Consider the following 72089-nt stretch of genomic DNA (forward strand, 5'->3'; position numbering starts at 1 on the left):
CGGACCGCTAAACCTAGACAAATCTCGGGGAAAATGGAGTTCGGAGGTCGAGTTTCGAGAGGAGAAAGATTAACTAGTGTGGCTCAGACATTTCATCGAACACCTCATGTGCATAGGAGGTGAGCTAGAGCACCCAAATGCCCTCCCCTCGCCGGAAAAACAGAGCACTGTGGAGTGCTCTGCTGTGGCGATGGGGTATATATAGGCAACTCATTTGTCCCGGTTTGTGGTAGAAACCGGGACTAAAGCTCAGCCTTCTGTCCCGGTTCGAGCCACGAACCGGGACCAATGGTTGTGGGCCAAGAGCGAGGACCATTGGTCCCGGTTCGTGCCTAGAACCGGGACAAATGGGTCCATACGAACCGGGACCAATGCCCACGAGGCCCCGGCCGGCCCCCTGGGCTCACGAACCGGGACGAATGGCCCCATGGGTCCCGGTTCATGACTGAACCGGGACTAATGGGCTTGCCATGCCCGAACGAAAGCCCTGTTTTCTACTAGTGGTGCGACTTTCGCCCTCATGTCCTCGATCACCTATCAGGTGGTTTCGACTACACATGGCATAGTCTACCAGCTCGTGGAAGTTCTGGAGGAATCCTTCTTGGGATAATGACAACAACCATGGACTTGTTGCCTTTTTCGATCGTTGAATTTCATATAAAATTTCACCTGCGGAATAGAGCTGACAATTTTATATGGACTCTTGTCGCTGTCTATGGGGCTGCCCAAGATGAGCATAAATCTGCTTTCCTTCGGGAATTGGTTAACCTGGGTAAGAATAACCTGTACCCAATGCTTACTGGAGGGGACTTTAACATTCTGAGGTACCAGGAAGAGAAAAACAATGACCACTTCGACACTCATTGGCCTTTCCTATTCAGTGCTGTGATAGACAGTTTGGATCTTCGGGAGGCCGGTATGTCGGGGCGTCAGTTCACTTGGGCAAACAACCGATCTGTGCCGGCATACGAGAAGCTCGATAGGGTACTAATGGATACCGAATGGGAACTAAAATTTCCTATGGTAACCGTGCGAGCCCTAGAGCGTATTGAGGCCTTATCGGATCATGCACCCATCATTCTGGATTCTAACTCTACGAACCCAGCCACCCAGCGCCCTTTCAAATTTGAATTGGGATGGCTGAATAGGGACAGATTTGTAGACATGATCAAGAATGTTTGGGAGAGGCCCGCTGTTGGCCGTACACCTATTCAACGATGGATCTTTAAAATAAGAGCCATGAGGCGGCACCTCTCTGGATGGGCAAAACACACCAACGGAATTTATAAAAAAGAAAAACAAAGGCTCTGTACCATCATTGATGACCTCGACAAAATTGCAGAGACGCGCACATTATCTCCGCAAGAGATTGAATTGAAAAATCAATCTAATGAGATGGTTGCCCGTCTACTGCGAGAAGAGGAGATCAAATACTACCAGAGATCCAAAGCTGATTTCATTTTAATGGGTGATAGTAATACAAGATACTTCCAATTGGTCACCAATGGGCGGCATAGGAAGAAATGTATTTACAGTCTCCAACAAGATGAGGGGAGAATCGAAGGTCAGGAGGAGCTCAAAAAGTATATCACCAAATACTCAAATCTCTTTTCGGAGCGCCGAGTGAAGGGAATTTCACCCTTGATGAGACCCGAATAGATGATATTCCACATGTCACGGCAGAAGAAAACTATATCCTAACGGCACCATTCTCAGAAGAGGAGGTATGAGCTGCGGTGTTCCAAATGGAACATAACAAAGCTCCAGGCCCTGATGGTTTCCCCGCAGAATTCTATCAGAATTTCTGGGATATCATCAAGTCTGACCTTTTGGACTTGTTCAATTGTTTTCATGCCGACCGACTTGACCTATTCAGACTTAATTTTGGCGAGATTGTCTTGTTGCCGAAGATTAAGGAGGCCGAACTTATTCAATAGTTCAGACCCATATGCCTCCTTAATGTCAGCTTCAAGATTTTCACCAAAGTGGCGACGAATAGATTAAACTCGGTAGCTGACCATGTTGTTCGGCCATCTCAAACAGCTTTCATGCAAGGAAGGAACATACTCGATGGCGTAGTAATCCTGCATGAGACCGTCCATGAGATGCACCGGAAAAACATGAGTGGAGTAGTATTCAAAATAGACTTTGAAAAAGCCTATGACAAGGTCAAATGGTATTTCCTCCAACAGGCCCTAAGGATGAAAGGCTTCTCCGATAAATGGTGCAAGTGGATCCACAATTTTGTAACTGGAGGAAGTGTGGCCATCAAAGTCAATGATGATGTCGGCCATTACTTTCAGACAAAAAAAGGACTACGACAGGGTGATGCCATATCCCCAATGTTATTTAACATTGTGGCTGACATGTTGGCTATTCTGATTGAGCGCGAAAATCAGGACGGGCAGATTACATGACTAGTGCCACATCTAGTGGATGGTGGTCTCTCTATTCTGCAATATGCCGATGACACAATTCTCTTTATGGAACATGACCTAGACAAGGCTAGAAACCTGAAACTTCTGCTGTCAGCGTTTGAGCAAATGTCGGGTCTTAAGATTAACTTCCATAAAAGTGAATTGTTCTGCTTTGGAGAAGCCGTTGAGGCAACGGCCGATTATGCTGACCTTTTTGGTTGTGCACATGGACAATTCCCAATTAAATATTTGGGAATACCAATACATTATCGACGTCTCACCATTGCGGAGTGGAAGCATGTAGAGGAGCGGCTAGAGAAACGCTTGAGCAGCTGGAAAGGCAAGTTGCTCTCGGTTGGAGGACGATTGGGTTTAATAAACTCTGTCCTCACAAATATGGTTCTCTATATGCTTTCATTCTTCCAGCTCCCAAAAGGGGTCTTGCAAAGACTGGACTATTTTAGGTCCAGGTTCTTTTGGCAAGGAGATGGTGAAAAGAAAAAATATAGGCTGGCCAAATGGAGTGTGGTTTGTAGGCCGAAAGACCAGGGCGGCCTCGGTATTCATGACCTGCAGGTCAAGAATGAGGCCCTACTTAGTAAATGGTTGTTCAAACTTATTACTGAGGATGGTGTTTGGCAAACCATGCTGCGCAATAAGTATATAGGCCAAAAGGCGGTGTCTCAGGTATATTGGAAACCCGGAGACTCACACTTTTGGGCCGGCCTAATGGAGGCAAAGAAACATCTCTTTCGCTTTGGGTCTTTTGCGATAAAGGACGGGTTGGAGATTCGTTTTTGAGAAGACATCTGGCTAGGCAATGCTAGCCTCCGAGAACAATACCCAGCCCTATACAACATTGCACGCGATAAGAATAATACTATTGCGCAAGTGCTCAGCTCATCCCCGCCAAATATTTCGTTCAGGCGGGATTTGATTGGCACCCGACTTATGTCATGGAATAATCTATTGTCCCGTCTGGATTCGATTATCCTGACACAAGGTCGTGATGTGTTTCGCTGGAACCTTACTACATCGGGGTCTTTCACAGTAGACTCTATGTATCGTGCACTCACGCATTCTGAGGTACCGATGAGAAATAACAAAAAAATTGGAAAGCGAAGGTACCACTTAAAGTCAAAATATTCATGTGGTATCTCCGTAGGGGAGTTGTGCTAACAAAAGATAACCTCGCACGACGCAACTGGTCGGGAAGTAAGAAGTGTTGTTTTTGTACTCACGACGAGACAATCAAACACCTCTTTTTTCACTGTAAGTTTGCGCGTTCTACGTGGTCAGCCATCCAAATAGCGTCAAATTTGTATCCGCCCACAAGTGTTGCCAATATTTTTGGTCATTTGCTGGACGGTATTCCAAATAGATACAAAACGCTAATAAGGGTGGGAGCGTATGCCTTACTATGGTCGCTTTGGCTATGTAGAACTGATGTTGTTTTTAATAACAAAACTGTTTCTCCTTTGCAGGTTATTTTCCGTTGTACGCACTCGCTTCGTACGTGGTGTACGCTACAACGAGCGGAGTACCAACCGCTGTTCAAGGCGGTGTGTACGCTGTTGGAGCAGGTGGCTACAGAGGTTTTTACCCAACATGGATGGCAGCATAATCTCCGGCTCGGTCCACCATCTCTTTCGACATGGGCATAGTGTCGGTCTATGGACTCTATTTTTGCTGAATTATCGGTCTTTTATCTTTCTATTTATCAAACTACTGGTGTTTGTTGTGTGCATCCTAATTATGCAGAGGCCGGGTGATACTCTTAATGCTTTGTATCACTTTGATGCTACATTTTGAGATAATAAAAACGCCCTTTATCAAAAAAAAAGTTCAAATATTGTTTAGGAATGGAAAACGACAGTTGTGCTTGTAAATGGTTGGAAATAAGTTTGTCCACGGTGAATGGTCTGTGTTATGGGGACATGTACGGATCATTTTCAGAGATCAGCTTGTAAAATTGGATGTAACGTTGTTGCCAATCAGGCCGACGGTTTCCTGTTTATATATGCGAGAGAAGCCTCACGTAAATATACAGAGTCTGATACAGCTTGGAATCCAAAACAGAGAAGAGGAGATCTATTACAGGAGGTATTCGGATAGAATACATAATGAATGAATGAGAGAGAGAGAGAGAGAGCTCCTAACACATACAAAACTATCCTTTTAACACCCTCCTTTAATCATAGCGGAGCTAAGTTGAGTTTACGCTTGAGATTCAAAACTCCTTGTAGGCAATGCTTTAGTGAAGGCATCTGCAATCTGATCTCTAGAGTGAACTAATCTGATTTTTAGTTGTTTATTAGCAACTCTTTCACGAACAAAGTGAAAATATATCTCAATATGTTTTGTCCAAGCATGAAAAACAGGATTAGTAGAAAGGTATGTGGCACCAAGATTATCATACCATAAACAAGGAGTCTATCCACGACTTACTCCAAGTTCCTTTAGCATGGACCAAACCCAAATGATTTCTGCTGTAGCATTTGCTAGGGCTTTGTATTCTGCTTTTGTACCAGACCTTGAAACTATAGCATGTTTCTTTGCACACCATGAGATTAATTTTGGTCCATAAAACACTGCAAAAAACCACCTATTGCTCGCCTATCATCAAGGCACCCTGCTCAGTCAGAGTCAGAGAAAGCACTAACAAGAGTGGATAATGACTTGCTAAATGTCAGACAAATACTTGGACCATTTTTAATATATCTCAGTATACGCTTTGCAGCCGTCCAGTGTGCTGTGGTAGGTGCATGAAGAAACTGACATACTTTATTGAGAGCAAATGAAATATCAGGCCTAATAAGAGTCATGTACTGAAGTGCACCAACTATACTCCTGTATTTAGTACCATCTTCTTGATTCAAGAGCTCCCCTTCTGTAAGAGACAATTTTTCTGTGCTCGATAAATGTGTTGGACATGGTTTACAATCCTGCATGCCAACTCTAGCCAGAAGATCATATGCATATTTCTCTTGAGAGAGATGAAGACCCTCCCTAGTTCTTTTTACTTCAATGCCAAGGAAAAAAATCAAGTCCCCTAAATCCTTATGACCAAACTCAAAATTTAAGTCCTTTAGCAATCATGTCACTGCCTGATGAGAAGAACTTGTAACAATGATGTCATCAACATATATAAGCACAAATATGGATGTATTTGACATACTATAAATAAACAATGATGTGTGAGACTTGGAGGGAACAAAACCAAGTTTCTACAATTTGATGCTCAAATGAGAATACCATGCAATGGGAGCATGCTTTAGACCATAAATTGCTTTGTCAAGTCTACACACACGAAAAGGAGCATTCTTGTCTTGAAAACCAGGTGGTTGTTTCATGTATACTTCCTCTTCCAGATCACCATGAAGAAATGCATTCTGCACACATCTAGCCGTCGGAGACTCCAGCCCCTAGATACAACCATGGACAAGACAAGACGAATAGTTGCAACTTTGACAAATGGACTAAAGTTATCCTCATAATCAATACCACACCTTTGTTTAAAACCTTTCGCAACAACTCTGGCCTTATAACAATCGATAGTTCCATCGGACTTTCTCTTAATTCTATAGACCCAGTTGCAATCAATTGGATTTTTACCCTTTTGTGGAGGAACCAAATGCCAAGTTTTGTTCTTCTGAAGTGCAAGATATTCTTCCTCCATTGCCTTTTTCCACCGTGCACCACCAAGTGCTTATTCAAGATTATTCGGTTCTCCTGTGGAACAAGCTAAGCCATATTTTGTAATATGCTTATTATTAACAGGTTGAATAACTCCCTTTTGTAACCTTGTACGGGTAGGCATAGGCAATCCTACACAACCTGCAGGTTGCACACAAGATCCGAATGCATGTACCCATATCCTGAAACATGCGATGAAGAAGCGGCAGCACTTGGTGCACACAATCCTGAAGTAGTCGCATCAGGCTGATCCTGTCACGGCGTACTTTCTGTGATTTTTCCTAGGTTGTGGTTGTGCAGAGTGGCACAGACGATCCCAGGCCTCCATCATGCGCCAATGATTGCACGGCAGCCGAGGGTTGGGCCATACTGGACCCAAAAGCATTATTGCCAGTGGGGGCACGCATGGCACGCGGTTCGCCCGGAAAACGCGAGGCGGCTCGTGGAGTAGCAGGCTGACACGTGAATGGAGAAGACATGGCCGGGTCCAAGTATGTGACTGCCGCGTCCTGGCGTGGAGCGAATCCCGAAGGCGATTCAGCAGACTGCAAGCGTGACGATCCCGGGGTGGATTCTGCTTCGTATTTGTTCCCCGTCGGGATACACATGTGATAATGCTCATTTGGGGTTGGATTTTCACCAATTTCGCGAGGATTTTCTTCTAGTCCACCTGTATCATCAGTAACATCCTGTAGCTCACGTCCAGAATTAGTAGTAGGATTAGTCATTGATCATCATAATTATCACCCTCGTGATCAATGCCAGTTTAAATGAGACAAAAGGAGGATCTCTTTGCAAAGGAGAGCGCCTGCATTAGGATGAAGATGTGCAAAGGGAAAAATGTCTCATCAAAAACCACATCACGAGAGATATAGACACGACCAGTTGGAACATCAAGACACTTGACCCCTTTATGGTGTGGACTATACCCGAGAAGAACACATTGTTTGGAGCGAAACATGAGCTTACGATTGTTGTAGGGACGAAGATTGGGCCAACATGCATACCCAAAAACTCGAAAAGATTTATAATCTGGTATAGTATGAAGCAATCGTTCTACCAAAATTTCATTGTTGATGACACGACTAGGAAGCATGTTGATAAGGTAAACATCAGTCAAGAACGCTTCGTCCCAAAACATAAGAGGCATGGAGGAACGTGCAAGAAGAGCTAATCCTACCTCAACAATGTGTCTATGTTTGTGTCCAGCGAAACCATTCTGTTGATGAGAATGGGGACAAAGAGACATGATGAGAAATACCTAATTGTTGAAAGCAAGAATTTTTGAGTTTCTCATATTCACCACCCCCAATCAGATTGGAGGGCAATAATTTTATGATCAAATTTTCGTTCAACAAGTGCTTGAAAGTTTTGAAAATCTTGAAAGACATCGGATCGTTTCTTGAGAAGGTAAATCCATGTATGTTTGCTATAGTCATCAATAAAACTAACATAATAAGTGTGACGACCAACAGAAGTTGGAGAAGGACCCCGCACATCAGAAAAGACAAGTTGCAATGGTTGAATAGAAACACTAGTAGAAATAGAATATGGCAACTGATGGGACTTAGCCCTCTGACATGAATCACAAATTGTTTCACTACTATGCTCACCAACAAACATGAGCTGATTATTTCTAAGCACTTGTTGAGCTATAATAAAAGAAGGATGTCGCGAGTATGTCATCTCTCCGATGAAAGTTTAGTGACACCATATGCTTGTTTATTTGAGCTTCTAAAGGAAGGAATCAATGGGTAGAGCCCTTGCACACATCTACCTCAATAGAGAATTCTCCTCGTGACCTGATCTTTGATCAAAAAGAAGAAAGGATGAAACTCTAGAAAAACTTTACTGTCAATGGCAATGTGATGAACAGAAAGAAAATTTTGCGAAGCACTTGGGATGTGCAATTTTTTTAGATGTAGATTTTTATACGGGGTTTTGATAATAGAACGACCAATATGACTAATCTGCATACCTGTTCCACTGGCGGTGTGAACTTGGTCATGGCCATGATGCTTCTCGTGCATGGTTACTTTATCTTGTTCGCTAGTAATATGATCTGTAGTATGCGATAGCTGGAAACGTCTTAGCCTGTTGAGGCTGACGGGTTCGTGTTATATAGAGTGGGGCGCACCTCCCAACCATAGCGCATACATTGTTGAGATTACATATGATAAGGAGATATTCAAGGAAGGGATAGAACTTGGAGAGAAAGGAAAGAAACAACCTATCTCTATCTAGCTATCCTAACAACCTGGTGCGCCGGGGTGCACAACATATCATGTGTTTAACACCCTCCCTTAATCACAACTTCATTAAGTTGAGATTATGCTTGAATTCTTCAAAACTCCTTGTGGGCAAAGGCTTGGTAAATCCATCTGCAATCTGATCCTTGGAATGCACAAACCTGATGTCAAGTTGCTTTTGAGCAACTCTCTCTCTCTGACAAAATGAAAATCTATCTCGATGTGCTTTGTTCTGGCATGGAACACAGGATTAGCAGAAAGGTAAGTAGCACCAAGGTTGTCACACCACAAGCATGGAGCTTGTTTGCTTTTCACCCCAAGCTCTTTCAACATAGACTGCACCCATATGATTTAAGCTGTAGCATTTGCTAATGCTTTGTACTCTGCCTCAGTACTTGACCTGGATACAGTAGCCTGTTTGCGTGCACACCATGATATTAAATTAGGTCCAAAAATACTGCAAAACCACCTGTTGAGCGCCTGTCATCCAGGCATCCTGCCCAGTCAGAATCAGAAAAGGCACTGACAAGTGTAGAAGATGACTTGCTGAAATTTAGACCTATGTTTAGAGTATTTTTGACATATCTGACTATGCGCTTGGCAGCTGTCAAGTGAACATCAGTAGGTGCATGCAAAAACTGGCAGACTTTGTTAACAGCAAAAGATAGATCAGGAGATACTGAAGAGCTCCTACAAGGCTTCTATATTTTGTGCTATCTTCCTGGCCCAAAAGTTTACCTTCTGTGAGGGACAATTTTTCTGAGCTGGATAGTGGAGTGAGTGATGGTTTACAACCTTGCAATCCTGCCTTTTTAACCAGATCGGCTGCATACTTTGATTGAGAGAGATGAAGTCCGTTCTGATGCTTCTTTACCTCAATCCCAAGAAAGAAATGCAAGTCTCCAAGATCCTTTAACGCAAAATCTGCACTCAAGTCCTTTAAGAGACCTCTGATTGCTTCATCAGATGAGCTGGTCACAATAATATCATCAACATAGATGAGAACAAATATGCATGTATTGGATCTGTTATAAATAAATAATGATGTGTCTGATTTAGAGGGAACAAATCCAAGTTTTTGCATCTTGTGACAGAGACGAGAGTACCACGCCCTTGGAGCTTGCTTTAATCCATATAGAGCTTTATCAAGCTTGCACACATAGGAGGGAGCATGCTTACTTTCAAACCCAGGAGGTTGTTTCATGTACACATCCTCTTCCAGAACACCATGAAGAAACGCGTTCTGAACATCAAGCTGCCTGAGACTCCAACCTCTGGAAACAGCAATGGACAAAACAAGGCGAATAGTTGCAGCTTTTACCACAGGACTAAAGGTATCCTCATAGTCTATACCATATCGCTGTTTGAAGCCTTTTGCAACTAGCCTAGCCTTATAGCGATCAATGGTTCCATCAGATCTCCTCTTAATTCTGAAAACCCACTTGCAATCAATTAAATTTTTACCTTGCTGTGGAGGAACCAGGTGCCATGTTTTGTTTTTCTTTAGTGCCATGTACTCTTCATTCATTGCCTTCTTCCACTTATCATCACAAAGTGCTGCATCAAGGGTTTTTCGCTCATCTGGTTCTCCTGTGGAACAGACCAAACCATATTTAGTTATATGTTTGTAATTTACCGGTTGAGTAATCCCTTGTTGCAGCCGTGTGCGTCGCGACGGTGGAGCAGCAGAGTCCATAGCCGCAGAGGATCCAGGGAAGGCAGGATCATCAGCTGCAGTTGCAACTGATCCCGAGGAGGATCCTGTCGCGGCAGCAGCTCCAGCGGCCGCAGAGCTGGCCGGATCTTCTGTGGCCAACCGCTGAAGCACCGCGTCCACGCGAGGCACAGAGGATCCCAAGCCCCGCACCTCTGCTTCAGTGCCGGTCGGCCCACCGCTCGTGGGGGGACCCGCTGGGTCCACGCCCTCCCTGGTGTCGGTCGGCCCACCGCTCGTGGGTGGACCCACTGGGTCCGCGCCCTCCCTGGCGCGTGCCGCGTCCCGCTGCTTGTACATGACCGGTTGGGCGCCATATCGCGCGCCACTTGGAGGAGGCCGCGTGTCTGGCGCGGGGTCGTCGCGGCGTGATTCCAGCGCAGAGGCGCGTGCGCCTGCGCCTGTCCCCTCTGCGGCGGCTAATCCCGAGGAGGATCCGATCTCCTGCACCGCTGCCGATCCCGAGGCAGATCCTGTCGCCTGAGCCGCTGCCGATCCTGAGGCGGATCTGTCTCCTGCCACGGGACACATGGGATATAACCCAAATTTTGCACCATTTGCTTCATTTTCTTCACAGTTTTCTCCTGTTTCATCAACACAGCGCTCATGCATGCCATTAGGTGAGTTAGTCAGCAAATGATCATCAACATTTTGTCCCCCTTGATCAAAACTAGTGAGATGCGGTGGTAAGAGAAGGATTTCTTCTCCAAGACGAGCACCGGCATTAGGGTAAAGATCAGCGAAGGGAAATTTTGTTTCATCAAAGACTACATCACCGGATATGTAAACACGTCCCGTGAAGACATCGAGGCACTTGACCCCCTTGTGTTGAGCACTGTAGCCAATGAAGACGCACTGTTTTGATCGAACATGATTTTGCGATTATTGTAGGGACGTAGGTTGGGCCAACATGCACACCCAAAAACACGAAGAGACTTATAGTCTGGTTTGGTGTGGAGTAGCCGTTCTACCGGAGTTTCATGATTGATGACACGACTTGGAAGCATGTTTATGATATGCACGGCAGTGAGAAAAGTCTCGTCCCAAAATTTAAGAGGCATGGAGGCACCTGCTAAAAGGGCAAGGCCAACTTCAACTATGTGCCGATGCTTTCGTTCGGCTGACCCATTTTGCTGGTGAGCATGAGGGCATGAGACGTGGTGTGAAATTCCGAGTGTCTGGAAGAAGGAGTTCATTTTTTCGTACTCCCCTCCCCAGTCGGATTGGACAACAATGATCTTGCTGTCAAATTTTCGTTAAACGAGAGCTTGAATTTTTTTGAAAACTTGGAACACGTCAGATCGTTTCTTTAAGAGATAGATCCAAGAAAATTTGCTAAAGTCATCGATGAAGCTAACATAATAATCGTGTCGACCAACAAAAGTGGGGGCAGGACCCCAAACATCAGAAAAAAATTAACTGTAATGGTTTGGTAGAAACACTTGTAGAAATTTGGTAAGGCAACTGATGACTTTTAGCTCTCTGACATGAATCACAAATTGTTTCATTATGACGCTCACCAACAAACGGGAGCTTATTTTTCCTGAGCAACCTTTCAACTAAAGAAAAAGAAGCATGTCCTAAACGATCATGGCATCGTGTGGAGGAAAGCTTGATAGCACCACAAGCTTGTTTATTTTGTCTTCTAAACTCCGGAATCAACGGATAGAGGCCACCAACACATCTACCGCGATAGAGAATTGTCCTCGTTGCCTGATCCTTGATCAAAAAGAAGTAAGGGTGAAATTCAAGAAAGACATGATTGTCAATGGCAATTCTATGGACAGAAAGAAGACTTTTGTTGGCACTAGGAACATGCAAAAAATTTCGAAGATGAATGTTGCGATTAGGGGTACGAAATATTGAGTGACCAAAGTGACTTATACTCATACCTTCTCCGCTGGCAGTGTGGATTTGATCCTTGCCACGGTACTTCTCCTTCATGGTAACTTTCTCGAGCTTGTTGGTGATGTTGTTCGTGGCTCCGCTGTCGACGTAACAGTTCGTGTCAACACCATAGGAGCCATCGGCAGCGGCAGCGACCTTCTCCTCATCTTGTGAGTTGTAGTCGTCCTCCTCATACCGGTACCAGCAATCCTTTGTTGTGTGCCCGGGCTTGCCGCAGATTTGGCACCGGGGAGTGTCTGGGCGGTTCCTGCCGCCACCGCCAGCACCGCGTCGACGGCGACCGCGGCCACCAGATTGGGGTGGCGTGGCGCCACGGTTGCCGCCACCAGACCTACCCTTGTTGCGCGATGGACCACGCGATCGGGAGCCGCCGCCCCGCCCGCGAGTGACCACGTTGGCAGAAGATTTTAAGCCGCCGCCGCCGGATCCTTGGAAGTGAGCCATGCGCTGATCGAAGTTGGATAGCATAGCAAAGAGCTCATCAAGTGTTACCTCGGTGACGCGAGCGTCTAGGGCAGAGACCAGGGGCTGATAGTCGGCGTCGAGCCCGTGGATGATGTAGGAGGCGAGCTCGTCATCGGAGATCGCCTTGCCCGCGGCGGCCAGCTCGTCGGCGTAGCCGCGCATGGCGGCGAAGTAGGAGGCGACGGAGAGGTTCCCCTTCTGCGTGTTGATGAGGGAAGTTCGGATGTTGTTGATGCGGCTAGCAGATTGCGAGGAGAACATGCCGACGAGCGTCGTCCAGAGCGCGCCCGCGGTGGTGACCGTGGTCACCGTGAGCAGCACCTCGCGCGTCAGATTGTTCAGCAGGTATCCGAGGACCTGCTGATCCTCCCTGACCCAGATTGGGTGGAGAGGGTTGGGCGATGAAGTCTCCTTGCCGTCCTTGTCGGTGGTGACGAGGAGTTTCGCCGGCTCCGGCTGAGTGCCATCGACATAGCCGAAGACACCGGCGCCACGCAGCTGGGGAATGACTTGCGTGCGCCATAGCACATAGTTCGTGCGCGTCAGCTTCTCGGTAACCTGGCCATTGAGGCTGGTTTGGGAGGCGTCGGAGGAGGAAGACATGGCTAGGGCTAGATGGAGTTCGTATGGAGCTTAGATGGGAAAAGGATGGCTCTGACTACCATGTGCGACAGCTGGAAACGTCTTAGCCTGTTGAGGCCGATGGGTTCGTGTTATATAGAGTGGGGCGCACCTCCCAACCATAGCGCATACATTGTTGAGATTACATATGATAAGGAGATATTCAAGGAAGGGATAGAACTTGGAGAGAAAGGAAAGAAACAACCTATCTCTATCTAGCTATCCTAACAACCTGGTGCGCCGGGTGCACAACATATCATGTGTTTAACATGTAGCACCGCTGTCAACATACCAATTTGTGTCAACTCCATATGAATTCTCTGCAGCTGTGGCCACTCGTTTTTTTTATAGTTGTTGTCCTCGGCATAGCGCCAATTGCAATTTTTGGCAATATGATTGGGTTTCTTGCAGATTTGGCAGGGACCAAAATCATCGATGTCGTATCCTCGAGATGAGTTGTACTGAACAGGCGAAACTACTCTGTGGACGACAGTTGACCGCACGAACTTTGAACGATGGACGAATTAACGGTGCTATCCAGTATTTGATCAATGCATGGACAGCTTGATGTACTGTGTCGTCTGAAAATCGTTCAGATGTTGTCCTCCTCCTTGGCGGCCCCTGTTGTTGGTGTAGAAGGGGCGCCCATTTCCCGAGCGGTTATTGCTACCATCGCCACCGCCACCTTGCTGGTGGTAGCCACCACCACCATGGTTGTAGCCGTGAAACTGCACAGCGGACGATACTGACGCCCGATGCTTGGACGACCAGTTAATCGAGCGGCTGCTGTCCTTTGACTCCCATGCATGTGCCGCTAGATTAACAAGGTCGTGCACGAATGGTGCAATATTTGTCGTCCGTGTAGCACGGTTCTAGCCGCCTCCTTGCTGGTTGTGGCCACAGCCGTTGTTTTGCTGGTTGTAGCCGCCGCCACCACCACCAGGTGATCCACCAGAATTGTTTCGATATGGGCCACGATAACCTTTGGACGAGCGACAGCCACCGCGTGCAGCAACATTCGCAGAAGATTTGAAGTTGCCGGCGGCGCCCTGAAACAGCTCGACCCGTTGGTCTCGAAGTTGGACATAAGCGCAAAGAGGTGGTCGAGGGTGAGTGGCTCGGTGCAGACGTCGAGGGCGGAGATGAGTGGCTGGTAGTCCATGTCCAAACAAGAGAGGATATGGGAAATCAGCTCATCGTCTTGCAGGGGACGGGCAGCAACCGCTAATTCATCTGCCAGAGATCTCATGTGGGCGAAGTAAGCCGCCACACTTTGCTTACCCTTCTGCGCGTTTGTGAGAGAGACACGAAGGTTGTTGATGCGTGAGCGTGATCTGGAGGAGAACATGTTGGCGAGGTTAGTCGAGAGGGCGCGCGATGTAGGGATCGAAACAATCTGGACGAGTACCTCCTTCGTCAGGTTTGTGATGGTGGTGTCCTTGCCTTCTTTGTCCTTGACGACGACGGTTTTGGCTGGTTCCGCATCTGATCCGTCAAGGAGGCCGTAGAGCAAGTTTGACCACTGGCAAATGGTCTGTGTTCTGGGGACATGTACCATGGTTGTCCCATATCATTTCCAGGGATCAGCTCTGGTTTGTAGGAGGGCAGAATGATGGCTGCTACTAGCACCTGCGTGCTCTTTCTGTCTTTAGTTTGTTTTATACTCTGAAATCAAGCCATGGCCGCTGATCATGCACTCCTGTATATCCATCCCAAAAGTCACTGCTAAGTTTGAATTTTTCTAAGTTTGGTGGCAGCTTTGTGTACATGGCCAATAGCTAAGTTGATACTTTGTACGTTTCGCAGGAATAATTATGCAAGATATTTTTTCTTTCTATAGTATTTTTTGCATCAGTATGTGTGCCGAGGCTTCTTGTAGAGCTAGCTGTGCTGTGCTGGTACGTGGTACCTTATGGGATCTTGTATTTTTTTTTCATCTGGAGGCTTTTTCCTGGGACAAGAGCCTAAAATCAGATTTTGCGCAACTAGATGTCATTGCCACAGCGTCTCTAAGATCAGTAAATTCTCCCAACAAGAACTTCTGATACATCTTCAGTAGTACATAGAGCAGCTGGAATCTTGCATTAAATTAACATTGAAGAAGGTTTCTCTTTACATGTTACAACATGCAGCACTTACCCAAAGGCTCATGAGGTCATGATATAAGAGGGAGTAGCATTACTTATTCCCGTCATTCTTATATCCGTCCATATACTAGCAAGCAGAAAATACAAGAGAGAGAGAGAGAGAGAGAGAGAGAGAGCAAGCTGAAGATGATTCAAGTTTATTGCCTTGTCCATTGGAATGAGAGGGATCAGAAACACATATGCTGCTGCTGACGACGATGAAGTAGTAACAGATGACATTGTTTGACAGCGGTATGCACCATCAGTCAGAGTTTAAAGGATCAGAGTACAGCTGGTCTGCCGCCTACAAAGTCATCATCCTCCTCTGCTGCCAAAGTCCCTGGCCGCCAATACCACAACCTTCAGAGCCCCTTGCCTCTTCTGTCTATGATGCTAGCTGACGTGCCAGCTCCCCGCCGGCTCCCCCCAATCCCAAGTTGCTACGTCATGAACTCATGATATGGCAGGCTCTGTGTTTTGCTTTGGAAGAAACTAGGTGCTAATGTAGATTATTATTACTAAGCAAGCCTTTGGTCCTGGCAATGCATGAAACTGCTAACTGCAAATTGTTCAGTTCAGTTTGTTCTGAAGGTTGCAGAGTGAGCTGTTGTGTGATCATTTCTCCTTTGCCAGTTTGTCTACAAAGTGTTTCTGTGAGTAACTTGTTATTAACTAACCATCTTATTTTGTTATTAACTTATAATCCGTTGAATTGAAGAAGCTGATTGCGAGGACGGTAAGATGTAGAAGGTCTAGACTCTAGAGACCTCTCTCTTGATTACGCACGTCCTAGTAACTTGCAACTGAACATGTACGTGTATATTGTATAAACAGACAAATACAGTAAATCACATGTTGTGTTGGAACGTCCGCGGCCTAAGCGATCCCTTCAAGCGCACTCTCTAGTTCGTGCACCAATCTTTTAGATCGTGTCTTTTTTTACATATGTATTTATCGGACGAAGAATGTAAGCTCAATTTTTCCTAGTATTTGTTGCATCAGCAGGTACGCCAAGGCTTGTGGTACAGCTAGCTGTGTGTGCTGGTACTTTATGGGATCTTTGGTTCTTTTGTCATCTGGAAGTTGTCGCCTGAGAGGCCTAAAATCAGATTCTGTGTAGCTAGATGTCATTGCCACAGTATCTGTATGATTAGTAAATTCTCCCAACAACATCTCAATAAATAAATAAAACTTCCAACAAGAAGTTATGATATATCTTCAGTAGTAGATAGAGCAGCAGGAATCTTGCATTGAATCAACATTGCAGAACATTTTTCTTTACATGCATGTTACAGCATGCAGCACTTACCCAAAGGCTCATGAAGTATGATATAAGAAGCTACTAGCAAGCATTACTTTCTTCCTTCACTTCTCATACCCATCCATATAATACAATAGCTAGCAAGCAGAAATACAAGAGATAAAACATGTTGAAGATGATTCAAGTTTAGAGTCATGTTCACTGGAATGGAAGGAACCAGAAACACATGCTGCCTCTGTTGGATGTGTAGGCTGAGAGACAGACTTCGATGTAGCTCAGCTTTCATAAGCTGGACTATTGTGTCAGATCATCTATGATGTTTCTCATGACGTCGTTTACGCTTGGTGATTGTTACTTGAAAACTTTGGCATTTCTGGAATACCAGATTTTCCAGAGTCACTACTGAACAGTTTAACGGCTGACACAGCAGTAATAACAAACCAGGGAGGCATGCAGGCCACTACCTACGAGCAAAACAAGGAAAAGGACGCTGACCGGGAAAGCACCAACGCATCCCTAGGACAACGCGGCCTGATCCGTGTGGCAGATGAAGATCGCCGTGGGCCTTACACGGAGAGATCAGCAGCTCGGTGGCCTCCATGTTGCAATCCTTAGTCAATCATTTCCATTGTTGTAACAAAGACATAAGTTTGAAGATAGAATCAGCAGATTTGTTAGGTAAATATGCGCAATCGTAAATTTGTTCCTAGTAGTTCACAACACCCAGCAAACGGCCGAGAACCCAACCAGAATAAGCGTCTAACTTGCCAAGAAGGGCCGTCCCGTAACTCCGCAAAGGAATTAGAGGCCCATTAACATCAAAGCACGACTGGATGCAGCACCAGAACATGGCAGCTAAGTCACATTTGAAGATGATATGGTCCGTGTCCTTGGTGCAGCCGCACAAAGCGCATAACTCAGATCCCGGGCCATTCCTCTTACAAATTTGGACAGCAGCATGAAGTTTGCCCCTCATGGCTTGCCACATAAAAATCTTAACTTTCAAAGGGGTCCTAGCACATCCTTGTACCGAAAAGTCGATGAACCTTGGACCAGCTTGGAATAAAGAGACTTAACAGAAAAGCTGCCCGAAGCAGTATGGGGTTAGGTCACCGAGTCCTTAGTCTCCGAGAGCAAGGGGAAAACGACAGCAAGTGATGCCAGTCATCCAACTCTTCAAGAGACAAGGCTCGAAGAAAAACCAAATCCCAATTATTACGAGAGAGATCCAAGATGGAAATCCCAGGAGTGGCACGATAAAACAAAAGCACCGGGAGTGACAAACCGAGAGGACTATCACCACACCAATCAAGCAAAAATGAGTTGAGGCCCCATCGCCCACCACAAATCTATTAAGGGAGCCAAAATCATTGCGGACTTTGATCAGTTGACGCCAAAAATGGGAGCCGCCAGACCTCAAGCAAGGGGTGGCCATTTTGGAAAGTATTTTGCCTTAAGGATGTCAAACCGCAGGACCGAGGCTTCATATGCAAGATTCCCCACCACTGGATGATAAGGCATTTATTCATAATAGAAGTGTTTTCTTTAGAAAAGGAGGAATCACCCCCCGCCTCTACATCTGGAAGATGCATGCGGACATATTATTTATTATTCACAAAGACCTTACAAAGAATACAACAGTAAGCCTGAGGCCACCATCTAGACGACATCTGTCGCTACTCCTATCCTCTTGATGAAGAGGTGCCGAATGTCCGGGCCAAATACCAAACAGACATCGCATAAAAGCCTAACATCTAACGCTGGATGTCCCATCCAAGCCATAGGCGGGACTGGGTAACACTCCGGTCCGGCGCACTCTCAGTGAGTACCACACGCACACGCTGCAAAGGGCCGTCACCTCCGTCTTCCCTCGATCCATCCTCAAAGCATGTACTGATGCATCGACATTGTCAGGCCTCTCTGCCATCGACGCCACCACGACGCCAGACAACGTCGACCTCCTGCGCGTGTCCATGCCACACATCTGATGCCAAGCCTCCACTGCTCCATGCCGCCGAGAACCGCCGCCATGAATACGTAGAAATAAACACCGCTCCACCGAAGAAGCCATCCGCTGGTCCCTCGGGCCCAAGTGCCACTCCAAGAATGCCGCCCCCAAGGGGGTAACGACACATGAATGCCGCCGTCATCCGATCAGCCTTCATGAAGGAAACGATGATAAGGGCATCGTCATCACCGGCTCCGGCCAATGACCGAAGACCAAGTTTTCACCTGGATCCCTCCCAAGAAATCCACCCGACAACCTATGCACTGTCTCGACCGCCTTCAAAGCCCTAGATCTAGCCGCCTAGATCCGGCGACCAACCGCAACAGCAGTGCCACCGTAGGAGTCCTGGCGCACCGGCCACTGCCTGAGTGCGCCACCACTGGAGCCCGGGAGGAGGGCTCTCACCCCACCTCGCCAAACCGCGAGAGCCGCCGAGATGATCCCGCGCACTCATCACCGTGTCTGATCTGAACCAATCCGCAGCAAAACCACGAGATCGGCGGTGCAGATCCGCCTTGGATAGGGATAGCACCACGCCATGCCGCCGCGGGAAGCCTGAGCTTCACCTGCCGCCACCTTCCAGGGCCGCCGCCCCGGGATCCAGCCGCCGCTGACAGGCCGAGCCGCCGGCCACCGCGACCAAGGCCGCCATGACCCCGCGAGCCCATCGAACGATCGGCGCCACCAGATCTTCCTCGGAGCCTAGCAGCTCCGCCGCCCCCGCCCAGCACCACGCCGCTGCCTTGCGCCGTCGCCTAGACGCGCCGCCGCGACGCAGATCGGAGGAGAGCGCCCCGGCGCCATGGGTGACCCGCCTCACCTGATCTGGCCCGGGAGGGAAGAGAGCCTCCGCCGCCGCCATCAGCCACCTGGGGCTTCGCCCGGCGACCTCCTCTAGCGGCGGCAGAGGGGAGGGGAGGATGGACGTGCCCGGCGGCGGGGGCTAGGGTTTCCACCCGAGCCGCCCTAGCGGGAGGGCGACGCGGGGGCGAGAGAAATGGTCGATTTGCTGGATACCAAAATTCATAATAGAAGTGTTAGTGACATCCAACCCCCCAAGGTTTTTTAGACGACACATGATAGACCATTCAACTAGCCAATATTTTTTCTTATTACCAGAGGAATTAATAGCACCCACGCCATGGCATAACCAAATTAGCCGGTTAGCAACTAAGCCGGTTAAATGGATGGGGAAAAGTCTTTGGAGCACAACTGAAAAGGGGAAATGGGTAAGCCAAGATAGACAAAAAGGGTACGATCCCACGTTACAACTAAGCTGGTTAGCAACTCTGCATTCCTCTGCAACAGAACAGCCAATAAGGATAACTTCGCTCTTAAAAGAACTTAGTTGAATGTTGGGAATACCCAGAGGGCAGCATGTTGGATACAATTGGAGAGATGTTCCCAGCAACCGCAACCCGATTGAGAATGTACACCAAGGCATCAGCAAAAACATTGAACAAGATGGGAGAAATATGGTGTCCTTGCCTGAGGCCCCGGCCATTTTAAAGAAAGGGCCCACAACCCCACTAACAGACACAATCCTGTGGCCCCCACCAACCAGCTACATAAGACTATGGACATATGCCCCCTCAAAACTTTTGGCTAATAAGACATCACAGAAGAAGGGCCAACTAACCGGGTCATCGACTTTTTCAAAATCCAGTTTTAGAATGATGTCCTTGCTTCCCCTAAATCGCAAATCGTGTACAACCTCGTGCAGACAAAGGATACCATCCAAGATGAAATGACCTTTACTAAAGGCAGATTGATATTGCACAATCGCCCTATGAGCCACTGGGACAGCCGTGAGGCAAAGCCTTTGGAGGGAAATTTGGCAATATTGTTCATAAGGGCAATGGGTCTAAATTGACGAATGAAATCAGCCCCTTTAACCTTTGGGATGAGAGAGATAACCACATAGTTCAGACGAGAAATATCAACGGTACCAAGGCAAAACCCCGAGATAATGGCATAGCTAGGTGTTTTAACATGGGCCAGAATTTCTTAAAGAAAGGATAAACATTTACATCAAACTTGTGCATAAAAAAACCTACCTAGAAGACCTCCAAGAAATTATCTTACCACAAATGAAGCAAAACAACAATTTTCAAGGAGGGCCTTGATATTTTCATAAAGGGGCAAAGTATAGATGATGCAAAATCATGTATTTAGAGGTCAAAATCATATATAGTGCCGTTTTTTTTGCGAAAATAGAACTTCTCACTCATCAATCAGGGTTGTAACATTCAAGGTTACACAAAGGGGTAATTTCCACAGGTGCATGGCGGAGCCAAACGGCTGTGTGTGGCGCCCTACCCATCTGAGCAAGCTCATGGCTAAAGTGATTCCCATCTCTCCTAACATGTGTTATCCCATCCTCACATCCTAGACCCAGCAAACGCTTTGTTTCTTCCACTAGCGATGCAACTGGCGACCTATTAGCTGCCGCCTCAGCGATCATAGCTACGGCAGTTGTACTGTCAGTCTTCAGGATGAAAGGATCAGAGCTCCATTCAAGTGTGAGAGATACACCCTCCATACATGCTGCGATCTCAGCTTCAAGCGCACTTGAGCACCTCGGCAGGAATCGACAGGAGGCCAAGATCACAGCGCCGTGATGATTTCGCAGGATCATACCTGCAGCTCCGGTCCCATCCGCTTCAGCAAAGGCACCGTCAACGTTCAGTTTGCACCAACCTACAGGGGGCTTGGATATAACATTTGGACTTGAGAACACACACACACACACACACACACATTCTCCTTGAGATACAACTGTGATTTCACAGTGCTCCACAACTAATACTATTGGTTGCGGCCACATGTCACATTAGACTAATATAATGAGCAAATTACACGGGATGACCCAGTTAAGAAAAGTGTAGAGCTAACAACAACAACAAGGAACATGAACAATGTTTCAGTACCGTTCACACGGTTTGGTACATGACTCGTAAATTCTCCCAATAAATGAACTTATGATATATCTTCAATTATAGTAGATAGAGCAGGAATCTTGCATTGAATTAACATTATAGAACTTTTTTGCTTCATGTTATTTCAACACTTACTCAAAATCTCATGATATAAGAGGATGTAACATTGCTTGTTTTCCCCATCTCTTCTCATACACATACATAGAATAACTTAGCTAGCTAGAAGAAATACAAGAGAGAAAACAAGCCAGGAGAAGATAATTCATATCTAGAGTCTTATTCATTGGAATGAGAGGAATCAGAAACACACGATGACTTTGTTGGATGCATAGGCTGAGATAAAGAAGTCCACACAGCACATCTTTCTTGCGCCGGACTTGTATTAAGGCATGACAGTACCACATATATTGTTGGCAATGGCACGGTTATAAACTAAGTGGTACTAGACCATAATGTTTGGCATCCAATCGGCATCCTAGGTCATATTTTAAATGACGTGGGTACATGATTTATGTTTTTATCTGAGGACTAGCAAATAAGTACTTGCGTTTCAAGCCATGTCATGCTTTGTCTGTGTAGAGGCAGAGGCAGTCTTTTAGGATAGCAAGCAACACAATAATAAAAGTCATTTTCATCTATATCCCCCCCTCTCTCCAATAAACATGCCATCATGTTTAATTACCTTATGAGAGAATTAAACAAAACAACAATTTTTGTCGTTGTGTAACAGTAACAACAATATATTTGTGTAATCTCTCAAAACGACTATTGCCATTTGGCACCTTCATTTTTAGGGTTTGAAGAAAAGACCATTTGACTTTATTGTAACCTTTTTAGAAGTCAATCCTAAATATCATTCCCGCATGTTTTTTTTTGGGTGCATTTTATGGATGATCTCATGTAGGATAACAATTTCATCCAGCATGTTTCGTCCTTGCATAAATGTCGCTTGAGACGGCTGAACCACGTGATTTGCGGCCACATTAATCCTCTTGTTGGCTGCATTGGTGAAAAATTTGAAGCTACGTTTATTTTATTTTATTTTTTTGAGAACTGCGTTTAGGAGACATATAGGACTGTATTGTTGTCCATTTTGCGTCCTTTAGTGTCTTCGGCAACAAAATGACTCACCAAAGTTTGGCCTTGAAAGATCTAGCTGGGCGCCATGCAGAAAATTGAACATCCCAGTAAGATTTGTCTTAATGACATCTCATAAGTTCTAGTAGAACTCACTGGAAAAGCCATCAGGACCTGACACTTTATCGTGATCCATCTAAAACACTCTCCGCTCGCACCTCTTCTTCTGAGAAGGGTGTGAGGAGTTCATTTTCCACATTTGAGATCTGGGGTATATCCTTGGTTTGGGACTCATCTAGGGAAACATGATCCTCCTCGTGAGCCCCAAATAGAGTTTTGTAACATTCGGTTATATACTATTCGACCTCCTCCGCTTGACCTTCAATCAAACCTTCATCCTGTTAGAAACTATAATTGCACATTTTTCAATGGTGGCCACTAGCTACCATATTGAAATATCTCCCGTTGTTGTCTCCTTCACGATGAATTGAGCTTTGGACCGTTGTACTCCTACCATTTAACTTCCTCTTCATGTAAGAGACATACCATCTACGCATTGTCAACATGCACTAGTACAAAACTGGGCTTTGGTCACAGGGAAATATTCACATTAGTCCCGGTTCGTGCGGCCAGGGGCCTGCCGGGCCTCGTGGGGGCATTGGTCCCGGTTCGTCCGGCACCTTTGGTCCCGGTTGGTGGGACAAACCAGGACCAATGGGCCACGCTCCTGGCCCACCACCCTTTAGTCCCGGTTCATACCACAAACCGGGACTAAATGGCTAGTCCTAGTTGCGGCCAGTGTTTAGTCCCACCTCGCCAACCGAAGGGCGCTCACACCAGTTTATAAGCCCGTCCCTCTCTGCCTTGTTGAGCTCTTCTCAAAGTGAAAATAGATGCCCTTATACAGAGAATTTGACCTAAATTCACAGTAAATTTCTTTGAATTTCATAGAAATTTATTATGAATTTAGGTTGAATTTTCTCTATAGGCGCATCTATGTTCATTTTTTATAGTAAATAAAATAAATAAACCTTAATAAAATAAATAAAAATAAATAAATAAACCTTAATAAAATAAAATAAACTATAGTAACTAAAATAAATAAACCTTAATAAATTATATAAAAATAGCAGCAGTAAAATAAATAAAAATAGTAGCAGTAAAATAAATAAAAATAAAATAATTAAAGTAAAATACATAAGTAATTAGATATAAAATAAATAAGTTTTTTGTTGTAAGTATAAACAAAACAAAACAAATAAAGCAAAAGAGAAAACAAAAATAGAGAAAAAAAACTATGCCACCTACTGGGCCACCACGGCCTGAATACGACTTGAAACCCATCCATGGGCCAGGATTCAGGCCCGCAGAAGGCCCAATAGGCCCCACAGGCAAAGAGAACGGTTAGGCCCGAAAGCCTGCAGTTGAGAGGAGCTCGAGAGGGTGGGCGCAGCAGCGCTTATAAACCACTCTCGAGCCCTCTCAACTAGCGAGGTGGGACTAAACTTTTGACGCGGGGCAGCACAAGGCCTTTGGTCCCGGTTGATGCCACCAACCGGGACTAAAGGTGGTCATTGGTCCCGGTTCGTGGCACCAACCGGGACCAAAGGCCTTTAGTCCCGGTTGGTGCCACGAACCGGGACCAATGAGTTCCCTATATATACCCCATCGCCACAGCAGAGCACTCCACAGTGCTCTGTTTTTTCTGGCCGGCGAGGGGAGGGCATTTGGGTGCTCTAGCTCACTTCCTATGCACATGAGGTGTTCGATGAAATGTCTGAGCCACACTAGTTAATCTTTCTCCTCTCGAAACTCGACCTCCGAGCTCCATTTTCCCCGAGATTTGTCTAGGTTTAGTGGTCCGTCACGTCCCGTCCCGTCTTCACCGTCGTCGATCGCCCGTGCCGATCTCATCGCCAGCACCACCGTGGTGAGCCTCTTGTTCTTATCTTCTTTCTGGGCTGGTAGCAGCGGCCACGTGGAGGACCTTCTGTCCCGGTTCGTGTAAGAACCGGGACTAAAGGGTTAGGGCTTTAGTAACGACCCTTTAATCCCGATTCGAAAACCGGGACAAAAGGCCCTTACAAACCGGGGTAAAAGTCCCTTTTCCTACTAGTGATGGTGCCCAGCCTCGTCAGCTGTGGGTATAATGCTCCTAACCCCACACTCGACTAAAAAAAATCGCCCACTGCCTATTCTTGTACCACCATTTGGGTGCCAATTTGTTTCCATACCCATACCCGACCTGGTAAGAAAATACCCACTTGTAAAAATATCAGCCCTGCCCATTCAACATTCCAGCACATATTGTTAACTCAACGTACAACTGTACAAGGCAGGAGAAGTTTAGCGATTACGGAGAGATCATGCGTCCGCACGTACTAGATCATGTGTTGCCTACTTGCCTGCTTGCACAAAAAAAGGTCCAAAACAAATTTTACACTCACATCTGCTAGCCAATTCATGAGGCACCTATCTTGCTTAATCTAGAATCAAAAGCATCCGTGTACTCGCACCTGCCCTACCTGACGGGTATATATATATTTTTCCCATTTATTATCTATGGGTATTTATTTTTCTCATGCTTTTACCCTAATGAAATGGGATAAAAACCCATCAGGTAATCGAGTAGTGGGTATCCATTGCCATGTTGACCTTGTGTAGATAACATTCACGTCTACGTGATTTTATCGAGGTCATCAATAATGGCCCATAGACAGTTGTCTTTCTTTTTTATATATCCTGCTAGTGTGCTTGGCCCATCTCCCATCGCAAGAAAGAAAAATACGGTCCTATCTCAAATAGTCTTAACCTAGTGCGCAAAGCCATTCCGCTGTAACCATCCAAATTCGGCGTGCAGCTAAACTATTTGTAAACCTCGAGTGGAGAATGATTGAGGCATGGTCCGGCAACGACTCAATGCGCTCAAGCGCATGTACAGTTACTAGAGGAACCATAAGCAGCTCGTAGCTTCTCCTGGGCGGGGACAAAGAAAGACATGCAGACAACGGCCCATCGATCCTTGGTGCGTAAATGGTGGATTTGCTAAATAAACATCTAAGCTTATCAAGTACTCCCTCCGTCCCATAATGTAAGATGTTTTTTTGACACGTTACATTATGGGACGGAGGGAGTAGATGGTAGAAATGAGGTTTTGATCATCTGTGTTGGCTCAAAGTACACTTGTATCTGTATGAAGCGGCTAAATCGGGTAGACGTGGAGGAACCACAACAAATGTCAACCCTCGCATGCAGCTTCGTGAGACCTATGAAAACAGGGAGAATATCTGATGCATAGGAGTTTGCGGTGCTACCGGCGCGTCGAACGCACATTGTGCTTTTAAGATATTCAAAAGATTCTAAAAAAATTTAGCACACTCACACAACATCAATGTAGGTTGTCACAAAATTTCAAGTCCAAATTTAAAACATAACTCGAAAATAAAAATGACAAATTTAACATTGAATAGTACATAACATAACTTGTGCTTTAGATTTAGCCCACTATCACACTGATATGAAATTTGTCATTTTTGTATCTCAAAAAATATTTTAAATTTTTATACAAATTTTTGTGACATCATACATTGACATTGTGTTAACATGCTAGAATTTTAACAGATTTTTTAAAATATTCTATGGCATCCAGTGCACCGGATACATTTCCTAAAAACATCGACGAGCCTCATTAGGGACATAAGGGCATCTCTAACGCCAACCCACAAACCGCCCCTAACCATCCGGACCGCGTTGTCAGACTACGGAAGCCATTCAACGTGGTCATGTATCGGTCCGCGGCGCGGTTCGGACGTATTTTCTGCCGCAAAGCGAAGAAACGAGAGGGCGGTTTGCGGGCATCGGGATAGCACCCAAGCCCGCTTCTGACCACACTGTCCCATCCAAACCCCCTCCTTCTTCACCCACGCGTGTTCCCGCTCAGCACCAGCTACCTGCATTCATGCCGCTGTAGAGCGCACCGCTCCACATTGAAGCCGGCATAGAGCGGACACGACCTCTCACTATGTTCGTCATTGAAGCGGCGCGTCGGCCGAGGGCGCCGCCAACGATGCATCTCCAGTGTCCGCGCATGTTCAATGCCGGAGACGCGTTACTGGACGGGACGAGACAGATATCTACCATGCTCGTTGTATGCCCAGTCCGTCCGTATGCCGCTAGTAAGCAGGCTTGCTGGCCGAGAAACTTACTCCGGCACCACACATTGACGCACACGAACGCCTTGCCTCACCGGAATCCGCTATTTAAAGGCGGCCACACCCGGCTAACTCCATGTCACAACACAAGCCGTTCCCCATCCTCCTCCCTTGCACTGCATTCGCCATGGCTGCATGTGGCGAAGCTCTGCGGAAGAGCCATTCCATGTAGGCACGAGGTGGCCGCCCTTAACGCCGTTGTGCCAGGTGGATCGAGGACGGCTTGCCAGCCAGCTCGCCCGAGGTCTCAAACAACGAGGACGGCCCCATGATGGAGACGGGCTCCGACAACACCGCCTCCGTGTTGAGTAAATAGGCAATTTCTCGATTAAATTAATCCACGAGTAAATCACTAGCATGGCATTGACACATATAATCGTATACTGATATTCAGTCAAACTAGCACATACTACGCTAATTGCAGAAAGATCTACGTATAACGCTAGCATGGCTAAAACAGAAAACAGTAGGAGCGGGATAAACGAGTTATACCCTCCAGTAGGCCATGCAGAGGCCGCGCTTTGGTGGCAGCAGCGGCGTCCTCGGCGGCCTTCTTGTCAGCTTCAGCTTTCTCGGCGGCGGCACGTTCGGCGTCGGTGGACATGGTGATGATGAAGGCGACGCGGACGTGGAGGAAGTAGACGATCGGAAGTGAGCAGTCGCGTAATCGCTGCCCAAAAACCTATTCGCCCCTCACCCCGTACAGGAACCAGAAGGGCGTGGTTTCGGAGACCTGCTCTCCCGTCGACCGTGTACGCGGCGGACGGGATGGAGTCACCGGCGGCAGCAGCAGCAAGGGAACGACGGTGGGCGTGCGCGTGGAGCAGATGTGATCTGTTCGTGGCGGCTAGGGTTAGGAGACACCGCACACTTATATAGGCGCAGCCGCGTGGAGAGACGTGGGCTCGACCCACGATCCGACGTCTCAGATCGTGGCCCAGCTGTCAGAGAACTCTCCGTTAGTGACTGGCAAAAATAAGCGCGTAGGTGTGAGCTCGGCTTGGCTCAATCCCGCAACCCGCGGCGCGGCGCGTCGTGACGAGGCGTGGCGAGGCGGGCGGCGGAGGAGGAGTGCGCGAGGGCCTCTTCTCTTCTCAAGCTCCAATAGCATGTAGAAGAGAAACCCTTATAAGGAGGTCCAACTCCTCTTCCACTTCCGGGGTGGGACTAAACTTCCCACTACACCTAGTGCCATATAACCCACATGGGCCCTTAGAGATTTTTCAGAAATTGCTACATGGGCCTAGAGCCCATCTCAAATTTCAGCAATCCCCCACCAGATCTCGAGGGCCCATTGTGTCCTCTGTTCCAATTACTGTTTCGATATACCAGTGTTTCAGTGAAGACCTGTTAAGGTTGAGCTTCACCTAGAGCAAGTAGCTACACTCCTTCACAACTGAACAATGGACTATGCCTTGAATTGTCAGTTTGGCGTAAAGAAGTTTCACCACATGTCTCACTAGTACTGGGCTGCTGAAGGCTGACCCCTCGGGTGGAGCATATAAGTCACACTCCTGGCCTATTCATGAGCTTACTAGAGATCACCCCAATCTCATAGACTGTGACCAGCAGTCGGACTCATATAGGTGTGTTCCTCCAAAGATCACTCTGTAGGATAGCATCTTGCTTATATAAGCTTCGGAACACATTAAGACAGTAGTCATCCTACCATACAGTATCGAGAGTATTGCATCTCCAACGGAGTGGGTTAGTATAGTTACTCTCCTCAGTTCACCACTGGCTTGTTTTCCCAGGTCCTAATTCACGGGATCTCCGATCACATAGGTTGGGTTACTACCATGGCAACTCATGTGGGTCTCATACCCATCTCCCTCGATGCATTATCTATCACAACACGTGATAGCCCTTTCGTAAAGGGATCTGCCAGATTCTTAGCCGTATGGACATAGTCCAACGCTATCACTCCGGAGTTTCTTAATTTTCTGACAGCTTTTAATCTCATTCTTATGTGTTTGGTGGACTTCATGTTGTCCTTTGAACTCTTCACCTTGGTGATGACAGTCTGATTGTCACAGTTCATAAGGATAGCCGAAACCGGTTTATCAACCAATGGCAAGTCCATCAAAAGATCTCGAAGCCATCTCGCTTCAACACCAGATGTGTCTAATGCCGTTAATTCTGCTTCGAGGAAGCGATCTCGTTAAGATCGTTTGCTTGCAAGACTTCCAGGAAATAGCGCCACCTCCAAGAGTAAACATATACCCAGTTGTGGCCTTCATCTCATCAGCATCAGAGATCCAATTTGCATCACTATACCCTTAAAGTACCGACGGGTCTCCGGTATAGTGAAGTCCATAGTTCATAGTACCTTTCAGATAGCGCATAACTCGTTCAACAGCATGCCAATGTACATCACCTGGTTTGGAAACAAACCGGCTCAGTTTGCTCACAGCAAACGCGATGTCGGGCCTCGTTGCGCTCGCTAGGTACATCAGTGAACCAATGATTTGAGAGTATCTCAACTGATCTATAGCCGTGCCTTTGGACTTTCGAATCAACACGCTAGGATCATATGGTGTTTGAGATGGTGTGCAATCCGAATATCCAAAACGACTCAACACCTTCTCAACACAGTGGGATTGCAGAAGTGTAATCCCACCCTCATTATCTCTCAGTAGCTTGATGTTCAAGATAACATCAGCCACACCGAGGTCTTTCATCTCAAAGTTCTGAGACAAAAACGACTTGACCTCCTCAATGACTTTGAGGTTGGTTCCGAATATCAGTATGTCATCAACATACAAGCACAGTAGAACTCCTTCGCCCCCACCATGGCGATAGTATACACATTTGTCAGCCTCATTAACAACGAAACCAACAGATGTCAGAGTTGTATTAAACTTATCATGCCATTGCTTAGGTGCTTGCTTCAGGCCATATAAAGATTTCAGCAACCTACACACCTTTCTTTCCTGACCATCTATCACAAAGCCATCTGGCTGTTGCATGTAGATTTCCTCGTTTAGCTCTCCATTTAGAAAAGCCGTCTTAACATCCATCTGGTGGACGAGAAGACCATGCGAGGCTGCCAACGAGAGTAATACTCGAATGGTGGTCAGTCTAGCTACAGGTGAATAAGTGTCGAAGAAATCTTCCTCTTCTTTCTGGTCATAGCCCTTGGCCACAAGCCTAGCCTTGTACTTTTCAATCGTACCATCGGGCCTAAGCTTCTTCTTGAACACCCACTTACATCCTAATGGTTTGCAACCATAGGGACGTTCAGTGATCTCCCATGTCCCGTTAGCCATGATGGAATCCATCTCATTACGGACCGCATCCTTCCAGTAGTCAGCTTCTGAAGAGGCATACGCTTCTGAAATAGAAGTGGGAGTATCATCCACGAGGTACACGAAGAAATCATCACCAAAGGTCTTTGCAGTCCTTTGTCTCTTGCCCCTACCAAGGGTTTCCTCGTCATCCTCCTCAGGATTTTCATCATGTGTTTGTTCATAATATTCCATAGGGATGGCAGGTTCAGGAGTCTCCTCAGATTCCTGTCTAGAAGTGCTTTGCATATCTCTCATAGGAAAAGTATCCTCGAAGAATGTAGCATCCTTAGACTCCATAATTGTACCGACCTTCTGGTCGGGTACCTCAGATTTCACTACTAGAAATCTATAGCCAACGCTGTTCTTAGCGTAGCCCAAATTAACGCAGTCCACAGTCTTGGGTCCAAGCTTACGCTTTTTGGGGATCGGCACATTGACTTTCGCCAGACAGCCCAAGTGCGCAAGTACGAGAGTGTTGTCCTCCTCTTTGCCCATTTCTCATAGGGAGTGATCTCATTATCCTTTGTCGGAACTTTATTCAGGACATGACATGCCGTCAATATAGCCTCCCCCCACCATGCCTTGGATAAACCCGATGTATCTAACATGGCGTTAACCAAATCAGTTAGAGTACGGTTTTTCCGCTCGGCAACCCCGTTTGACTGGGGTGAATAGGGAGGCGTCCTCTCATGAATAATGCCGTGTTCCGCACAGAAGGAATCAAACTCACTCGAGAAGTACTCTCCACCACGATCTGACCGGACTCGTTTAATTTTCTTTTCAAGTTGATTCTCAACTTCTGCCTTATAGATTTTGAAGTAGTGTAGAGCCTCATCTTTAGTATTTAACAGGTACACATAGCAATATCTAGTGGAATCATCTATCAATGTCATGAAGTATTTCTTTCCACCTTTAGTCAACACACCATTCATCTCACAAAGATCAGAATGTATGAGTTCTAATGGTGCCAAGTGTCTCTCCTCCGCGGCCTTGTGAGGCTTGCAAGGTTGCTTAGCTTGCACACATGAAAGGCACTTAGAGCCTTTGGCTAAAGTAAAACTCGGGATTAAATCCAACTTGGCTAGCTGCGTCATAACACCGAAACTAATGTGACAAAGATGTGAATGCCAAACCTCAGATTCATTAACATTCGAATGAACATGGTTCACGACTTTATTACAAAAATCTGCGAGGGAAAGGCGGAACATCCCTCCGCTCTCATAACCTTTTCCAACAAAGAGTCCATATTTCGTAACAACAAATTTATTAGACTCGAAAACCAACTTAAACCCTTCTCTACATAGAAGGGAGCCACTAACGAGGTTCTTCTTGATGGCGGGGACATGCTGCACGTTCTTCAGCTGCACGATCCTTCCCGAAGTAAACTTCAGATCGACCGTGCCAACACCATGAACAGAAGCACTCGCGTCATTCCCCATCAATACGGACCCGTGGCCTGTGACCTGGTAAGAAGTGAACAATGACATGTCAGCACACACATGTACACCTGCACCTGTGTCCACCCACCAATCGGTGGGCGGAAAAACTGAAAAAACAGTAAATAAATTATCGTACCCAGGTGCACCATTCTCATTGTTGTCCACAATCATGTTGACGGACTTGTAGTCATGTCCTGACTTCTTGTACTTATTTGGGCACTTGTTGGCCCAATGTTCAACCAAACCACAAGTAAAGCAGCCCTCGTCCTTCTTGTTCTTCTTGAAGGTCTTCTTACCCTTCTTCTTAAATTCGGTATTGTGTTGGACACCGTTCTTTCCCTTGGGCTTGTGGGAGTTGAAGTTCTTCTGGTTCACCATGTTGGCGACAGAAGTCCCTTCGGCCCCTTTTCCGTGCGAGTCCTTTGCCCTTGAATTCTGCTAAACACTCAGATGGCCAATGACATCCTCCACAGAGAATTCACGCCTCTGATGTTTCAGAGTGGTGGCAAAGTTCCTCCAGGAATTAGGGAGCTTAGCGATTATGCAGCCCGCAACAAACTTGCCCGGTAACTCGCACTTAAGAAGTTCAAGCTCCTTAACAATGCATATTATCTCATGAGCCTGCTCCAATACAGGACGGTTTTCAACCATCTTGTAATCATGGAACTGCTCTATAATATACATCTCGCTTCCGGCATCGGCTGCCCCGAACTTAGATTCGAGCGCCTCCCACAAGTCCTTGGCGACATGCACATGTAAATATGCGTCGACCAATTTGTTGGGGAACGTAGTAATTTCAAAAAAATTCCTACGCACACGCAAGATCATGGTGATGCATAGCAACGAGAGGGGAGAGTGTTGTCCACGTACCCTCGTAGACCGACAGCGGAAGCGTTATCACAACGCGGTTGATGTAGTCGTATGTCTTCACGTTCCGACCGATCAAGTACCGAACGTACGGCACCTCCGAGTTCTACACACGTTCAGCTCGATGACGTCCCTCGAACTCCGATCCAGCCGAGTGTTGAGGGAGAGTTTCGTCAGCACGACGGCGTGGTGACGATGATGATGTTCCACCGACGCAGGGCTTCGCCTAAGCTCCGCAACGGTATTATCGAGGTGTAATATGGTGGAGGGGGGCACCGCACACGGCTAAGAGATCTCAAGGATCAATTGTTGTGTCTCTGGGGTGCCCCCTGCCCCCGTATATAAAGGAGCAAGGGAGGAGGAGGCCGGCCCTAGGAGGGGGTGCACCAAGTGTGGAGTCCTACTAGGACTCCCTAGTCCTAGTAGGATTCCACCTCCCATATGGAATAGGAAAAGAGGAAGGGAAAAAGAGAAGGAAGGAAGGGGGCGCCCCCCTTCCCTAGTCCAATTCGGACCAGACCAAGGGGAGGGGTGCGGCCACCCTTGAGGCCCTTTTTCTTCTTTCCCGTATGGCCCAATAAGGCCCAATACGTATTCCCGTAACTCTCCGGTACTCCGAAAAATACCCGAATCACTCGGAACCTTTCCGAAGTCCGAATATAGTCGTCCAATATATCGATCTTTATGTCTCGACCATTTAGAGACTCCTCGTCATATCCCCGATCTCATCCGAGACTCCGAACTCCTTCGGTACATCAAAACTCAATAAAACTGTCATCATAACGTTAAGCGTGCGGACCCTACGGGTTCGAGAACTATGTAGACATGACCGAGACACGTCTCCGGTCAATAACCAATAGCGGGACCTGGATGCCCATATTGGCTCCCACATATTCTACGAAGATCTTTATCGGTCAGACCGCATAACAACATACGTTGTTCCCTTTGTCACCGGTATGTTACTTGCCCGAGATTTGATCGTCGGTATCTCGATACCTAGTTCAATCTCGTTACCGGCAAGTCTCTTTGCTCGTTCGGTAACAAATCATCCCGCAACTAACTCATTAGTCACAATGCTTGCAAGGCTTATAGTGATGTGCATTACCGAGTGGGCCCAGAGATACCTCTCCGATAATTGGAGTGACAAATCCTAATCTCGAAATACGCCAACCCAACAAGTACCTTTGGAGACACCTGTAGAGCACCTTTATAATCACCCATTTACGTTGTGACGTTTGGTAGCACACAAAGTGTTCCTCCGGTAAACGGGAGTTGCATAATCTCATAGTCATAGGAACATGTATAAGTCATGAAGAAAGCAATAGCAACATACTAAACGATCGAGTGCTAAGCTAACGGAATGGGTCAAGTCAACCACGTTATTCTCCTAATGAGGTGATCTCGTTAATCAAATGACAACTTATGTCTATGGCTAGGAAACATAACCATCTTTGATTAACGAGCTAGTCAAGTAGAGGCATACTAGTGACACTCTGTTTGTCTATATATTCACACATGTATTATGTTTCCGGATAATACAATTCTAGCATGAATAATAAACATTTATCATGATAAAAGGAAATAAATAATACTTTATTATTGCCTCTAGGGCATATTTCCTTCAGTCTCCCACTTGCACTAGAGTCAATAATCTAGTTCACATCGCCATGTGATTTAACATCAATAGTTCACATCACCATGTGATTAACACCCATAGTTCACATCGTCATGTGACCATCACCCAAAGGGTTAGTTCACATCGCTATGTGATTAACACCCAAAGAGTACTAAGGTGTGATCATGTTTTGCTTGTGAGATAATTTTAGTCAACGGGTCTGTCACATTCAGATCCGTAAGTATTTTGCAAATTTCTATGTCTACAATGCTCTGCATGGAGCTACTCTAGCTAATTGCTCCCACATTCAATATGTATCTAGACCGAGATTTAGAGTCATCTAGATTAGTGTAAAAACTTGCATCGACGTAACCCTTTACAACAAGCCATTTGTCACTTCCATAATCGAGAAACATATCCTTATTCCAGTAAGGATAATTTTGACCGCTGTCCAGTGATCTACTCCTAGATCACTATTGTACTCCCTTGCCAAAATTAGTGTAGGGTATACAATAGATCTGGTACACAGCATGGCATACTTTATAGAACCTATGGCCGAGGCATAGGGAATGACTTTCATTCTTTTTCTATCTTCTGCCGTGGTCGGGTTTTGAGTCTTACTCAATTTCACACCTTGTAACACAGGCAAGAAACTCTTTCTTTGACTGTTTCATTTTGAACCACTTCAAAATCTTGTTAAGGTATGTACTCATTGAAAAAACTTATCAAGCGTCTTGATCTATCTCTATAGATCTTGATGCTCAATATGTAAGTAGCTTCACCGAGGTCTTTCTTTGAAAACTCCTTTCAAACACTCCTTTATGCTTTGCAGAATAATTCTACATTATTTCCGATCAACAATATGTCATTCACATATACTTATCAGAAATGTTGTAGTGCTCCCACTCACTTTCTTGTAAATACAGGCTTCACCGCAAGTCTGTATAAAACTATATCCTTTGATCAACTTATCAAAGCGTATATTCCAACTCCGAGATACTTGCACCAGTCCATAGATGGATCGCTGGAGCTTGCATATTTTGTTAGCACCTTTAAGATTGACAAAACCTTCTGGTTGCATCATATACAACTCTTCTTTAATAAATCCATTAAGGAATGCAGTTTTGTTTATCCATTTGCCAGATTTCATAAAATGCGGCAATTGCTAACATGATTCGGACAGACTTAAGCATCGCTGCGAGTGAGAAAATCTCATCGTAGTCAACACCTTGAACTTTGTCAAAAACCTTTTTCCGACAAGTCTAGCTTTGTAGATAGTAACACTACTATCAGCGTCTGTCTTCCTCTTGAAGATCCATTTTAATCTCAATGGCTCGCCAATCGTTGGGCAAGTCAATCAAAGTCCATACTTCTCATACATGGATCTCATCTCAGATTTCATGGCCTCAAGCCATTTTGCGGAATCTGGGCTCACCATCGCTTCTTCATAGTTCGTAGGTTCGTCATGGTCTAGTAACATAACCTCCAGAACAGGATTACCGTACCACTCTGGTGCGGATCTTACTCTGGTTTACCTACGAGGTTTGGTAGTAACTCGATCTGAAGTTTACATGATCATCATCATTAACTTCCTCACTAATTGGTGTAGGAGTCACAGGAACAGATTTCTGTGATGAACTACTTTCCAATAAGGGAGCAGGTACAGTTACCTCATCAAGTTCTACTTTCCTCCCACTCACTTCTTTCGAGAGAAACTCCTTCTCTAGAAAAGATCCATACTTAGCAACGAATGTCTTGCCTTCGGATCTGTGATAGAAGGTGTACCCAACTGTCTCCTTTGGGTATCCTATGAAGACACATTTCTCCGATTTGGGTTTGAGCTTATCAGGATGAAACTTTTTCACATAAGCATCGCAACCCCAAACTTTAAGAAACGACAACTTTGGTTTCTTGCCAAACCACAGTTCATAAGGCGTCGTCTCAACGGATTTTGATGGTGCCCTATTTAACGTGAATGCAGCTGTCTCTAATGCATAACCCCAAAATGATAGTGGTAGATCGGTAAGAGACATCATATATCGCACTATATCTAATAAAGTACGGTTACGATGTTCGGACACACCATTACACTGTGGTGTTCCAGGTGGCGTGAGTAGTGAAACTATTTCACATTGTTTTAACTGAAGGCCAAACTCGTAACTCAAATACTCTTCTCTACGATCAGATCATAGAGACTTTATTTTCTTGTCACGATGATTTTCCACTTCACTCTGAAATTCTTTGAACTTTTCAAATGTTTCAGACTTATGTTTCATCAAGTAGATATACCCATATCTGCTCAAAACATCTGTGAAGGTGAGAAAATAACGATATCCGCCACGAGCCTCAATATTCATCGGGCCACATACATCTGTATGTATGATTTCCAACAAATCTGTTGCTCTCTCCATAGTACCGGAGAACGGCGTTTTAGTCATCTTGCCCATGAGGCACGGTTCGCAAGCATCAAGTGATTCATAATCAAGTGATTCCAAAATCCCATCAGTATGGAGTTTCTTCATGCGCTTTATACCAATATGACCTAAACGGCAGTGCCACAAATAAGTTGCACTATCATTATTAACTTTGCATCTTTTGGCTTCAATATTATGAATATGTGTATCACTACGATCGAGATCCAACAAACCATTTTCGTTGGTGTGTATGACCATAGAAGGTTTTTATTCATGTAAACAGAACAACAATTGTTCTCTAACTTAAATGAATAACCGTATTGCAATAAACATGATCAAATCATATTCATGCTCAACGCAAACACCAAATAACACTTATTTAGTTTCAACACTAATCCCGAAAGTATAGGGAGTGTGCGATGATGATCATATCAATCTTGGAACTACTTCCAACACACATCGTCACCTCGCCTTTTACTAGTCTCTGTTTATTCTGCAACTCCCGTTTTCGAGTTACTACTCTTTAGCAACTGAACCAGTATCAATTACCGAGGGTTGCTATAAACACTAGTAAAGTACACATCAATAATCTGTATATCAAATATACCTTTGTTCACTTTGCCATCCTTCTTATCCACCAAATAGTTGGGGCAGTTCCGCTTCCAGTGACCAGTCCCTTTGCAGTAGAAGCACTTAGTCTCAGGCTTAGGACCAGACTTAGGCTTCTTCACTTGAGCAGCAACTTGCTTGCCGTTCTTCTTGAAGTTCCCCTTCTTCCCTTTGCCCTTTTCTTGAAACTAGTGGTCTCGTCAACCATCAACACTTGATGTTTTTCTTGATTTCTACCTTCGTCGATTTCAGCATCACGAAGAGCTCGGGAATTACTTTCGTCATCCCTTGCATACTATAGTTCATCACGAAGTTCTACTAACTTGGTGATGGTGACTAGAGAATTCTGTCAATCACTATTTTATCTGGAAGATTAACTCCCACTTGATTCAAGCGATTGTAGTACCCAGACAATCTGAGCACATGCTCACTAGTTGAGCGATTCTCCTCCATCTTTTAGCTATAGAACTTGTTGGAGACTTCATATCTCTCAACTCGGGTATTTGCTTGAAATATTAACTTCAACTCCTGGAACATCTCATATGGTCCATGACGTTCAAAACGTCTTTGAAGTCCCGATTCTAAGCCGTTAAGCATGGTGCACTAAACTATCAAGTAGTCATCATATTGAGCTAGCCAAACGTTCATAACGTCTGCATCTGCTCCTGCAATAGGTCTGTCACCTAGCGGTGCATCAAGGACATAATTTTTCTGTGCAGCAATGAGGATAATCCTCAGATCACGGATCCAATCCGCATCTTTGCTACTAACATCTTTCAACATAATTTTTCTCTAGGAACATATCAAAAATAAACACAGGGAAGCAACAACGCGAGCTATTGATCTACAACATAATTTGCAAAATACTATCAGGACTAAGTTCATGATAAATTTAAGTTCAATTAATCATATTACTTAAGAACTCCCACTTAGATAGACATCCCTCTAATCCTCTAAGTGATCACGTGATCCATATCAACTAAACCATGTCCGATCATCACGTGAGATGGAGTAGTTTCAACGGTGAACATCACTATGTTGATCATATCTACTATATGATTCACACTCGACCTTTCGGTCTCCGTGTTCCGAGGCCATATCTGTTATATGCTAGGCTCGTCAAGTTTAACCTGAGTATTCCGCGTGTGCAACTGTTTTGCACCCGTTGTATTTGAACGTAGAGCCTATCACACCCGATCATCACGTGGTGTCTCAGCACGAAGGAACTTTCGCAACGGTGCATACTCAGGGAGAACACTTATACTTTGATAATTTAGTGAAGGATCATCTTATAATGCTACCGTCAAACAAAGCAAGATAAGATGCATAAAGGATTAACATCACATGCAATCAATATAAGTGATATGATATGGCCATCATCATCTTGTGCTTGTGATCTCCATCTCCGAAGCATCGTGCTTGTGATCTCCATCTCCGAAGCACCGTCATGATCACCATCGTCACCGGCGCGACACCTTGATCTCCATCGTAGCATCGTTGTCGTCTCGTCAATCTTATGCTTCTACGACTATCGCTAGCCGCTTAGTGATAAAGTAAAGCATTACATGGCGATTGCATTGCATACAATAAAACGACAACCATATGGCTCCTGCCAGTTGCCGATAACTCGGTTACAAAACATGATCATCTCATACAACAAATTATATCACATCATGTCTTGACCATATCACATCACAACATGCCCTCCAAAAACAAGTTAGACGTCCTCTACTTTGTTGTTGCAAGTTTTACGTGGCTGCTACGGGCTTAGCAAGAACCGTTCTTACCTACGCATCAAAACCACAACGATAGTTTGTCAAGTTGGTGTTGTTTTAACCTTCGCAAGGACCGGACGTAGCCACACTCGGTTCAACTAAAGTGAGAGAGACAGACACCCGCCAGTCACCTTTAAGCAACGAGTGCTCGCAACGGTGAAACCAGTCTCGCGTAAGCGTACGCGTAATGTCGGTCCGGGCCGCTTCATCTCACAATACCGCTGAACCAAAGTATGACATGCTGGTAAGCAGTATGACTTATATCGCCCACAACTCACTTGTGTTCTACTCGTGCATAGCATCAACGCATAAAACCAGGCTCGAATGCCACTGTTGGGGAACGTAGTAATTTCAAAAAAATTCCTACGCACACGCAAGATCATGGTGATGCATAGCAACGAGAGGGGAGAGTGTTGTCCACGTACCCTCGTAGACCGACAGCGGAAGCGTTATCACAACGCGGTTGATGTAGTCGTATGTCTTCACGATCCGACCGATCAAGTACCGAACGTACGGCACCTCCGAGTTCTACACACGTTCAGCTCGATGACGTCCCTCGAACTCCGATCCAGCCGAGTGTTGAGGGAGAGTTTCGTCAGCACGACGGCGTGGTGACGATGATGATGTTCCACCGATGCAGGGCTTCGCCTAAGCTCCGCAACGGTATTATCGAGGTGTAATATGGTGGAGGGGGGCACCGCACACGGCTAAGAGATCTCAAGGATCAATTGTTGTGTCTCTGGGGTGCCCCCCTGCCCCCGTATATAAAGGAGCAAGGGAGGAGGAGGCCGGCCCTAGGAGGGGGCGCACCAAGTGTGGAGTCCTACTAGGACTCCCTAGTCCTAGTAGGATTCCACCTCCCATATGGAATAGGAAAAGAGGAAGGGAAAAAGAGAAGGAAGGAAGGGGGCGCCCCCCTTCCCTAGTCCAATTCGGACCAGACCAAGGGGAGGGGTGCGGCCACCCTTGAGGCCCTTTTTCTTCTTTCCCGTATGGCCCAATAAGGCCCAATACGTATTCCCGTAACTCTCCGGTACTCCGAAAAATACCCGAATCACTCGGAACCTTTCCGAAGTCCGAATATAGTCGTCCAATATATCGATCTTTATGTCTCGACCATTTAGAGACTCCTCGTCATATCCCCGATCTCATCCGAGACTCCGAACTCCTTCGGTACATCAAAACTCAATAAAACTGTCATCATAACGTTAAGCGTGCGGACCCTACGGGTTCGAGAACTATGTAGACATGACCGAGACACGTCTCCGGTCAATAACCAATAGCGGGACCTGGATGCCCATATTGGCTCCCACATATTCTACGAAGATCTTTATCGGTCAGACCGCATAACAACATACGTTGTTCCCTTTGTCACCGGTATGTTACTTGCCCGAGATTTAATCGTCGGTATCTCGATACCTAGTTCAATCTCGTTACCGGCAAGTCTCTTTACTCGTTCCGTAACACATCATCCCGCAACTAACTCATTAGTCACAATGCTTGCAAGGCTTATAGTGATGTGCATTACCGAGTGGGCCCAGAGATACCTCTCCGACAATTGGAGTGACAAATCCTAATCTCGAAATACGCCAACCCAACAAGTACCTTTGGAGACACCTGTAGAGTACCTTTATAATCACCCATTTATGTTGTGACGTTTGGTAGCACACAAAGTGTTCCTCCGGTAAACGGGAGTTGCATAATCTCATAGTCATAGGAACATGTATAAGTCATGAAGAAAGCAATAGCAACATACTAAACGATCGAGTGCTAAGCTAACGGAATGGGTCAAGTCAACCACGTCATTCTCCTAATGAGGTGATCTCGTTAATCAAATGACAACTTATGTCTATGGCTAGGAAACATAACCATCTTTGATTAACGAGCTAGTCAAGTAGAGGCATACTAGTGACACTCTGTTTATCTATATATTCACACATGTATTATGTTTCCGGATAATACAATTCTAGCATGAATAATAAACATTTATCATGATAAAAGGAAATAAATAATACTTTATTATTTCCTCTAGGGCATATTTCCTTCACAGTTTATCTCCGATCACGCTAAGAACTGCTCCGAGAAACACAACGGTAGCCTCCTTGAACGCCTTCTCCTGTTCAGGAGCAATCGTTCCCGTGGAGACACCGGTGACCCAGAACACGTTCATAGCCGTGAGCCATTACGTGGTCTTAGTCTGCCAACAGTTAAAGCATGTACCGGTAAACTTATCCGGTTTCAGTGCAGCGGCAAAGCCACTTGCCGAAAAATTCCTACACAGAATAGGTTTTTGGATTGTTGAGTAAATAGGCAATTTCTCGATTAAATTAATCCACGAGTAAATCACTAGCATGGCATTGACACATATAATCGCATACTGATATTCAGTCAAACTAGCACATACTACGCTAATTGCAGAAAGATCTACGTATAACGCTAGCATGGCTAAAACAGAAAACGGTAGGAGCGGGATAAATGAGTTATACCCTCCAGTAGGCCATGCAGAGGCCGCGGCTTTGGTGGCAGCAGCGGCGTCCTCGGCGGCCTTCTTGTCAGCTTCAGCTTTCTCGGCGGCGGCACGTTCGGCGTCGGTGGACATGGTGATGATGAAGGCGACGCGGACGTGGAGGAAGTAGACGATCGGAAGTGAGCAGTCGCGTAATCGCTGCCCAAAAACCTATTCGCCCCTCACCCGTACAGGAACCAGAAGGGCGTGGTTTCGGAGACCTGCTCTCCCGTCGACCGTGTACGCGGCGGACGGGATGGAGTCACCGGCGGCAGCAGCAGCAAGGGAACGACGGTGGGCGTGCGCGTGGAGCAGATGTGATCTGTTCGTGGCGGCTAGGGTTAGGAGACACTGCACACTTATATAGGCGCAGCCGCGTGGAGAGACGTGGGCTCGACCCACGTCCGAGTCCGTGACAGCCCACGATCCCGCAACCCGGGGCGCGTCGTGACGAGGCGTGGCGTGGCGAGGCGGGCGGCGGAGGAGGAGTGCGCGAGGGCCTCTTCTCTTCTCAAGCTCCAATAGCATGTAGAAGAGAAACCCTTATAAGGAGGTCCAACTCCTCTTCCACTTCCGGGGTGGGACTAAACTTCCCACTACACCTAGTGCCATATAACCCACATGGGCCCTTAGAGATTTTTCAGAAATTGCTACATGGGCCTAGAGCCCATCTCAAATTTCAGCACTCGGCTCCCGCGCCTGTGCACGCGGACTTCACCATGAAGTAGGCGCATACGCACTACAACGCCACCATGGTGGAGGTGCAGCCTGCATCGGCACCTTTGTCGGCGTTCCAGCAGGCGCATGAGGAACAACAGTACAACATGTTCCTCCTAGAGCAGCACCGTCAGGTGGAGGGCCAGATCTACGGCGAGCGCACGAGCGAGGAGGCCGCGGTGAATCCCAACTTCTTCGCGGAGCAGCGTGCCATCTATGATGTCGTCCGCGCTCAAGTCATCGCCACCAGGAAGCGGCCGCCGCCGAGGCGTAGCTCGAGGCGATCGCGGAGGAGAACAACGCCGGCTGCGCCTCCTACGCGCCGCCGACGAACTATCTGGCGGCCCGGCGGAAGAAGGACAGCCTGAGCGCCACCATTTCCATCATGGACATCGCGTCCACCAACAACGGACAAGGCGCGGACTCCTCCGAGGATAAGCAGGGCACGGGAGGCGGCAGGGCCTTGTGTCCCATGTGGGTCAGTCTGTCTCCCATGTTCTACTCTTCCTCGCCGGAGACCGCAGCTTCACTTCATCGGTCTTATCGCTGGTGCTCATGGAGACGGCCGATGGAGGACGACAAGGGCTTGGATGCCGGGCGCCACCACCGTAGGATAGGTTTACAGTCGAGTAGGGTTTTTTTGTTTTGTTTCTAAATGTTCAAAATCCAATGAATATCCACCATGCTTGCATGAATGTAGTCCGGTTTTGTATGAAATCCGTTGTGTTTGCATGAATTTCATCTGGTCTGTTGAAAAGTGTTTAAAATGTATGTGCGCAACGTTGGATCGCAGCCTCTCGCATCCATGTCTGCGGACGGACGCGGAAGGAAATTTGCGGGTCACCTTTGGAGATGCCCTAAATGAGTATAATGGGTATTCTCCGTCCATGTTTGGTTCAACTAAATGAACTAAAATATCAAAATCGTATCGCCTTTGAACAGTGGAGCATGGCAAATCCAAGAATAAGAATGTACATCAAACTTGTACAGAAACAAAGAAACCCCTACCTAGAAAACCTCCACAGAGTAATTATCTTACGAGAAATGAAGCGGATCAGCGTAAGAGTCATGTATGTGTGCAATGATGTTACCAAAAATGAAGCAAAACAACAGAAATTTCGTGAGGCATCATAATTTCGCAAGAAAATTAAAGTATAGATGATGCAAAATCAAGTATTCAAAGGCTAAAACTAATCATATATAATGCTGGATGTAACACTTGGACTTGAGAGGAGGCACACAGGCACATTCTAGTTGAGGTGATACAGCTATATATGATTTGACAGGTGCTCCACAACTAATACTTTTTGATGCAACCACATATCACATCAGACTAACTATGATGAGCATATTACACGTGATGACCAGTTAAGAATAGTATATGGCTAACAGCAACAAGGAATATTAACAGTGTCCACGCAAAAGAAAAAAAGGAACATAAACAGTGCCAATGATTTTCCCTAAGTAAAATATCAACAATTTGCGAATTCATGCTAGCAGCTTATCTCAATTATCAGTGCAAAGAACCACTCTTCGACAAAAACGTGCAGGAATTGGCAATGCAAAGTAGCATGATCTTCTGCCAACATTTCGCTCCAGCAATAACCAATTCAATTCACCACCACTGCTGCCACGCTTCCATACAGAACAGGATGTGAGTTTCATAAAACTCAAAATAAGTAGCCACTAGTCAGAAACATGTTTTCCTGTAAGCTGCTGCTGCTGCTATTGTCCATGGATTACATCAAAACAGAGGGCGCCATAATTCGAAGTTCAGTGCTTTTGTCTGAGAATGCAAAAGAAAAAAAAGAGCTTGAGATTTAGCGTGAGCTTCTCTCTGCAGCGGGCATGCAGGGCATGATCACTTCAGTTCCATCGCCTTCCTGCATGAATCAGTTCATCACAACATTTTAAAAGAAATTCTACTAATACATTTTAAAAGAGGGCTCAAATTCTATGCAACATCTAGAATTACTCAAGAAAGAAGAAGATGAAAGGTGAATCCCTTACCTGAATAATTTCTCAATGTCTTTGTTTTCTGGGTCCAACTCTAAAGCACGCGAGAGTGCTTCATAAGCTCCACCATATACCTAAGGCACACACACAGCAGAATCAGATAACAGATACGAAAGATGCAATGAAATTGTCAGTTTGAACTCCATCTCTGAGTGCACCTTCATGAACATTAGAGCTGCTCCTTGCCGATAGTGCGCCTTTGCCCACTTCGGGCAAATTATCTTGCGTTCAGTTGCATCATCATAAGCCCTTTGTCCATCACCCATGCGAAGCCAGCAGAGGCTCCTGTTTGATAACAACTTAGGATCGAAGTTATCCATCTTCAGTGCCTGCAACAGACAAAACAGTGCAAAATAGCTATTGGAAATGCTGCTCAGTTTAGAGACCCAGCGGTGTGTCATTTGTTTCATAAGTACATGAAACAAAAAATGAAGCTGTGACAAAAAGAGCAACTCCGACCTGAAATTCCTCCCAGTGAAATGGAAGACCAAGATGAATGTGTATTCATTCTCTTTTTTTCACACAATTATCACAATTTTTGTTACCCCTAGCTTTGGCGTGAAACTTAAGTCTACACTGTGTAGCTAAAACCCCATCCCCATATTGCTATGAGATGCGCACATTAGTAGTGAGTAGTGACTTATCTTTCAACAGGTGAGTCTGTTGATAAATGGTCAATATTTATCCATTGCCAAGGTGTGAACTAATGCTAATGATAAACCAACCAAATCAATGCTAATGATAAAAACTAAATCGTAATGGAGGTTCCACTGGTATATGCACCTGTGTGTAGAGCACTGATGCATTTAGATAACTTTGCTTCTTAAATGCTTCATCTGCTTGGAGTTTCAGCTCGGACATCCTCTTTTTCACAAAATTGTCATCCTAGGAAATTCATAAGAGCTCAAGTCTGGTGCGTGAGGGAGAAACAGCACTATAGCAAGATATCAAGGTGAAGTGAACAAATACAAGAAACAGTTTTAGTTAATTCAAGATTTCACAATCCCACTTGCAACGCTGATAGGAAATGAAGTAAGAGAGCTATTTAAATAAATAAAATGAATTGGTCCACCTGTTATTTTGAAACAAAATAAGAATTAATGTATTACCATTTGAGCAAGGCAGGTTATCAAATAAAGCATCATTAAAATAAAATGATTTTTCAGGAACAATGCAAATGCAAGAAAACACATGCGGATTCGATGAGTTTCCTATATGAAGTTTTGGTTAAACATCAAGTTGGCACCACACCAATACTGTTCAGAGTTAGCATGAACAAAATAGTCATAGGTGTGCAAGAAAATATGCTAGTGACATACCTCAAGTTGCTTGATTTCCATCTCCACGTGACTAATGATTCCATCAACGCTCCAATTTGCCGCAGTTGAAACAGGAGAGGTGAAAGGAAAGAGAAGCTCAACGTCTTCCCGTGTACCATACTCAACAGCCAACTCTATTGGCAACCTACCAAACTGTAGAGAAACAAGGAAAGCTTTACAAAAGCAATATTCAACATTAAGAAATAAGCTTTGTTCTAGACATGATCAATGCAAACCGTATTGAATTATTGATGGACTACCCTCACATTAGGTCAATGTAATGGTAGTGTGTCGCATCTATACATACCTGACAAAATTAAGGACACGGCACAAAGGAGGAAAGGCAAAACGATAACAAGCTTATACAAATATGGCAACTTAGCACAGCATTTTATTTTTCTTTTGCAGATAGCATCATGTAGGCCTATTTACCGCATAACTCTTACGTTTGTTGCATATCAATACAGGACAGGTCTACCTAAACTACAAAGCCAAGCCAGAGACAAGAATATGTGACAAAAAGAGCATTCTCACCCTGTCAAAAACATTTGGGTTTGCACCAGCTTCCAACAAGCACTTAATAGCTTCAGTTAAGCCCTTTTCTGCAGCCGTCAGCAAAGGATCATAATAAGGAAAAACACCGCTCACATTAGCTCCACCCTATCAGAAAAAGGCGTAGAAGAAAGTCAATCATACAATTGTGTGGTCGTTGATACAAAGATAACTAAATCAAACCTCAGTTATATAGAAATTGTTAAATTGTGATCCAAATTCTATTGTATTGGACTAGACGTAGTACATACGGTGTGGGCCTTTGCGTTGGTACAGATGCGTACGAGTACAACTCGTTTACTTGTCCTCCAAGGACTCTCATATATTGCCCTCATATATACCCCATGTAGTCGCACCTCAGACGGCATGTCGTCTCGTGCTTGTAATACTCCTCCTCATAGTGATTGCGCCTTCGTGCGTCCGTGGTTTTCTCCCGTAAGGGTTTCCACGTAAAAATCCATGTCTCTTTGTCTCGTTTATTTCTCGTTATTATCTAACAAGTGGTATACAGAGCCAAGTTACAGATACGAGATTTGACATCGGGAAATTAGGGTTGCGGCCTCCAGTGCGCCGCCGCCGACGCGACCTGGCGATCCGAAGCCAGATCGATTAAAAGTCGAGACCGACAGTTTTTCTACTGCTGATCCGATTCCTACCCGAGCAATCCACGCTGCTGTCAAATCACAAGATTCACTGAGTTCCGCTGCTGTTTCCCGTCCACGACAGCCGCGCAACGGAGTTGCTGCTGCTCCAAGTCTACGTACAGGATCAAGTCCCGAGGCCTATCCGCCGAGTCGCTGCAACTCCAGGTGAAGACCGAATCAAGCAAATCAAATTGCTACTACTATTAGTACTTTTACTAGTAGTGCTACTCATGTTCATCACGTGAAGCCAAGATCAGATTTTGTTCCCGATTGCTACATGCACACACTACCAGGTGCTATTTACTCTGTTTGTTTGACCGCAAATTAATTCTGTCCAGAATTTTTTCTACCGGCTTGTACTACTTTGTGAACACAGATTTAATCTACTCATGGCATCCATGAAGTACGATCTTCCGCTGCTGGACCGTGACACAAGGTTTACCCTATGGCAAGTCAAGATGCGGGCGTTGTTGGCACAGTCTGACTATGATGTAGCACTGGATAGTTTTGGAAAGAATAGAATTCAGGACTGGACTGATAAGGAGAAAAAAAATTGATTCTAAGGCTTTGTCACTAATTCAACTCCATTTGCATAATAATATTTTGCAGGAAGTTTTAAGCAAGAAAACTGCCGCCGCTCTATGGTTAAAGCTGGAAGGGATTTGCATGACTAAAGATCTCACCAGCAAGATGCATCTGAAGCAAAAATTATTCCTGCACAGGTTACCCGAGGGAGGTAATGTTTTGAATCATATTTCAGAATTTAAAGAGATCATATCTGATCTAGCGGTAATGGAGGTTAAGTATGAAGAGGAAGATACTGCTTTAATGTTGCTTTGTTCACTGCCAAGTTCTTATACCAATTTTAGAGACACCATATTATACAGTCGTGATACTCTCACACTTAATAAAGTTTATGAAGCTTTGAACTCTAAGGAGAAGATGAAATTAATGGTGCCTCATGATGGTTCAAGTTCATCCCAAGCCGAGGGATTATCTGTTCGTGGCAGGACAAAGGAGAAGGACTCACATAATGGAAACAGAGGCAAAAGTAAGAACGGCTATAGGGGCCGGTCGCAATCCAGAGACAAGAAGTATTGCAGGTATTGCAAGAGAGACAGGCATGACATCTCAGAGTGTTTCAAGTTGCAGAACAAGGAAAAGAGAAAAGGTAACAAACAAGGTGACAATTCTGCTAACGTTGCTCGTGATGATAGTTCCGATGATGCTCTTGTCGTTATTGCTGGATGTGCTGAGACCAATGATGAGTGGGTACTTGACACCGCATGCACTTTTCATATGTTCCACATAAAGATTGGTTTAACACTTTTGATTCCAACACTTCTGCTGGTTCTGTTTTGGGTTTTGATAATTCACCATGCAAGATTGAAGGCATTGGTTCCGTTCGAATCAAGATGTTTGATGGCACAGTCAGAACTTTGACAGATGTTCGTGTTGGAAATATGCCCTAGAGGCAATAATAAATAAGTTATTATTATATTTCCTTGTTCATGATAATCGTTTATTATCCATGCTAGAATTGTATTGGTAGGAAACTCAGATACATGTGTGGATACATAGACAACACCATGTCCCTAGTAAGCCTCTAGTTGACTAGCTCGTTGATCAATAGATGGTTACGGTTTCCTGACCATGGACATTGGATGTCGTTGATAACGGGATCACATCATTAGAAGAATGATGTGATGGACAAGACCCAATCCTAAGCCTAGCACAAGATCGTGTAGTTCGTTTGCTCAGAGCTTTTCTAATGTCAAGTATCATTTCCTTAGACCATGAGATTGTGCAACTCCCGGATACCGTAGGAATGCTTTGGGTGTACCAAACGTCACAACGTAACTGGGTGGCTATAAAGGTGCACTACAGGTATCTCCGAAAGTGTCTGTTGGGTTGGCACGAATCGAGACTGGGATTTGTCACTCCGTGTAAACGGAGAGGTATCTTTGGGCCCACTCGGTAGGACATCATCATAATGTGCACAATGTGACCAAGGAGTTGATCACGGGATGATGTGAGTTACGAAACGAGTAAAGAGACTTGCCGGTAACGAGATTGAACAAGGTATCGGGATACCGACGATCGAATCTCGGGCAAGTAACATATCGATAGACAAAGGGAATTGTATAAGGGATTGATTGAATCCCCGACATCGTGGTTCATCCGATGAGATCATCGTGGAACATGTGGGAGCCAACATGGGTATCCAGATCCCGCTGTTGGTTATTGACCGGAGAACGTCTCGGTCATGTCTGCATGGTTCCCGAACCCGTAGGGTCTACACACTTAAGGTTCGATGACGCTAGGGTTATAGGGAAAGTATGTACGTGGTTACCGAATGTTGTTCGGAGTCCCGGATGAGATCCCGGACGTCATGAGGAGTTCCGGAATGGTCCGGAGGTAAAGATTTATATATGGGAAGTCCTGTTTTGGTCACCGGAAAAGTTTCGGGTGATATCGGTAATGTACCGGGACCACCGGAAGGGTCCCGGGGGTCCACCAAGTGGGGCCACCAGCCCCAGAAGGCTGCGTGGGCCAAGTGTGGGAGGGGACCAGCCCCAGGTGGGCTGGTGCGCCCCCCCCCCCCACCAAGGCCCAAGGCGCATGGGTGAGTGGGCGGGGGCAAACCCTAGGTCCAGATGGGCCTTAAGGCCCACCCTAGTGGCGCCCCCCCCTCTCCTCCCCTTGGCCGCCCCCCCTAGATGGGATCTAGGGCTGGCCGCCAGCCCTTGGGGTGGGAACCCTAGAGGGGGCACAGCCCCCCCCCCTATATATAGTTGAGGTTTGGGGCTGCCCATACACATGAGAACGTCTCTCTTTCGGTGCAGCCCTACCCCTCTCCCTCCTCCTCCTCTCCCGCGGTGCTTGGCGAAGCCCTGTGGGATTGCCACGCTCCTCCATCACCACCACGCCGTCGTGCTGCTGCTGGATGGAGTCTTCCCCAACCTCTCCCTCTCTCCTTGCTGGATCAAGGCGTGGGAGACGTCACCGGGCTGCACGTGTGTTGAACGCGGAGGCACCGTTCTTCGGTGCTTAGATCGGAATCAACCGCGATCTGAATCGCTACGAGTACGACTCCCTCATCCGCGTTCTTGCAACGCTTCCGCATCGCGATCTACAAGGGTATGTAGATCCACTCCCCTTCCCCTCGTTGCTAGAGTACTCCATAGATTGATCTTGGTGATGCGTAGAAAATTTTGAATTTCTGCTACGTTCCCCGACAGTGGCATCATGAGCTAGGTCTATGCGTAGTTTCTATGCACGAGTAGAACACAAAGTAGTTGTGGGCGTAGATGTTGCCAATTCTTCTTGCCGCTACTAGTCTTATCTTGTTTCGGCGGCATTGTGGGATGAAGCGGCCCGGACCGACCTTACACGTACACTTACGTGAGACAGGTTCCACCGACTGACATGCACTAATTGCATAAGGTGGCTAGCGGGTGTCTGTCTCTCCCACTTTAGTCGGAACGGATTCGATGAAAAGGGTCCTTATGAAGGGTAAATAGAAATTGGCATATCACGTTGTGGTTTTACGTAGGTAAGAAACGTTCTTGCTAGAAACCTATACAAGCCACGTAAAAACTTGCAACAACAATTAGAGGACGTCTAACTTGTTTTTGCAGCATGTGCTATGTGATGTGATATGGCCAGAAGATGTGATAAATGATATATGTGATGTATGAGATTGATCATATTCTTGTAATAGGAATCATGACTTGCATGTCGATGAGTATGACAACCGGCAGGAGCCACAGGAGTTGTCTTTATTTTTTTTGTATGACCTGCATGTCATTGATTAACGCCATGTAAATTACTTTACTTTATTGCTAAGCGCGTTAGCCATAGAAGTAGAAGTAAACGTTGGCGTGACAACTTCATGAAGACACAATGAAGGAGATCATGATGATGGAGATCATGGTTTCATGCCGGTGACAAAGATGATCATGGTGCCCCGAAGATGGAGATCAAAGGAGCAAAATGATATTGGCCATATCATGTCACTATTTGATTGCATGTGATGTTTATCATGTTATGCATCTTATTTGCTTAGAACGACGGTAGTAAGTAAGATGATCCCTCACTAAAATTTCAAGAGACGTGTTCCCCCTAACTGTGCACCGTTGCGAAGGTTCGTTGTTTCGAAGCACCACGTGATGATCGGGTGTGATAGATTCTAACGTTCGAATACAACGGGTGTTGACGAGCCTAGCATGTACAGACATGGCCTCGGAACACATGCGAAACACTTAGGTTGAATTGACGAGCCTAGCATGTACAGACATGGCCTCGGAACACAAGAGACCGAAAGGTCGAACATGAGTCGTATAGTAGCTACGATCAACATGGAGATGTTCACCGATGATGACTAGTCCGTCTCACGTGATGATCGGACACGGCCTAGTTTGACTCGGATCATGTATCACTTAGATGACTAGAGGGATGTCTATCTGAGTGGGAGTTCATTAATCAGATGAACTCAATTATCATGAACATAGTCAAAAAGGTCTTTGCAAATTATGTCATACGCTTTAGTTCTACTGTTTAAGATATGTTCCTAGAGAAAATTTGGTTGAAAGTTGGTAGTAGCAATTATGCGGACTGGGTCCGTGAACTAAGGATTGTCCTCATTGCTGCACAGAAGGCTTATGTCCTTAATGCACCGCTCGGTGTGCTGAACCTCAGCGTCGTCTGTAGATGTTGCGAAACATCTGGCATACACGTTTTGATGACTACGTGATAGTTCAGTGAGTAATGCTAACGGTTTAGAATTGTGGCACCAAAGACGGTTTTTGAAACGTCGCAGAACATATGAGATGTTCCGAAGATTGAAATTGGGATTTCAGACTAGTGCCCACGTCAAGAGGTATGAGACCTCTGACAAGTTTCTTAAGCCTGCAGACTAAGGGAGAAAAGCTCAATCGTTGGAGCATGTGCTCAGATTGTCTGAGTGCCACAATCGCTTGAATCGAGTGGGAGTTAATCTTCCAGATGAGATAGTGATGGTTCTCCATAGTCACTGCCACCAAGCTATTAGAGCTTCGTGATGAACTATAACATATCAGGGATAGATATGATGATCCTTGAGCTATTCGCGATGTTTGACACCGCGAAAGTAGAAATCAAGAAGGAGCATCAATTGTTGATGGTTAGTAAAACCACTAGTTTCTAGAAGGGCAAGGGCAAAAGGGATACTTCATGAAACAGCAAGTCATTTGCTGCTCTAGTGAAGAATCCCAAGGTTGAACCCAAACCCGAGACTAAGTGCTTCTGTAATGAGGGGAACGGTCACTGAAGCAGTACTACCCTAGATACTTGGTAGATGAGAAGGCAGGCAAGGTCGACAGAAGTATATTGGATATACATTATATGAATGTGTACTTTACTAGTACTCCTAGCAGCACCAGGGTATTAGATACCGGTTCGGTTGCTAAGTGTTAGTAACTCGAAATAAAAGCTGCGGAATAAACGAAGACTAGCTAAAGGTGAGATGACGATATGTGTTGGAAGTGTTTCCAAGGTTGATGTGATCAAGCATCGCATGCTCCCTCTACCATCGAGATTTGGTGTTTGCGTTGAGCATGATTGGATTATGTTTATCGCAATACGGTTATTCATTTAAGGAGAATAATGGTTACTCTGTTTATTTGAATAATACCTTCAATGGTCTTGCACCTAAAATGAATCTCGATCGTAGTGATACACATGTTCGTGCCAAAAGATATAAAATAGTAATGATAGTTCCACATACTTGTGGCACTGCCATTTGAGTCATATTGGTATAGAACGCATGAAGAAGCTCCATGTAGATGGATCTTTGGACTCACTCGTTTTTGAAAAGATTGAGACATGCGAACCATGTCTATTGGTATATATGCATGAAGAAACTCCATGCAGATGGATCGTTTGGACTCACTTGATTTTGAATCACTTGAGACATGCAAATCATACCACATGGGCAAGATGACTGAAAGTCCTCGTTTTCAGTAAGATGGAACAAGAGAGCAACTTATTGGAAGTAATACATTTTGATGTATGCAGTCCAATGAGTGCTGAGGCACAGAGTGGATATCGTTAAGTTCTAACTTCACAGATGATTTGAGTAGATGCTGAGTGTATTTACTTGATGAAACACAAGTCTGAATTATTGAAAGGTTCAAGTAATTTCAGAGTGAAGTTGAAGATCGTCGTGACAAGAGGATAAAATGTTTGTGATATGATCATAGAGATGAGTATCTGAGTTACGAGTTTGGCACACAATTAAGACACTGTGGAAAGTGTTTCACAATTAATACCGCCTGGAACACCATAGTGTGATGGTGTGTCCGAACATCATAACTGCACCCCATTGGATATGGTGCATACCATGATGTTTCTTATCAAATTACCACTATCGTTTATGGGTTAGGCATTAGAGACAACCGCATTCACTTTAAAAGGGGCACCACGCAATTCCGTTGAGACGACACCGTTTAGAGAAACCTAAGTTGTCATTTCTTAAAAGTTTGGGGCTGCGATGCTTATGTGAAAAAGTTTCAGGCTGATAAGCTCGAACCCAAAGCGGATATATGCATCTTCATAGAATACCCAAAACAGTTGGGTGTACCTCCTATTTCAGATCTGGAAGCAAAAGTAATTGCTTCTAGAAACGGGTCCTTTCTCGAGGAAAAGTTTCTCTCGAAAGAATTGAGTGGGAGGATGGTGGAGACTTGATAAGGTTATTGAACCGTCACTTCAACTAGTGTGTAGCAGGGCACAGGAAGTTGTTCCTGTGGCACCTACACCAATTGAAGTGTAAGCTTATGATAGTGATCATGAAACTTCGGATCAAGTCACTACCAAACCTCGTAGGACGACGAGGATGCGTAATACTTCAGAGTAGTACGTGATCCTGTCTTGGAAGTCATGTTGTTGGACAACGATGAACCTATGAGCTATGGAGAAGCGATGGTGGGCCCATATTCCGAAAAATGGTTAGAAGCCATGAAATCCGAGATGGATCTTTAAGAAGAAGACGGACGTGGACGGTAATGTTACCGTCTATGAAGCTCGACTTGTGGCTAAGAGTATTTCCACAAATTCAAGGAGTTGACTACGATGAGATTTTCTCATCCGTAGCGATGCTTAAGTCCGTCGGAATCATGTTAGCATTAGCTGCATTTATGAAATCTGGCAGATGGATGTCAAAACAAGTTTCCTTACCAGTTTTCGTAACGAAAGGTTGTATGTGATACAATCAGAAAGGTTTTGTCGATCCTAAGGATGCTAAAAGGTATGCTGGCTCCAGCGATCCTTCCATGGACTAGAGCAAGCATCTCGGAGTCAGAATATACGCTTTGATGGAGTGATCAAAGTTTTTGGGTTTATACAAGGTTTGTTGGAAACTTGTATTTACAATAAAGTGAGTGGGAGCGCTACAACATTTCTGATAAGTATATGTGAATGACATATTGTTGATCCGAAATGATGTAAAATTTCTGGAAAGCATAAAGGGTTGTTTGAAAGGAGTTTTTCAAAGGAAGACCTGGATAAAAGCTACTTACATATTGGGCATCAAGATCTATAGAGATAGATCAAGACGCCCGATGATACTTTCAAAGAACGCACACCTTGACATGATTTTGAAAGAGTTCAAAATAGATCAGCAAAGAAGGAGTTCTTGGCTGTGTTACAAGGTGTGAGTATTGAGTAAGACTCAAGACCTGACCACAACAGAAGAGAGAGAAAGGACGAAGGTCGTCCCCTATGCTTTAGACGTAGGGCTCTACAGTATGCTATGTTGTGTACCGCACATGAAGTGTGCCTTGCCATGAGTTGGTCAAGGGGTACAATAGCGATCCGGGAATGGATCACATGACAGCGGTCGAACTTATCCTTAGTACCTAGTGGACTAAGGAATTTTCTCGATTATGGAGGTGAAAAGGAGTTCGTCGTAAAGGGTTACGTCGATGCGAACTTTGACACTAATCCGGATGACTCTGAGTAGTAAACCGGATTCGTATAGTAGAGCAGTTATTTGAAATGGCTCCAAATAGCGCGTGGTAGCACCCACAAGATGACATAGATATTCGTAAAGCACACGGTTCTGAAAGGTTCAGACCCGTTGACAAATAACCTCTTTCACAAGCATAACATGATCAAACCAGAACTCATTGAGTGTTAATCACATAGTGATGTGAACTAGATTGTTGACTCTAGTAAACTCTTTGGATGTTGGTCACATGGTGATGTGACCTATGAGTGCTAATCACATGGTGATGTGGACTAGATTATTGACTCTAGTGCAAGTGGGAGACTGTTGGAAATATGCCCTAGAGGCAATAATAAATAAGTTATTATTATATTTCCTTGTTCATGATAATCGTTTATTATCCATGCTAGAATTGTATTGGTAGGAAACTCAGATACATGTGTGGATACATAGACAACACCATGTCCCTAGTAAGCCTCTAGTTGACTAGCTCGTTGATCAATAGATGGTTACGGTTTCCTGACAATGGACATTGGATGTCGTTGATAACGGGATCACATCATTAGGAGAATGATGTGATGGACAAGACCCAATCCTAAGCCTAGCACAAGATCGTGTAGTTCGTTTGCTCAGAGCTTTTCTAATGTCAAGTATCATTTCCTTAGACCATGAGATTGTGCAACTCCCGGATACCGTAGGAATGCTTTGGGTGTACCAAACGTCACAACGTAACTGGGTGGCTATAAAGGTGCACTACAGGTATCTCCGAAAGTGTCTGTTGGGTTGGCACGAATCGAGACTGGGATTTGTCACTCCGTGTAAACGGAGAGGTATCTCTGGGCCCACTTGGTAGGACATCATCATAATGTGCACAATGTGACCAAGGAGTTGATCACGGGATGATGTGAGTTACGGAACGAGTAAAGAGACTTGCCGGTAATGAGATTGAACAAGGTATCGGGATACCGATGATCGAATCTCGGGCAAGTAACATATCGATAGACAAAGGGAATTGTATACGGGATTGATTGAATCCCCGACATCGTGGTTCATCCGATGAGATCATCGTGGAACATGTGGGAGCCAACATGGGTATCCAGATCCCGCTGTTGGTTATTGACCGGAGAACGTCTCGGTCATGTCTGCATGGTTCCCGAACCCGTAGGGTCTACACACTTAAGGTTCGATGACGCTAGGGTTATAGGGAAAGTATGTACGTGGTTACCGAATGTTGTTCGGAGTCCCGGATGAGATCCCGGACGTCATGAGGAGTTCCGGAATGGTCCGGAGGTAAAGATTTATATATGGGAAGTCCTGTTTTGGTCACCGGAAAAGTTTCGGGTGATATCGGTAATGTACCGGGACCACCGGGAGGGTCCCGGGGGTCCACCAAGTGGGGCCACCAGCCCCAGAAGGCTGCGTGGGCCAAGTGTGGGAGGGGACCAGCCCCAGGTGGGCTGGTGCGCCCCCCCCCCCCACCAAGGCCCAAGGCGCATGGGAGAGTGGGAGGGGGCAAACCCTAGGTCCAGATGGGCCTTAGGGCCCATCTAGTGGGGCGCCCCCCCTCTCCTCCCCTTGGCCGCCCCCCTTGATGGGACCTAGGGCTGGCCGCCTCCTCTTGGGGGTGGAAACCCTAAGGGGGGCGCAGCCCCCTCCCCCCCTATATATAGTTGAGGTTTGGGCTGCCCAAGACACACGAGAACGTCTCTCCTCTCCCGCGGTGCTTGGCGAAGCCCTGTGGGATTGCCACGCTCCTCCATCACCACCACGCCGTCGTGCTGCTGCTGGATGGAGTCTTCCCCAACCTCTCCCTCTCTCCTTGCTGGATCAAGGCGTGGGAGACGTCACCGGGCTGCACGTGTGTTGAACGCGGAGGCACCGTTCTTCGGTGCTTAGATCGGAATCAACCGCAATCTGAATCGCTACGAGTACGACTCCCTCATCCGCGTTCTTGCAACGCTTCTGCATCGCGATCTACAAGGGTATGTAGATCCACTCCCCTTCCCCTCGTTGCTAGAGTACTCCATAGATTGATCTTGGTGATGCGTAGAAAATTTTGAATTTCTTCTACGTTCCCCAACAGTTCGGTATATTCCGAAGATGAAGAGAAATCTTATCTCTGTGAGTGCCCTTGATGCAAAGGGGTACAAGTATTCAGGTGGAGATAGTGTTTTGAAGGTCACCAAAGGTTCCCTTATTGTGATGAAAGGTGACTTAAGTTCGACCAATGGTCTTTATTACCTTCGAGGTTCTACCATTTCAGGTAACGCTACTCCAGTTATTTCAAAGAATTCTGATTGTGATGCTGCTAACCTTTGGCATATGCGTCTTGGACATATGAGTGAACTTGGTTTGGCAGAGTTAAATAAGAGAGGTCTTCTTGATGGATATGAACCTGGTAAACTGAAATTTTGTGAGCATTGTATCTTCGGCAAGCACAAGAGGGTGAAGTTCAACACTTCGACTCATACAACCGAAGGTATTCTTGATTATGTGCATTCTGATTTATGGGGACCATCTCGCAGAAAGTCACTAGGTGGTGCTAGTTACATGCTGACTATTATTGATGATTATTCGAGAAAAGTTTGGCCTTATTTCTTGAAGCATAAATATGAAGCATTCTCAGCTTTTAAGGAGTGGAAGATTATGATTGAGAGACAAACTGAAAAGAAGGTAAAAATACTTCGCACTGATAATGGTATGAAATTCTGTTCTAAGCAATTTAAGAATTATTGCAAGTCTGAAGGCATTGTCAGACATTACACCGTTCCTTATACTCCTTAACAAAACGGTGTTGCTGAGTGTATGAACAGGACCATTATTTCCAGAGCCCGTTGCATGTTGTCCAATGCAGGTTTGCATAGGCGTTTTTGGGCTGAGGCCGCTTCCACTGCTTGTTATCTCATTAACCGTTCACCATCTATTGCTCTTAATAAGAAAACTTCAATTGAGGTATGGTCTGGTTCACCTGCTGATTATTGACAGTTGAGAGTTTTTTGTTGCACTGCTAATGCTCATGTTGATAATGGAAAGTTGGAGCCTAGAGCTGTTAAGTGCATCTTTCTTGGTTATAAATCTGGTGTTAAAGGTTTTAAATTGTGGAATCCTGAAACCCAGAAGGTTGTTATTAGCAGAAATGTTATCTTTAATGAATCTGCTATGTTACATGATGTTTCATCTACTAATGTTCCCGTTGAGAGTGAACATCAGCCTATTGTTCAGGAGCCTACTGTTCAGGTGGAGCATGTTATTGATTCAGGTGATACATCTGGTAATGAAATTATTGATGCACATGATGAACCCGTCGTTAATGATGATAATGTCACTCCCACTCCAAATCAGCCTATTGTTCCGCCCAGTTGGAATCTCGCACGTGACAGAGTTAGACGGGGTATTAATAAACCGGACAGGTTAATTGAAGAGTGCAATATTGTTTCTTTTGCTTTATCTGTTGCAGAAGAAATTGAAGGTAATTCTGAGCCTTCTTCATATTCCGAGGCTATTATTTCGGGTGATAGTAATAAGTGGATGACTGCTATACATGATGAGATTGAATCACTTGAAAAGAATGGCACTTGGGATTTAGTAAGATTACCTAGAGAGAAGAAACCTATTCGTTGCAAGTGGGTTTTCAAGAGGAAAGAAGGTGTTTCTCCTAATGATGATACAAGATATAAAGCAAGGTTAGTTGCTAAAGGTTACAGTCAAATTCCAGGTATTGACTATAACGAAGTCTTTTCTCCTGTTGTGAAGCATAGCTCTATTCGCACTTTACTCAGTATTGTTGCCATGCATGATTTTGAGCTGAACAATTGGATGTTAAGCATTTTTACATGGAGAATTAGAAGAGGATATTTATATGGAACAACCTGAAGGTTTTGTTATTCCTGGAAAAGAAAAGCTTGTATGTAAGTTAAAGAAATCTCTTTATGGATTGAAGCAATCCCCTAGACAGTGGTACAAGAGATTTGACACCTTTATGCTCTCTCAAGGTTTCAAAAGGTCTAATTATGATAGTTGTGTTTATTTGAAAATTGTCAAAGTTTCAACTATTTATTTGCTCCTTTATGTTGATGATATGCTTATTGCTGCAAAGTGTATGTCAGAGATTAATGAACTAAAGAAGCAATTGGGTAATGAATTTGAGATGAAGGATTTGGGTGCAGCAAAGAAAATTCTTGGCATGGAAATATCCAGAGATAGACCATCTGGAAAAGTGTATCTTAGTCAGAAGGGATATATTGATAAAGTTCTTCGTCGTTTTAATATGCATAATGCCAAGCCAGTAAGTACTCCGTTAGCTGCACACTTTAAGTTATCATCAGCCTTATGTCCTAAGTCAGATGCAGATATTGAGTACATGTCTAGAGTTCCCTATTCGAGTGCAGTTGGTTCACTTATGTATGCCATGGTTTGTTCTCGTCCGGATTTATCTTATGCATTGAGTGTTGTCAGTAGATACATGGCTAATCCTGGAAAAGAGCATTGGAGAGCAGTTCAGTGGATTTTCAGATACCTGCGAGGTACTTCTAATGCTTATTTACAGTTTGGGAAAACTAGAGATGGACTTGTTGGTTTTGTTGATTCTGATTTTGCTGGTGATTTGGATAAGAGAAGATCACTCACAGGTTATGTTTTCACCATTGGTGGTTGTGCTGTGAGTTGGTTAGCAACTTTGCAGTCTATTGTGGCTTGTTCCACTACTGATGCCGAGTATATGGATATTTCTGAGGCATGCAAAGAAGCTATCTGGTTGAGAGGTTTGTACGCTGAGCTTTGTGGAGATTCATCTTGCCCTACCATATTTTCTGACAGTCAAAGTGTCATATATCTTACAAAGAATCCAATGTATCATGAGAGGACAAAGCACATTGATGTCAGATTTCATTATATTCGAGATGTTGTTGCTGAAGGCGATTTGAAGGTATGCAAGATAAGTACTCATGATAATCCTGCTGATATGATGACAAAGCCAGTTCCGACCAATAAGTTTGAGCTTTGCTCAGGCTTAGTTGGTATTTCTCACTAGTCCTATGGACTTTGACGCACAAGGTGTTTATGCTGATTTGGATGGAGTTATTTACTTTTTCGACTACGGGAGGGAATTTGGCTCAAGGTGGAGATTGTTAAATTGTGATCCAAATTCTACTGTATTGGACTGGACGTAGTACATACGGTGTGGGCCTTTGCGTTGGTACCGACGCGTACGAGTACAACTCGTTTGCTTGTCCTCCAAGGACTCTCATATATTGCCCTCATATATACCCCATGTAGTCGCACCTCAGACGGCCTGTCGTCTCGTGCTTGTAATACTCCTCCTCATAGTGATTGCGCCTTCGTGCGTCCGTGGTTTTCTCCCGCAAGGGTTTCCACGTAAAAATCCATGTCTCTTTGTCTCGTTTATTTCTCGTTATTATCTAACAGAAATCCTACATTCCTACTGCAATATAAATAGGGGTACTGTACCTGAATCAATAGCTTCACACAGGACACGAAAGATTTGTCTAATGCCATGTTTAAAGGTCCAAGTATACGAGTAACAATGTTGGGCTGGCAAAAAAACAAGAACTTCATTTTCATGCCGGAATAAGCAATTCTAAGAGAAAAATGGAGTTTGTATGGAAAGGAGATGAGCTTCTTTGTGGGATTACAACTTATATAGTGATATGTCCCTTTGCTTCAACTGATTTTTCAGAGTTGTTGTGTGGGTTATTGAAACCACCATGTCTGGTTCGGCTCACACATTAAAGCTACGAGAAAGGCTTCTTTGGTTGTTTTTTGAAGGTTGCCAATATTTGCCACACTTTTTCCTAACATATCTAAGGTTACATGATGAAAATGAATGTTATACTTTGCAAACCTAAGAATCCTACCACACTATTTCTGAGTCGGTGACACAAGCGACCCAAGTTGCAGGAGGTGACTAACTCAAACTTTTGGAATGGCATGGTTAGTCACCAACCAAAAAGACCTACAGGTGAGAACAATTGGGGAAGTAGCAAAACCCAGAAAAGGGAAGAATTTGGAGTTAAAGACAACATATCAACAAAGAGTTTCAACAGTACATCTGACTTGTGCTCCAAAAGGATCTTGACAATACTAGGAAATCTTCTAAGAGTAGCATCCATGAGTGGTGTCCCAAGTTCTGACATAGCATGGACATTAGCTCCCCTCGCAAGAAGAAACTTCACTATTTCATAGTACCCTGAAGAGAAGAAAGAAAAAAAGTCATAACAGTATTACAAGTACATGAACAAAATCGTTTTTGCGCAAAAAAGTTTCAATAACTAGTGGGGGAATGATTTTTGTTGGTTCACATTTCTCTGAATATGAATACCATAATCAGTTAACATAAGAAGGCAGTAACATACTCAATACGTATCTGAGAACAGAAAATTAGGAATCACTTTGCAGAGAAATGTGAACCAACAAAAATCATTCCCCCACTATCAGTTCCTAATTTTCTGCTCTCAGATAATTCACTCATACTCTTGATCCTCTAAAGGTTCTTCTCTGTCAGTAACAAAAAGTACATCTAAGCCTTGCGGAAGCACTTTAGAGTGCCTAGAAGCTAAACAATCTGCTTCTTCTTTTCTCTAACCTAGAGCACTCTTATTTCAATACATACGAAGAAACTCCATGAAAGCCAGCTATCACTCCTATGAGACGGCTAACTCATAAAAGATTGATCACTTTGCAGACGCCGATGAACAGGAGAAACAAATAAGATCAGGCTACTTTTAATTTATGGCAACAAGAAAATTGTTTATATTAGGCTAGCTAATTAGCACTTGGTATAGTAAACCCACTTTTATCACCCTTGTAGGTCCAGCATAAAAACAATTTTGAGAAAGGAAAAGCTCAAGCACAAAACAAGGGAGCAAGGCAATAGTAAAAGACTGTGAGAATGAAACCAAGGAATATTCGGGCCAACAAGTGAAGTTCCATTTCATACCATGAACTACAGCCATATGAAGAAGGGTGATTTTTCCACGTCGCTGATGCAGATCAGCGCCATGATCCAGAAGGTACCTGACAGCAGGAAGGTGGCCATACATGATGGCATGCGACACGGGCGTAAACTCTAGCATTAAGACACACACAATCCATTGAATCAGTTCATGATCAGGTCATAAAAACTACATATGCTTTAGGATCGGGAAAGGCGTGCACGAATTACCCTGAGCGGTGTCAGGCATGTCGACATCCATCTTGACCTCCTCGACAAGATGCCGGTAGATCGGCAGCTTGCCGCCGCCGCCCGCGGCGTGTAGCGCGTTCATGCCCATGTAGGTGGTGTTGGTCACCATCGTCCGGATCCCATGCCCCTGCACGTCCAGCTCCTTTGCAATCTCTGAATTTCACACAGAAAAGGGGGACACTTTCAGTCAGGAATCGTGACAAGAACCCAGTACTGCAGCGCATATACAGTGCAATCAGAATCAGTAGGAAACAAAGGGGGCAATTTTAGTTACCAACCATGGCAAGAACGTAGTATATATATATATACACTACGCTGCAATCAGAATCAGGAAGACAGCGCCCAATCAAAACGTGGTACGGTATATACTATGCTGCTGCGTGGTTCTTCAGTAGTTGGTCAGAAACCCCCGATTTAATTGCAAGGAGAAGACCCAAACCCCGGGCATCCCAACCTAAATCACAAGCTAAATCCACATCCTGGAGACGTAATCTGCGGCAAGAACAGAATCGGAGCACAGACGGCGGCGAAACCCTAAGGCCGCGGCCAGATCTAGCGAGCAAATGGGCACAGGACGCCGGAGAGGGAGGGAGAGGGGTTGGGGAACTTGGTTAAGATGCGGCCCTTACTCTTGATCTCGCGGACGTCGCCGTTGTGGGCGGCTTCGAGGAACCTGGCCTCCGGCGGCCACCGGTCGCGCTCTGCACGGCAAGCGGAACGAACGATGAGACGGCGTGGGGGACGGAGCCGTACGTACAACTGAACTGAGGGTGTTTGTCGGTTACCTTCGCCGTGGAGGACCTCATACAGGCGAGGCAGCGGCCACTCCCGCATCCCCATCCTCCTCCCTCTCTCTTTTCCTTCGCCGGCGGTCGGGGTGGCGGTGGGGGTGGCGGTGGAGGAAGGGAGCTTCCGGAGTGGGTGGAGGGGGGTGGGGAATAAAAAGGGCGGGAGAGAGAGAGAGAGAGCAGGTGGACGACGCAATGGGATGCCGACACGTGCCCAAGCACGGGTCGTACGATCTGACACTCGTGCCAGGAGAAGCACGGCGCATGGCGGCCTCTTCCTTATGTTTCGAGTTTTGAAATTTGAATTCAAACTTCACAATCTTCTCCTTTCCACGGTGATTAGAGCAAATCTAGCAAGTCGCCATATTGACGCCCCATATGGATATGGTAAACGGCCCTTGCCAGGCGACTGGCTAAGACTTTGGCCGACCGCTTGCGCTATCGGATCAAAAGAACATCCTATATATGACCATAGCCGAAGCTCCACACACGCCATGCTTCAGTAGGACCCACGTGCCACTCAACCCTCCCTCAATGTTATCTCTTCCCTAGCCAGTCACTCCTTACCTTTTTTTCGTCGGCGACCATGGCTGATCTCCATCCCTCTTTCCAAGACGCCAGCGCGGGGTGGCCGCAGACATGAGCGTTGTTCGACGCCTCGCCCCGAGTTGTAGGAAGTGTTGGAAATATGCCCTATAGGCAATAATAAATGGTTATTATTATATTTCTTTGTTCATGGTAATTGTCTATTGTTCATGCTATAATTGTGTTATCCAGAAATCGTAATACATGTGTGAATACATAGACCACAACGTGTCCCTAGTAAGCCTCTAGTTGACTAGCTCGTTGATCAACCGATAGCCATGGTTTCCTGACTATGAACATTGGATGTCATTGATAACGGGATCACATCATTAGGAGAATGATGTGATGGACAAGACCCAACTTAAGCATAGCATAAAAGATCGTGTAGTTTCGTTTGCTAGAGCTTTTCCAATGTCAAGTATCTTCTCCTTAGACCATGAAATTGTGCAACTCCCGGATACCGTAGAAGTACTTTGGGTGTGCCAAACGTCACAACGTAACTGGGTGACTATAAAGGTGCACTACGGGTATCTCCGAAAGTGTCTGTTGGGTTGGCACGGATCGAGACTGGGATTTGTCACTCCGTATGACGGAGAGGTATCTCTGGGCCCACTCGGTAATGCATCATCATAATGAGCTCAATGTGACTAAGGCGTTAGTCACGGGATCATGCATTGCGGTACGAGTAAAGAGACTTGCCGGTAACGAGATTGAACAAGGTATTGGGATACCGACGATCGAATCTCGGGCAAGTAACATACCGATTGACAAAGGGAATTGTATACGGGATTGATTGAATCATCGACATCGTGGTTCATCCGATGAGATCATCGTGGAACATGTGGGAGCCAACATGGGTATCCAGATCCCGCTGTTGGTTATTGACCGGAGAGGCGTCTCGATCATGTCTGCATGTCTCCCGAACCCGTAGGGTCTACACACTTAAGGTTCGGTGACGCTTGGGTTGTAGAGATATGAGTATGCGGAAACCCGAAAGTTGTTCGGAGTCCCGGATGAGATCCCGGATGTCACGAGGAGTTCCGGAATGGTCCGGAGGTGAAGAATTATATATAGGAAGTCAAGTTTCGGCCACCGGGAAAGTTTCGGGGGTTATGGGTATTGTACCGGGACCACCGGAAGGGTCCCGGGGGTCCACCGGGTGGGGCCACCTATCCCGGAGGGCCCCATGGGCTGAAGTGGGAGGGAACCAGCCCTTAGTGGGCTGGGGCGCCCCCCATGGGCCTCCCCCCTGCGCCTAGGGTTGGAAACCCTAGGGTGGGGGGGCGCCCCACTTGCCTTGGGGGGCAAGTATCCCCCCTGGCCGCCGCCCCCCATCCAGATGGGCTCCTGGCCGGCGCCCCCCTCCCAGGGGGCCTATATAAAGGGGGGAGGGAGGGCAGCAACACAACAGCCTTGGGCGCCTCCCTCCTCCCCTGCTACACCTCTCCCTCTCGCAGAAGCTCGGCGAAGCCCTGCCGAGACCCGCTACATCCACCACCACGCCGTCGTGCTGCTGGATCTCCATCAACCTCTCATTTCCCCTTGCTGGATCAAGAAGGAGGAGACGTCGCTGCACCGTATGTGTGTTGAACGCGGAGGTGCCGTCCGTTCGGCACTCGGTCATCGGTGATTTGAATCACGGCGAGTACGACTCCGTCATCCACGTTCATTGGAACGCTTCCGCTCGCGATCTACAAGGGTATGTAGATGCACTCCTTTCCCCTCGTTGCTAGTATACTCCATAGATGGATCTTGGTTAGCATAGGAAATTTTTAAAATTATGCTACGATTCCCAACAGGAAGACGGTGGGGGAGGGGGCAACACTGCATGAAAGCTGCCACTGCGATGCTGTAGAGAAGGTGAGGGGTGAGGGGCGATGCTGCAAGGGGAGCCTCAATGCTGCTGATTGTTGTGAGTCAGCGCAGGGGACGGTAACCTATGTCGACGACCATGTGGATTGCGGCGGTGACAGTAACCAGATGTGGCTACAACCCTCAACGCGGACGAGCTACCACTGTGGCCGCCGTGGAGCTGCGATGGGAGGGCCCCATGCTACAACTGTTAATGGTAGATGCTACATCCGGAGACGATGGGACCTGCAACCACAACGGTCAAGAGCTGCGGCAAGGACGGTGTCCCCATGCTACAACCATTGATGGCAGAAGCTAGATCCGACATATGCAAAAGCTACGATCGGCACCTGCAGAAGCTGCAACTGGCGAGGCGACGGGTGTGTCTAAAGGCTGGAAAGCTGCAACCGGCATGTGTGGAAGCTACGACCAGCACCAGCTGCAACTGACGGCTTGAAAAGCTTTGACCATGGTGGGGAAATCTGTAACCGGGTACCGTGAACAGGGTCCCCTCTCCCTCCGTCTCCCCAGCAGACGCTCGCGTGAATAGGTCCGCATACGCCCGTGAACGGACGGTGCTCCCGCAACCTCAACCAAGCTAGGGAGGATACAAGTAATCAAACGTTGTGCACAAAATGAATTTTTATCTCTGCATCTGCTTAATCAGACCCAACTGAGTCATACTCCCTCCGTCTTTGAAAGAGTGTAATTTCAACTTTGTTGGAAAGTCAAACATTTTTATGTTTGACCGTATTTAAACAATAATAGACCAACATTTAGGGGGAGTCCTCTGGCTTGTGAAATCCTCGTATCCAGCCTCGGAGTCCAGCCGAACGGTTCCAATCCTGGTTATTGGGCCGAGAAGCTGGCTCTGGACTACGTGCAAAATTGACGGAGTCGAGGAGCTGGAAAAAGGTGGCTCCACGAAAATTGGGAAGCGAGAGTTGGCTCAATTTACAACTGATTGCCTGACCGTAGGTACCGCTTCGAGGCAGCGCTCGTCTCCTCCCTCGACTCGATCCACTGCTCCCCCGTTCCCCTCCACGCCCGCGACGAACCCTAGCGCGCCGCCACGACCACCCAACCGGCGCGGGAACCGGCGACCGCCCTCCCCACCGCCACGCTCGCCCTCCTCCACCTCCCTTCTGACCGGAACTCGACCCCGCCGTCCCCGACCGGAGCTCTTCCCCGCCGCGTCGACCGAAGTTCTTCGAAGCCGTCCCGACCGGAGATCGACCCCGCCGTCCCCAACCACCGGAGCACGCAGGCTGCGTTAGACGAGCTTGTCCCCGACCTCCTTCTCTGCCTCCTCGAGTACCTCGTCCGTGTCTCTGAAGAAAAAAATCGAATTCATTTCACAGTAGCCCACGTATGCCCAGGCCGAAGAGAAAGGAGGCCTGCTAAAATGGGCCGAACAAGCACTTTCTGGCCTTTTGGCCTCGTCGATCGCTGCCTGCGAGAAGCTGCCGCACCGAATATATCAGTAGCTCCAGGAGTTTACGTGGGAAGATGGCGGCTGGATCTGGGTGGCGGATTTAAGGATTTTGCAGCCGTGGGAAACTACCGAACACGCCCTTATGCCATCAAATTAATAGCATTAGATTCATGATAAAATATATTTTTGTCATATATCTATTTGGTTTCACAAGCATTGACATATTTTTGCACAAATTCGGTCAAACTTTGAAATAGTTTGACCCTTCAACAAAGTTGAAAATACACTCTTTCAAGGACGAAGGGAGTACATGTAAAGATGAAAAAAATGCCCCTACCCAAACACGCGCCTAGTAGGGACGAAAAACGGAGCGGAAACGGACGGAACTGAGTGCTATCATATTTGTTTTCATTTTTTTTGCAGAAGCGGAAATGAATACGGAAACACCGGAAATGAATACGGAAACAGATACTATAGGAAACGGACACGGAGCGAATACAAAGCGGATACGGAAATAGAAATAGGCATTGATCGAAACTTAAAAACCCTTAAATCATAGAGAAATACACACAAAAACAAACAAATCTAATGAGTTGTTAACATGGCTACAAAATAATATCATTATGTTAGCAACTTAGCGTAGTATTGTAGTAGTACCGGACAATTGCGTATAGGGTCAAGCTGAGTACATGTGTGGTAGTAGAAGTTGGGCCTTAGATCCATTCTACTAACTGTGTCATTGGGTTCTCTTTGGTGGTTGGGCTACAAAGCTGTAGCGACCAGACCTCAAATGGTCTGTGCTGCTGTGCACCAGTGTCATCCCTGGATCAGTAATGCTGACACGCACAGTACAAATGGAGGATTTATAACAGAGTAGCAATCACACACTTATTACATTGAATATCTCCGAAGAGATTAAGTATGATAAATATGGCTTAAGGCCATCTAATAACGATAACAGCGGAAGACTTGGAAGATAAGTGAGTCCATCAACTCCAGCGGCATCACTGAGTATAAGACCACGACCTAAGGCACCTTACTCGTCGTCTGAAAAGTCTGCAACATGAAACGTTGCAGCCCGAAAACGGGTCAGCACATAGAATATGCTGGCAATGTAACACATAGAGAGTAATGAACAATAATAATGCTATACTACATGCATATATGGCTGGTGGAAAGCTCTACGGTTAAAGTTTATGCGTAAAGCCAATTTTTCCCTACTGCAAAGGAATAAATTTTATTTAACTATCATGGTGGTTGTTAAACATTGAGAAGGTACCTCCAACTCAATCCCAATTAAGTGTCATCATTAACCCAACAAAATTAATTAAAAGTAACATGGTGATGAGATTCAAATGATAATCCAGGTACTAGATACTCAAGTTGTCCATAACCGGGGACACGGCTAACCATGATTAGTTTGTACACTCTGCAGAGGTTTGCGCACTTTTCCCCACAAGACTCGATCGCCTCCGCTTGATTCTCGCACTGCATGATGTTTGAGAAACGGATGACCGAGACACAGTCTTTCAGAAACAATCACTCTTTACTCTGGATGGACCGGTACACCTACTTTCCCCTACATCTGCTAGCCCACCTCTTCAAGAGATCATGTAATCTACTCAACTATGCTAGAGCCCATAATAGCTTGTGGCTGCACACGGAAGTTTCTAGCATGAATAATCTTATGATCCCTTTGAGCCTGGGTGGCGGACCTTATAAAATCAGACAACACTGGGTTCTCCAGGTGCCTCAATCCACCCAGATGTGAGTTTTAGTTGCCACCTTAAGTTGAACCATTAATAAACATCTCACATCTGTCATGAATATCTCTCAAAACCCAATCCACGTCTACGAGCATAGCATGGCAATATAATAGCAACGTAGAAGTAACTCCCAAGGGTTTGATAAGAAAACAGGTAATAGGTACTACCTCAACTACTTCCCAGTTCCCACAATTTAATCAGATCCTAATCATGCAATTGTTTGAGGAATAGATCTAATGCAATAAAACTGGGTATGGAAAGTATGATCAAAGTGTTACTTGCCTTGCTGATGATCCGCAAAACCTAGCGATTCGAAGTAACAAGCGGCACACTCCGGGTACTCTATCGCAAACAAACAAGCAAACAATAAGTACTCATCTAATGCACAGGTAAAACTCGAATGAAAGATCCAACCAGAAAGTTCAACTTAAGAACTCCGGTTTGCAAAAAGAATCAACTCGAAAGAAGCAACGAAAGTCAAACGGCGAAAGAAACAAGCTTCGTTTACTAATCTGGATCTAGGTCAAATTTTACTGTAGCAAAAACTTGTTTGAGTAGGTTAAACGGAAAGAGAATTTCGAGACGAAACTCTAGGCGCTTGAATCGCCTGATTCCGATAAACGAGCGAGAAGTTAAACAGAAACGAAGATTCGATCAGAAATCGAATCTGAGATAATCGTGAAAAAATCCGACGAAAAAGAAAAACGGACGAAAAAGAACGGACGTTCGTTAACAGAGAAAAACCGACGAACGCGTTCGTTAAAACGAACGGTTCGGTGAACGTTCGCAAAATAACAAAACCGAAAAAAAACCAATCTAGGGTTTTTTTTAAACGAACGGTTTTTTTAAAACAAAAACCGGCGACGAACGGCGGCGAGGTACCTCGTCGGGGGCGGGCTCCGGCGGGGCTTGGCCGGCTCCGGCGAGGGCGGCGAGGGCGGCGGGGTGCGGGGTGCTCGGGGGGGGCGAGGGGCGGCGGCAACGGCGGCGGCGGCTCCCGTGCTCGACTCCGGCGGCGGCGGGGCGGGCAAGTGCGGCGGCGGCGGGGGTGAGAGAAGAGGGGGGGCGGCGGTATTTATATGGGGGGGGGGGTGGAGGTGGCTTGGGGAAGGGGGCGGGCGGCGGCTCCCGTGTGTGAGCGGGACTCGGCGGCGGCGGCTCCCGTGCGCGAGGAGGGCGACGCGGGGATGGGCCGGCGGCCTGGCGCGGCTGGGCTCGGCCCAGTCGGGCGCTGCGCTGTTTTTTTTTAAATACGTTCCGCGGAAAATAATTCGTAGAAAAATAAATAAAAGTCCAAAAAAGATAAAATAAATTTTCCCCGTCTAGTTAGAAAATCTAGAATAGGGTGAACATTTTTTTAACACAAAATAAATATTTTGAAAACATGCAATATTTTTAATGCAATAAAAATTGCAAATAAAATCCGAATAAAATCCAATAGATGATTTTAACATTTTTCCTCCAGTATTTCAATTGTTTTGGAGAAGTCATATTTTCTCCTCTCATTTATTTTGTTTAATGAAATATTTTTCCGGAGAGAAAATAATTAAAACCAAAATCCTCGTCTTATTATTTGATGAAAATCAAATATGAAAATTCGAGAAAATCCCCAACTCTCTCCGAGGGTCCTTGAGTTGCTTAGGATTTATCGAGGATTTGTCAAAATGCAATAAAATATGATATGCAATGATGATCTATGTATAACATACCAAATTGAAAATTTGGGATGTTACAAACCTACCCCCCTTAAGATGAATCTCGCCCTCGAGATTCGGGTTGGCTAGAAAACAGGTGGGAGTGGTCCTTCCGTAGATCTTCCTCTCGTTCCCAGGTGGCTTCATCTTCCGTGTGGTGACTCCACTGGACTTTGCAAAACTTGATAACCTTACTGCGGGTAACTCGGCTGGCATACTCAAGAATCTTAACTGGTTTCTCCTCATAGGTCAAATCACTTTCCAGCTGAATCGCTTCCAGTGGCACGGTATCTCTCAGTGGTATCTCAGCCATCTCTGCGTGGCACTTCTTCAACTGGGAAACGTGAAATACATCATGAACTCCAGACAATCCTTCGGGCAATTCCAGCTTGTAGGCAACCTCTCCCATACGTTCCACAACTCTGTATGGTCCGATAAAACGGGGCGCTAACTTTCCCTTAACTCCAAAGCGCTTCACTCCTCGAAGTGGTGATACTCGAAGATAAACTCGGTCTCCGACTTCGTGAACTGTCTCCTTTCGTTTAGAATCAGCATAACTCTTCTGCCTGGACTGGGCTACCTTGAGCCTATCGCGAATCAACCTTACTTTCTGTTCAGACTCCTTAATCAAATCTGGTCCAAACAACTGACGGTCTCCAACTTCGTCCCATAACAACGGTGTTCTACACCTCCTTCCGTACAAGGCTTCGAAAGGGGCCATCTTCAAACTGGTTTGATAACTGTTGTTATACGAAAACTCTGCATATGGCAAATTATCGTCCCAACTAGATCCATAATCTAGTGCACAAGCTCTCAACATGTCCTCCAAAATCTGGTTGACTCTCTCGGTCTGTCCATCTGTCTGCGGGTGAAAAGCTGTACTAAATTCCAGCCTGGTTCCCAATGTTTCATGTAACTGCTTCCAAAACTTCGAGGTAAATTGGGTTCCTCTGTCTGATACAATGGTCCTCGGAACTCCATGCAAACATACGATCCTGGTCATGTATATCTTTGCCAACTTAGCACTGGTGTAAGTGGTCTTCACTGGAATGAAATGAGCCACTTTCGTCAAACGGTCGACTACAACCCATATCGAGTCATAGCCTGAACGAGTCCTGGGTAATCCTGTGATAAAATCCATGCCTATTTTATCCCACTTCCATTCGGGTATTGGCAACGGTTGTAGCAATCCTGCTGGCTTCTGATGCTCTGCCTTCACTCTCTGACATACATCACAAACTGCTACATACTCAGCAATATCCTTCTTCATTCCGGTCCACCAGAAAGTATTCTTCAGATCCAAATACATCTTGGTATTCCCTGGGTGTATCGAGTACGGTGAATCATGGGCTTCTTGCAAAATCAACTTCCTGATCTCCGGATCATTTGGCACATATACTCGGTCCTCAAACCATAAGGTATCGTGCTCATCCTCACGAAATCCCTTGGCTTTTCCTTTGCTCATCTTCTCCTTTATCTCGTCAATCTCCTTGTCTGTCTTCTGAGCTTCTCTGATCCTTTCCATCAAGGTAGACTGTATCTCCAATGTCGCTAAATAGCCTCTTGGGACTATCTCCAAACATAGCTCGCGAAGATCCTCGGCTAACTCCTGAGGTAACTCTCCTGTCATGAGGGTGTTGACATGACTCTTGCGGCTCAACGCGTCTGCTACTACGTTAGCCTTTCCTGGGTGATAATGCAATCTCATATCATAATCCTTAATGAGCTCCAACCATCTCCTCTGTCTGAGATTTAACTCCTTCTGCGTGAAAATATACTTCAAACTCTTGTGATCCGTGTACACCTCACAATGGTTTCCGATGAGAAAATGTCTCCATGTCTTCAATGCATGCACCACGGCTGCTAATTCCAAATCATGCGTAGCATAATTCTTCTCATGGGGTTTAAGTTGTCGTGAAGCATATGACACAACTCTTCCTTCCTGCATAAGCACTGCTCCAAGTCCTCGACGAGAAGCGTCGCAATAAACTTCATAATCCTTGCGTTGATCTGGCAGAATCAACACTGGTGAGGTAACCAATCGTTTCTTCAACTCCTGGAAACTAGCTTCACATTCCTCAGTCCAATTGAATTTGGTGCCCTTCTTCAATAGCTCAGTCATGGGCTTAGCAATCCTTCGAGAAATTCTCGATGAATCTCCGGTAGTATCCTGCAAGTCCAAGAAAACTCCGGATTTCTCCAACTGTCGTGGGTGATTCCCAACTTGTTACTGTGTCAACCTTGGCAGGGTCTACTGCTATTCCTTCTCCAGAAATAACATGTCCAAGGAATCCAACTTCCTTCAGCCAAAATTCACATTTGCTGAA

General features: G+C 45.7%; 1 protein-coding gene and 1 pseudogene across 1 annotated transcript; both read right to left on the minus strand.

The window, feature by feature from the left end:
• Nucleotides 1-14141: 14141 nt before the first annotated feature.
• LOC123100894 (uncharacterized) lies at nucleotides 14142-14280 on the minus strand (annotated as a pseudogene).
• A 29366-nt stretch (nucleotides 14281-43646) lies between these two features.
• On the minus strand, nucleotides 43647-62584 carry LOC123099653 (ankyrin repeat and protein kinase domain-containing protein 1). The gene is made up of 12 exons (XM_044521772.1): nucleotides 62429-62584; nucleotides 62273-62344; nucleotides 61623-61796; nucleotides 61398-61526; nucleotides 60508-60647; nucleotides 59909-59992; nucleotides 45794-45919; nucleotides 45260-45412; nucleotides 44724-44825; nucleotides 44099-44269; nucleotides 43935-44014; nucleotides 43647-43807 (listed from the first exon to the last, which is right to left on the minus strand). The coding sequence occupies exons 1-12, from the start codon at nucleotides 62481-62483 to the stop codon at nucleotides 43786-43788; spliced, it is 1308 nt and encodes a 435-aa protein (XP_044377707.1). The 5' UTR covers nucleotides 62484-62584; the 3' UTR covers nucleotides 43647-43785.
• Between the last annotated feature and the right edge of the window lie 9505 nt (nucleotides 62585-72089).

Source organism: Triticum aestivum, chromosome 4D, assembly GCF_018294505.1.
Source record: "Triticum aestivum cultivar Chinese Spring chromosome 4D, IWGSC CS RefSeq v2.1, whole genome shotgun sequence".
Lineage (NCBI taxonomy): Eukaryota > Viridiplantae > Streptophyta > Magnoliopsida > Poales > Poaceae > Triticum > Triticum aestivum.

Coding starts and splice junctions, on each gene's coding strand:
- LOC123099653 (XM_044521772.1), bottom strand. CDS start 62,483: ATGGGGATGCGGGAGTGGCCGCTGCCTCGCCTGTATGAGGTCCTCCAC. Junction 61,797..62,272: donor CGACGTCCGCGAGATCAAGA/GTAAGGGCCGCA, acceptor TGTGAAATTCAG/AGATTGCAAAGGAGCTGGAC. Junction 60,648..61,397: donor TCATATGGCTGTAGTTCATG/GTATGAAATGGA, acceptor TCTTCTCTTCAG/GGTACTATGAAATAGTGAAG.